Raw genomic sequence first — 71,278 nt, forward strand, 5'->3', positions numbered from 1 at the left:
ATTCTGCAAGCGGACACAAGGTGAAGGCACAGCCCTGCATTCCAGGAAACAATCAGGGTTCCTGGCACCTTCGCCTTCCTTTGCCCATCAAAACAAGGCTAAGGAGGCCTACTCCAGGGAAAGGCAAGGCATCTGGGTTTTGATGTCAGCCAGACCTGGGCTTAAATGCCTTGTTCATTTTAAATTGCATTCCCTTGGGCAAGTGACTTCATCCTGACTGTAGGTTTCCCCATCTGTGAAGTAGGGACAACAATGGTCCTTAACCTCAAAAGGTTGGAAAGGTTACAAGGGCATCTTGCTTGTATGCAGTTAATGGTATCCTCTACTATTGTTGTTCAAGATAAAAATGGGCCTGACATGTGGTTTACTGTCCAAATAGTGAACTCTCCAGCTTGAGCAGAGCCAGCCTTTCCCCTTCCTGGCTCTCTGTAGGACACAGGTTAAGGCAAGTACATCTGACAATGACAACCAGGTACCTGGCATATAGTAGATGCTCAATAAATGTTAATTTATGTTCCCCCAAACTCTCACAGGCAGGTATGAGGAGGTCCTGCAACTTCTTTGGACATCACAGCCATGTTTCCTCCTACGTAGCTCATTATAATGTTCAAAGAACTCAAGGTCTCCTTCAGCCCGCAGGACAGCCCTGTGGGGCCTTGTTCCCAAGCAGGGGAGGAACCTCAGCAGGGAGATTCCGGGTGGCTTCACCAACGTGGCAGAACTGCAACGTGATGGCTTTACCACTTACCAAGTGACCTACCTTTGGCAAATTTTAAAACCTCACTGGGGCCCTAACCGGTTTGGCTCAGTGGATAGAGCATCAGCCTGCGGACTGACGGGTCCCAGGTTCGATTCCGGTCAAGGGCATGCACTTTGGTTGCGGGCACATCCCCAGTAGGGGGTGTGCAGGAGGCAGCTGAGTCAATGTTTCTCTCTCATCGATGTTTCTAGCTCTCTATCCCTCTTCCTTCCTCTCTGTAAAAAATCAATAAAATTTATTTAAAAAAAAAAAGAACTGGAACGTGATGGCAGCTGTGCCCACTCCATCTACTTCCTGTCTATCATAATTCTTTTAATAAATATTTATTGAGTACCTACTGTGTGCTTTGGGCATAAAGTAGTGGAGAGGACAGACTTATGTTGGCCTATGGAGTTTGTAGTCTAGTTGGGAGAGAGGCATGAATAGGTAACTACACAAGAGTTTCTTAACCACAAGGGTGATAAGTGCTACAAATGGGAAATGCAGGGAGTGGCCAGAGTGTATCGGGGTGACCCAGTCAGGGAAGGCCTTCCTGAGGAGGGTCTCAGCCCGAGTCCCCCAAGAGCAGATTCTCAGGCACAGATTTGGGTGGGAGGAGTTTGTTTGGGAGGGGACTCTGGGAGCAGCAAGGTGGGAGAAGGGAGATGAGATGTGGCAGGAGGAAAGCCAATGAAAAGATGTGTTATCTAGGTCATTTCTGTGGGCAGCTTGGCTGGCTTCTGAGACCACCTGAGGAGGGGGCAGAGGGCCTCCTGGCAGTGTCCCTGCCAAAGGGAGGAGGGAGGATTTTCCATGCAGCTTGGAGGGGCAGCTCCAAATTCACCAGCCTGTCAGAAGCGTGGCTCGTCTGTCACAGCCCCAGGTACCCAGCATGTCTGCTGGACCCTCTGAGCTCTGGAGTGGAGAGTGGAGTTATATTCTGAAACAGTACATCTTCCCAAAGACCGGGGCCCTTGGGACACCCACCCAAAGCTGCATTTCCCAGAACATCCAGCCAGAGGCACTTCCTCCATTAAGCGCTTCCACTATTGACTCAGTTGGGCATGGGGTGCGTTGGTGAGAAGATATGTTCCCTTCTCTTCCTCTCTGGACTTCCTGCCTCCCAAACTCTGAAAAGCTTTGGAAAGTAGAACATTCGCAGACAAGCAACAGAAGACAGAGGGTGGCCTGTGCCTGGAGTTTGGGTCGTGAATGGGTAGCCCTTTGGTGGTGGCAGAACCCAAAGAAGGTGGCTCTCAAGCACAGCTGTCTCTAATGGGTTCAGGAAGCCTGAGGCATTTCCTACCCTTGCCCTGCTCTCCCCCAGCCACCTCATTGCTAGACGAAAGGCTTCTGGCCAGGGCCCAGGTTGGGACTGGAGGAAAAATGCCTTCAGGGAGGTTGGCAAAGCTTGCATCTTGGCCTCTCCCAACTGACAGGGGCAGAGCAATGGCTTGGGTGTTAGGACACCTGGGACCAGGTTCACTGACTCCTCGGGACATTATTGCAAAAAGACCTAAGGCAAACTGAAGTGTGCAATCGAGGTTCTTTTCGGTGAATGAAGACAGTGACTAACAATTAGGATCGAGTGGGTATTTGCTGCTTCCCCACAGCCTTGCTACCAGGTTATAATGAAAGCAAGTTGTAGGCAGGACTCTGCCCCCGCGATGCATTTCTTAAGCAACTATTATAAGAAAGCAGGCCCCAAACAGTTCATGCAACATGTTATTAAACTCATTACATTCGAGGCGGACTTAAGAAAATCCCAGGGTCACATTCTGCAACCGTTAGAGTCCATGTCAGGCAACCAGAATCACCCACACAGATGCTGGATGCAGATCCACAGGACCAGCCTGGAGGACTGTGGGGGCGCTCGCTGGATTCTTTCATCTTGTTCACGCCAGGGGAGGAAGCGTCTCTGAAATGTCTTAGCCAAGCTGTATGTTCTGAATCCCAGCAAGTTCATCAAGGGCCTGTCTCTAGCATCATTAAGCTGGCTAACAAGCCACTGATTTCACCTCTGAAAACCCACTTATTCTTAACAGTCATTATGCTAATCAGCAAAGCCTCTAGTGTTGATCAACACTAAGAATAAACGAAGCCCTTGTCTTAGCGGCTTTTGGAGCCAGGGAGCCTTCCTGGAGAGAGTGCCAGCTGGCCACTCCGGGCCTGAATTCCAGATTATGCAACCGATGCCCCAGGCCCTTGACATGGGCTCCTGCTCTGGGGGCAGTGTCTTAGACAAGGCTGTTTCAGGCTCCCTGTGGGCAAGGCTGGTCATTTTCCAATGCCTTTCCCCCCTTCTTTTTCTTTCTTTCTTTTTTTTTTAGATATAATTGACATATAACATTATATTACTTTCAGGTGTACAACATACTGATTCAATATTTCTATACATACTGTATTGTGAAATGATCGCCGCCATAAATCTAGTTAACAACTGTCACCATAATAGTTGCAAATTATTTTTTCTTGTGATAAGAACTTTCAAGATATACTTTCTTAGCAACTTTCAGATATGCAACACAGTATTATGAACTGTAGTCATCATGCTGTAATTTTATCCCCAGGACTTATTTCTTTTATAACTGGAAGTTTATACCTTTTGACCCCTTTCCCCCATTTCCCCTCATTGTCCATCATTCAACCAGCAATCTGTTCTCTGTATCTATTGTTGTTGTTGTTTGTGTATTTTTATAGTCCACATATAAGTGAGATCATATAGTATTTGTCTTTCTCTGTATGACTTATTTCACTTAGCATAATGCTCTCAAGGTCCATCCGTATTGATGCAAATGGCAACATTTTCTTCCTTTTTACAGCTGGATAATATTCCATTAAATATATACAATTATATCTACATATATAACATATGCATGTGTGTATAAGTGTGTGTGTAACTCACCTTTTCTTTATCCATTCATCCATTGGTGGATACTTAAAGTTGCTTCCATATCTTGGCTATTGCAAACAATGCTGCTATGAACATGGGTGTGCAGATATCTTTTTGAGTTAGTGTTTTCATTTCTTTAGGATAAATACCCAGAAATAAAATTGCTGAATTTAGTTCTATTCTTAATTTTTGAGGCACCTCCAGGCTGTTTTCCCTAGTGGCTGCACCAATTTACATTCCCACCCACAGGGCACAAAGGTACCCTTTTCTCCACATCCTCCTCCCCAACACTTTTTATTTCTTATCTTTTTGACTTTCTAAGACGTGTGAGATGATATCTCATTATGGTTTTGATTTGCATTTCCCTGGTGATTATTGATGTTGAGCATCTTTTCATGTACCTATTGGCCATCTGTATGCCTTCTTTGGAGAAACTGTCTATTCAGATCCTCTGCTCTTTTTAAAAGTGAACCACTTGTTAATGCCTTTCATTTTGGCAAAAGCAGTCCTGCCTCCCAGTTGGAGAGGCTGTAATTGCTCAACCCGAGGCCTCTAATCCCGCATGCTCATCTTCAGGAAAATGTGTTTGTTTGTTGCTGCTGGAACCAAGCTTCACCTCCAAACTATTATTCAACTGACCATTTATTTGTTCATTAACATTTTTTTGGCTGTTTTCCATGTGTCAGTGACTGTGCTGGTGTTAATTCCGTCTCCCCTGCTAGAACATAAGCTGTACCCTCTTTGCCTAGTACATGTTGGCACTCAGGAAATACAGGGTGAGTGCATGAACGAAGCACAGGAACGGAGGAAGGCATGGAGGCTGCCGAGGGGTGGAGCCGAGGAGTGCCTACCGGCTTCTGCTTGTGTCACAAAGATGCCAGCCCTGCCCTCCCTGAGTTTTCCTTGCCCCCTCCATCCTAATGATCCTCCCAGCTTCATGTTAAGCCTTGAGAGAGAGGCTGAATCAAGTGTGAAGCTGCCTTGGTAGAGGTAGAGCCGTGCCAATTAGCTGACTGCCAGAGCAGGCAGAGCCACACTGTAAGCAGAGGCAATTGTGCTGTTTGTCAAAGATGAGCCGGTGCTGGGAAGTGTCTCTGAGCGGTCCTGGGGCTTCTGAAGGGTGGGGTCAGATTTGTGGCTTAGGGGTCACTTGCTTCCCAAGGACAGACTGCGATCCCTCCTCCCCTGACCTGGGAGAGCACCTGCTCTGGGTACATGCAGGCGTGTGGATATGCAGACGTGCACACATGTGCACGCATACACAGGGTCCTGCGCACGGGTGTGTACCAGGGATGGATCATATTTTTTGAGGGGACCCTCTTTAGAACAAAAGTTTCAAAATGATCAATACAAATTTAGGCGCGCATGTATTTAGAATTTTAAAAGATCACAATGTTACAATTTAAAAAACAAACACCTGACAAATACTAGAAACATCACAAAAGCTAGAAAAAATCACATATATATTTATTAACTCCATGATAGCATCTGAAATGCATTTCCTATTTTTTATTTGGCTCTATATTCTTTGATATATGCATGATTTATAATATTTTCTACAGAGATAAAAGAAAGCTAAGCCAGTCTTTTGTCTGGCATGGTTGATGGAAATTTGTTTTTATTAAGAGTTAGGCCCTGACCGGTTTGGCTCAGTGGATACAGCGTCCGCCTGAGGACTGAAGGGTCCTGGGTTCGATTCCGGTCAAGGGCATGTACCTTGGTTGCGGGCACATACCCAGTGGGGAGTGTGCAGGAGGCAGCTGATCGATGTTTCTCTCATCGATGTTTCTGACTCTCTGTCCCTCTCCCTTCCTCTCTGTAAAAAATCAATAAAAAAATATATTAAAAAAAAAAGTTAGGATGCATAAAACATGTGGCTTCAAGCACATATTTGCTGCTGAGCATGGCTTTGGGTCTGGGCCCTACAGACACAGGAATGCTGATCAACTCTATTTTGCATGTTTCCTATCACAAAAGAAGACAACTATATGCACTTGTTGTGCTGAAATGGCATATTGCATTATTGAGCATACACCGAATTATCAAGCATGTGCCCAAATGGGAAAAATAAGTTTTGACTAGGTGTCCATGAGAACTGAATCTAATGAGCACTACATATCTGAGGACTAGAAGAATTTATCCAAAACTAATTTCTGGATCTGTACATTTCTAATCTTGTTTCTCTCCTATCGCCTACATATTTCTAGCAGACGAGGCACCAGGACTCACACTGAGATATTTCAGCACAGCCTCAGGCCTCACTTCTTCATGTAATAACGCGGGGAGAGTTGTTAAGCAGCAGTGGCACTATACCTGGGAGCCATTGCTATGACAACATAGCGAGTAATAAACTGTTGATGGAAGAGACAATGAACCACATGCATTTATCTCACTGATCCCAAATTAAATGTATCACAACTCAACTTTCCCCAGATGCTACCTATAATGAGGGTGGATGTGAACAAGGGGAAGTCAGTTAGCAGTCTTAGCCAATTGTAGTTAGAATGTAATACTTGACCCCAAATGTCCACCAGCTGATGCATAGATAAAGAAAATGTGGCACATCCATACCATGGGCTATTATTCCGTCACAAAAAGAATGAAGTACTGATTCATACTACAACATGGATAAACCTTAAAAACATTATGCTCAGTGAAAGGAGCCAGACACACAAAAGGCAACATATTGTAGGATTCCATTTATATGAAATATCCAGACTAGGCAAATCCATAGAGAGAAACAAGTAGATTAGTGGTGGCCAGAGGCTGGAGGGAGTGAATTGGGGAGTGACAGCTAGTGATTATGGGATTTTTTTTGGGGGGGTGATGAAAAAGCTCTGGGATAAGATAGTGGTGATGGTTATACAACTCTGTGACTATGCTAAAAAACACCGAATAGAACACTCTGAGTGAGTTTTATGGTATGTGAATGATCTCTGTAAATGTTATTTTAAAAAGAATATTGTATTTGCAAATTTTACAAAACTATATGATCAGGTGAACAGATTGCCAGGATCTCCTCCCAGGGCCTTTAAAAGACCAATCAATGCACATCACAATCAATTCCCCTTTGGTGTATATGCATATCAATTATCTATTGGTACGGTAACACTGTATAACAGATAACCACAAACACATAACCATAAGTATTTATTTAGCTCATGAATGAGCGGGGTTTAGCTAGTTCTGGTTTTAACTAGTCTCCCATTGTGATGGTTCACCATGGGTTATCTGATCTAGGATGGCTTCAGCTGGGACAAATGGGGTGAGCTGGTTCTCCATTGTGTGTCTCATCCTCTAATATTATAGGCATGTTTTCACAGCAAAGTCAAGGATCAAGAGAGAGAAGCAGAACCACACAAGTGCTTCTTCAAGGCTCTATCTGTGCTATGTCTGCTAACATTGCATTGGCCAGAGCGAGTCCCACAGCCAAGCCCAGATCCAAAGGGTAGGAACATAGACCCCCCTCTTAGAGAGGAACTGCAAAGTCCCATGTCAAAAAGTGGACACATGGAGAGATGATGACTCAGGACCACTAAGGCAATCAATTCTACGTCTGTTTTTGTGTATATACATGTGTGCCTGCTTGTGTGTCTGCTGGTGTCTGTGTATCTGTATGTAACGTAACTGTGTTCAGGCATCGGTGTGTGTGCATGGGAGGCTGCTGTGCGTATACTTTCTTTGAGTGTGCATCCATGTGCTACATTTTTGCATGCAGGGCACATTCTGGAAGCTTCTCTGCTCGTGTGTGTGTGTGTGTGTGTGTGTGTGTGTGTGTGCAAGTGTGAGCTTTCCTAGAAGAGTGCCAAGTGTAGTGAGCTGAGGATAGTGCCAAGTCAATGCATGTACCTGCCCCCCACACGCCAATGCCTGTCCCTAAGACAGGCAACTATTAGAGGGACATGAGCACAGGCTTTGAAACCAGAAAGGCTGGATTCAGACACCAGCTCTGCCACTGACTGGCTTGGCAAATGAGTCCGTTTTCTGGCCTGTGAAACGGGGACACCACTTCCCAGCTCCCTGTGAGGTAGTGCCTGTGAAAGGGCTTTGTCAGTGACAATGCTGGGGGAGTGATTTCCCTTCCCACTCCTTGTTCCAAAGGCTTGACCCTCTCCAGATGCTGAAACTGGAGGTGGCTCTGCATCTCTTAATGTGCTGCCATGGCAACAACCACTGCTTCCTGCTCAAATGTCAGCAGTGGAGGATGGGGCTCTGTCACCCCCTCACTGTTGGGCCCAGCGTGGGGAGTCGCAGGCCCAGCGTGGTGGAGGAGCACTTGCCCGGCTGTGTGGGTCAGGAAGGATTCAGGAAGCCTGTCTGTCTTTGTTGCTTCTGCTCTCCTCCTTTTGCCATGCCCCCTCCAACGGCAGCTCAGAGCAGTTTGGCGCGTGGAGCAGTATCTTCTAACTTAGCCAACCTCAAAGGCAGCTTTCAGAAATGCAGACTTCTGTGCCTCGCCCCAGAAAATCTGATTCAGTAGGTCTCAGGTGGGTATCTGGCACCCGCGTTTTTAATATGTTCCCCAGGAACCACACCTGGAGGAACCCTGTACCCTCAGTGCAGGACCCCAGGGCAGTCCACTGGCTTATGCTGCTGGTCCCACAACATAATCAGTCACTCCATCCATCCATCCATCCATTCACTTATTCACTCATCAGTTTATTTGCCCGCTCCTTAGATTATTCATTCATCTACTCACTTAACCGTTTCCTCATTTATTTGCTTATTTATTTAAACACACATTTATTAATGTCTTAGGCTCTGGGAGAGTGAAGATAATTAAGGACCCAATCCCCACAGCCCGCCAGGAGGTTCCAGGGCAGTGTTTTTCAGACTGTAGCAAAATGAATGTAATGGGTTCCCCAGCATGTTTTAGAAAATGAAACAGAATAGGCTATAATAGAAAATATTAGTGTGCATAGCAGGTAGCATGGGAAATCACTGTTTGGAAACTTTTGCATCTAGTGTGGGTGTGGGCATTGGATTTCGAAGTGAAATGTATTTTCTGTGGGGGCGAAAGGCTGTGGAAACAGATGTTAATACAGCATGCCGGTGCTAGAGCCGCGATGTGTCGGGGGCTCGCCCAGAAGGTGACATTTGAGCCAGGTCTTGAACTATGAGCAGGAGTTTCTCCATTGAAGAATAAGGAAGGGAATCGCAGGGAGAGGGAATAGCATGTGCAAAAGCACGGAGGTGTGCAAAAGCAGAGAGAAGAGCCACATGACCAGTGGGCCTGTGAGGCTGGAAAGGTTGGGAGGGGAGGCTGGAGAGTCAGAGAAGGCTGGATCCCAAATGGCCTTGAAGACCTGGTCAAGTGCTTGGGTTTTACTATGACATTGTCTGGAGCCACTAGAGAGAAAGCAAGAAAGTGACACCATCAGGATGAACATTTAGAGAGACTACACCAGCAAGAAGGGGGTAGGGAGAGACCAGTGAGAGACTGTGGTGAGCAGTAGTGGTAACTGGAGCCAAGCAGTGGTCTGCGGTTGGGGCTGAGAGATAAGGATACACTTGAGAAGTGTTTTAGGAGGTTAAAGAAATAGGAAGTGAAGACTGGACATGGGAGGGGGCATTGGGAAGAGTTCACAATGAGGCTTGGGATCCTGATGTGAAAAGCTGGATGGATGGAGAAGCTATTGACTAAAATAGGGGCCCTTGATTTGCCTCTTTGTGTGGGTCCCCACCTGATTGCAGCACAGCCTCTCGCCTGGGAGTGGAGGTAGCTACCCAGCCTTCCAAATGGGAGGGGCAGTTTTTACAACTTAATAATTGAATAAAAAGTAAGCCAGTAATAGAGGCTCATTGTGGAAATCATAATAGCAGCGTGATTCGATTTCCCTTATTCTGAGTCCCTGGAGGATCACACACACACACACCCCCGCCTTGCGATGGCTAATTCTATGTATCAAACTGACTGGACCATGGGGTGCCTGAATGTCTGACTAAACATTATTTCTGGGTGAGCCTGTGAGGATGTTTCTGGAAGAGATTAGCACTTGCATCTGTGGACGGAATAAGGAGGATTGCCCTCCCCAGTGCAGGTAGGCATCAGCTAATCCGTTAAGGGCTTGAATAGAACAAAAAGGCAGAGAACGGGAGAATACCCTCTGCCTGACTGCTTGAGCCGAGACATTCTTCTCCTGCACTTGGACTGGACTTTCATCGTCTCCCGGTTCTCAGGCCTTTGGAACCAGACTACAGCTATACTACCCAGTTTCCTGGGTCTCCAGTTTGCAGATGCCAGACAGGGGGACTTCTCAGCCTCCGTAATAGCATGAGCCAATTCCTACAATAAATCTCTTTATATAGAGAGTCATGGATGTAGGTATAAATTTAGATAGATACAGATGTCTATATATCTCCTATTGGTTCTGTTTCTCTGGAGAACCCTGACTAGCAAATATGCCCTTGAAGCTGGGCAAGAGCCCATGATTAATTCTGTGAGAGGCAGTGACATATATCATTTCTGGTCAGAAGCATCTAGTTGCTACAGCTGCTGCTCAACTTTTCATCTCTTTCTTCCCCTGGCTCGATGAACCCTGAACTCTTATGTCAAAGCATCAGCATCATAAATAGGTGGCATCAGCATCCTAAATCAGCTGGATCTCTCAGTGGAGGGCTCCCACTCACCTGGACCAACCCTTTGCTGGACATGTAATGCGAGCCAGAAATGGTTCTTGGTTGCTTTAAGCCACTGAGATGTGGAGTTATTTGTTACCCAGCATAACCTAGGCCATGTTGACTGGTATAAAAAACCACTAGTTATTAAGCATCTACTATGTGCCAGGGTTCTTCCTTGTCAAATAGCTAGAAGGACCCTGTTACTATGTGAGATTCATGGCACTCCATTGCTGAGCATCGTCTTAGCTTCCCACCTCATTCAGGGTGAAAGCCCCACTCCTTCCACTGTGACCTGAAAAGCCCCACATCGCCTGGTGCCCTGCTCTGGCCTCCTCTCCTACCACTGCCTTCCCAGCTCATTCCACTGCAGTCCTACCAGCCTTCGTGCTAGTCCTCCGGCACGCCAAGCGCACTCCCCCCTCAGGGCCTGTGCCCTGCTGTTCCTTCTGTCGAGAATGCCCCTCCGTGTTTCCTGACGGTTTGCCATCTCACCTCCTTTGCTCCAACGTCACTTTTTCAGCAAGGTGTTCCTTGGCACCTAACTTGGTCTAAATGTTTAACCCCCTGACAACAGACTTCCCAACTGCCCTCTCTGCTTTATTATCTTCTCCTTATCATCTTTGCCTGATTGGATGCATTCCTTATTTCTCTTGTTCTCTATTCCCCCACTGGAATGGGGTCTTTCCAAGGGCAGAGGTTTTTATAGGTGTTGATTCCTGCTGAATCTCCAAGCCTGGCACATAGGAAGTTCGTGGAAAATTCATTTGAATGAGTGAATACATGAGCTCCTTGAACCTTCCCCACATCCTGTGAGGGAGGAATTGTTAGCCCCATCTTCAGAGGAGAAAGCAGAGACTCAGCCTTTGGCCCAAGGTCACACAGGAGCAAGTGACTCAAAGGGCTGATGCTCCAAAGCTGGCCTGTCTGTCTTCTAGGCAAGGCGATACAATAACGTGGAGGCTTTTCATCTTTTTCCGGAGTGCCCAGTGGCCTACTTGCACTTCAGGCGGGTCCTACTGCCCAGATCCCTTTTGGAAACCTGGTATAGATTTGTCTGTGAGGGGCTAGGGCTCTGGGCTTGCCCTGCTAGGGTGGCTGTGGTGGGCAGCAGCGCCACCTACTGGACAAACAAAGTCTTCGGCATTTCTTGGCTCTGCCTGGTGGCTGAGCGGCTCACACTCTAGGACTTTGCCTTGAGGCCCTCAAAGAATTAAAGCGTGTGCCTAAAGGGTTTGAGCTGAGAGACTCCATCATCCCCCCACTCATTCACAGCCTGTTTAACACATTGCGGGCGGATCACAAGCATTCTCGTGTTTTCATATTACATATCTTGAAGTTAAATACCCACTGCATTTTGAAGTTATTTACTGCATTTTGAAGTTATTTATTACATGTTCTTACAAGCTAATATCTTTTTAAAGTATGATACTTTGTAAAATGTTTTCTGGCCACTGGGTAAAGCTAGCAATAAAACTACTGGTGCGCAATGTGTTTAAGAGCGCCAGGGCTGGGATCCAACGGACCAGGGCTGGGATCCAACGGACCTGATTTAGTGCCTGGCTGGACCACTTCCTAGCTGTGCAACCCTGAGCCTCAGATGCCTCATCTGTAAAACTTACCTCAGGGGTGTGGTGAGGATCAAGCCAGTACCACTCCAATACCACTGCCTCAGAGACCTTTCCTGATTATGCTTGTCTGAAAGAGCTCCCCCATATCCCTTCAAGACACTCTTCATTCTTTTACTTTGCTTTAATTTTTCTTTATATCGTACTAGAGGCGCAGGCCTGAGCCCTTTTGCAGCCCTTGGGGGATGTCCAACTGACCAATTAGGACCACTCCCGGGTCTAAGCTGTCAGTTGGACATTCTTAGCGCTGCTGCTGCTGCAGAGGCGGGAGAGGCTCCCGCCACTGCCACTGCGGTCACCAGCCTTCAGCCTGGCTTCTGGCTGAGCAGCGCTCCCCCTGTGGGAGTGCACTGACCACCAGTGGGCAGCTTCTGTGCTGAGTGTCTGCCCCCTGGTGGTCAGTACGCATCATAGCGACCTGTCGTTCCACCGTTTGGTTGATTTGCATATTAGCCTTTTATTATATAGGATATCACCATCTGACACTTTAACATTCTTCTTTACTATCTTTCCTATAGAATGTCAGCTCCATCACAGTAGGGACTTTCCTCATGCTCTATCCCCAAAGACTTCAGCAGTGCTGGGCACATCATAGGACTTAATAAAAATATTTTAGTTCTGCCTGGCTGCTGTAGCTCAGAGGTTGAGTGTTGACCCATGAACCAGGAGGTCACGGTTCAATTCCAGGTGAGAGAACATACCTGGGTTGGTGGCTTGATCCCCAGTATGAGGAGTGTAGGAGGCAGCTGATCAGTGCTTCTCTCTTATCATTGATGTTTCTATTTCTCTCTTCCTCTCCCTTCAATCAATAAAAACATACTTAAAAAGATGTGAGTTCCAAAACACTTTGCAGAATGACTGACACATGCTAAGTATGCAATAACTATTATTATCATCATGATGCATTTAGTCACTTATGCATTTATTCATTTGCTCATTTCTTAGTTGATTCACTCACATATATTTCTTCTTTTATTATGATAAAATATACATAACATATAATTTACCATTTTTAAGTGTGTAATTCTAATACATTAAGTACATCACATTGTTGTACAGCCATCACCACCATCCATCTCCAGAACCTCCTCATCTTTCCCAACTTAAACTCTGTACCCATTAAACACTAATTTCCCACCAACCCTTTGTCCAGGCCTTGGAAACCACCATCCTACTTTCTGACTCTATGATGTGACTACTCTAGGGACCTATATAAGTGGAATCATACAGTATTGATCTCTTTGTCACATGCATTTCTTGAACCCCTACTATATGCATAGGGAGTAGTTCTTGAGCACTAAAGTGAGAATTGAATGAGATCAATGCAGGTAAAGCACCGAACACAGATCCAGTCACAGAGGAGGAGCTCAAATAAAATGGGCCCAGTACCCTGTACACTCCTCTCAGAGCTGTGAGGTGAGGCGGTGCTCCCACCCTGGGCAGGGGATTCTCAGAATTCTGTCTGTATTTCCCTCCATGGCTACTGGATCCCTCACAGATACCAGGTGGCAGCATCATGCCCTGGAGTGGCCTTTGTCTGAGCCAGCCAAGGGAAGCAGAGACGTGCTGGGGGGAAGAGGGAGCCTGTATGGGGCTCCAGGGGCAACAGGAAGTGTTTAAGAAGGAAGTTCCTGGGGGTGGGATACAGGGGTCTCAGTCCTTCAGGGTTTGAATCCTTTGCAGGCACCAAGTTCCCAATAAGGAGAGGAAAGGGCAGCACGCTGCAGGGGAAAGAGCATGGGGTTGGCTCTGGACCACGTGCGGGCTACAGCCCAGCTCAGCCACTTTCTGCTGCGTGTCATTGGCTGAGTCTCTTCACCTCTCTGACCTCTACATCAGCATCTGAAAAATGGGCCTTCTGATAAACCCTGGCCAGGGTTATGGGGAAGAGTGAGCGGAAAGGAGTGCTGAAGCCTCTGGAACACAGCAAGCACTCTGTGTTTGTTGGCATTTACTGGTGTTTATTATTAACAGAGGTGAGAGAGGTACCGCGCCAGGAGGTGAGGGGGATGTTTATTCCTCCTCCTGCCACTCCCTGATGGTCATTTCAGTTCATAAATTCTCACTGCTGCTTACTAAGTTCTCACTACTGCCAGACTAAGCCAGATGCTCGGCAAACCCCAAGAGGTCAGCTAGTCTCCATGTCCACTTTATAGCCTGTGGGTCGGGGGTCCTTCGCCAGCCTGCTACTCAGCCCGGCTACTTCCACGAGCCCCTCTGTCTTCCAAGCAGGAGCAGGCAGGCAGAGCTGTTATATTCCCACGTTATAGATTCCTCCCTGACCTCAGAAATTCGTTTTTGTTGTAATAAGTCTGATTTAAGAAGCCAGACACAAAGGGTCAAATACTATATGATTCCATGTATAAGAAATGTGCAGAAAAGGTACATTTGGGGGGTATAGAAAGTAGGTTAGTGGCTGCCAGTGGCTGGGGAAGGGAAGATGGAGAAAAACTGCTTAATAGGGTTTTGTTTTGGGGTGATGAAATGTTTTGGAACCAGATAGAGGTGACAGTTGTGAAACATTATGAATGTATTAAACACCACCGAATTACGTACTTTAAAATGGTTACTTTTATGTTATGTGAATTGCATCTCAATTTAAAAAAAAAAAATCCTGATTTAAGAATATGTTACTACTAGTGGCCCAGTGCATGGATTCATGCACATTGAAAGGAATCCATTAGAAGAAATATTTTAATATTGCTATTCTCCCTTTCTCTATAATAGAAGTGTCAACCAAATTCACGATCCACAATGACAGATCGAAACATACATGTTTGGCACCAGCAAGAGCTTTATATGTATCACACATGCATGAGTCAACTTAGTCTTTCATATATATAGAATAAATTTGCTTAATTAGACCTGCTTTCTGATTTAGCTAAATTTTTTCCAGCCCAGTGAAGTACCCCAACTTCTCTTTCAAGTAATTGTCAGCAACACAGCAGTAAATATCAACACGAAGCAGATTATTATTGTAGATCACGCAGGGAGAACAAAGGGTAAAATACTAGTATTTAACTGCAGCAGTGTTTGACTGTATTCTGAGAAAACCTGAAGTCATCTTCAAGGTCCACCATTTCTTACTTCTTTTCAGTCGGATCGAATTTCCAAACTTTCTAAATCTCTGTTTTCTGGCTAATGAAAAGAAAATAGGATTTTACCGAGTCTCCTATCTACCTACTCCAGTATTGATCTTTTTGTCACATGTATTTCTTGAACCCCTACTACATTTGATCTTGAGGATCAAATGAGATGAGGCACAGGAAAACGCTTCACAGACATTTGGTTAAAGTGTAAAATGTTTGCTCCCGGCTATAAAGAAAGTCAGGTTCCTGGGTTGGAGAAACTCCAAGGAGGCTAGTCGCTAGGGAGAGGAAGCTGGGTGTTGCTACATGACATCATTACCCGGCGCCCACAGCCACCATTTCCAGGCTGGGCTGGACTGTGGGCCACATTATGTGCCATGGGGTGTCGGCAGCGTTGGCTGCGATTTGATGAGCTGTTGTTCTGGGGTAGTGGCAGGGCCACTTGGGGGAAGCTGAGTGTTGCTTTGTTGGTGCTAGTCTGCGCTGCTGTTTCTTTGTAAATGGCCAGTGCGTGTCACAGCAGCTTCTGTGTTGAGCGTCTGCCCCCTGGTGGTCAGTGTGCGTCATAGCGACCAGTCAGAGGGACACTTAGCATATTAACCTTTTATATATATAGATTTTATATATATATAGATAGATAGATAGATTGCTGTGACCATTAAAGATAAGGGCTGGGGTAGGCAGAGTAACCTTCCAAGCCTTGAAGTTCAAGATTTGAGTTTTTCTCCCTCTAATGCTAGAGGAAGGACGAGCATGCTTCCATCTGTCTATGTGCCCCCCAGTCATTCATCTATCCCAGTGGTTGGCAAACCACGGCTCGCGAGCCACATGCGGCTCTTTGGCCCCTTGAGTGTGGCTCTTCCACAAAATACCGACTTCTGCGCATGGGTCACGAAGTTTTAATCGCACTGTACGTGCGTGCCCGCATGTGGTATTTTGTGGAAGAGCCACACTCAAGGGGCCAAAGAGCCGCATGTGGCTCGCGAGCTGCGGTTTTCCGCCCACGATCTATCCATTCATTCACCCACTCATCCATTGTTTATCTATTAATCTATTTATTCTCCTATTCCTCTCTCCACTCACTTACTTGTCTATTTATTCATCCATCTGTCCATCTGCCCATCCATCCATTTACTCATTTACCTACTTACCCACCCATCTATCCAAAGGCACACACCTAGAAAGCAGCCACACTGAGGCTTGAACAACAGTCTGCCTGCCCCCTCTGCCCCCTGCCCTTTCAACTCTGACAACCACTTCCTTAATATTCATCATCTTTTTTAAAAAATTGCTACAAAGTACTATCCATGCTTACATTTTCACATCTACACCGAGAAGCAGATAAAACGCTGGCCAAGCATGTGGGCTATGGAGCCATAGGGCCTGGGTCTGAGTCCTGCTCCTCTCCTTACTAGGGGGGCTGTGTGACCTGGGGCAAGTTACTTGGCTTTCCTGTGCCTCTGTCAAGAGGGCTAACGAAAGTGACTGCCACAGGGATGTTGGGATGGATCAATGAGTTAATCTGTGTAAATGTAAAGTGTCTTAATAACAGCTAACATTTATTGAGTGGGGGCTGTGTACCAGGCACTGTTCTTACACTTTACACATATTTACTAATTTAATTCTCACAACAGTCCTGTGAGGTAGGCCTCACTATTATCCCAGGTTTACAGATGAGGAGACTGAGGCCCCTTCTCTCCCAAGGGCACCTCTCTGGCCAGCCTGAGGTTTCATCAGGAGGGTTTGGGAGCTGCCCTGATCCTCACTTTAATTAAAACGAACTGTCCTCCCGGAGTTGTTGGGCTGGTGTTTCTTTTTCTCCTCGGAACATTTGCTCAGCCTCTGAGCTGGAGCCTGGTGCCTGATTAATTGAAAGTTCCAGATGAGCAAGGACACGGCTCTCTTGGGAGGGAACAGGAGACACACAAGCTGGTGTTGGCTCCGTGCCTTTCCTGTGGGAGGGAGCAGCCATGCCCCCGGCTGGTGGGTGGGAGGCCGGCAGGGGGCTGGAGGTGCCACTCCCACCCATCAGAGCAGGCCCCCTCCAGCCCAGCCGCTGCGGACCCAGTGGAAATCCCAGATGCCGGACTTACCCGGTTCCAAATAACTCATGTGCTTGCTTTCCACAGGAAAATGATAAAATAGAGCAAACGAAGGGCCCAGAACGCTCCATCGCGGCTGCCAGCTGGAGATCATCATTGCTAACCCTTGGGTGTGTACAGCCTCCTGGAACTTTCTGGTCACTTTGCATAAACAAGTTATTTTATTGCCTTCCCCTCCTTGATTATGTAAGTGATAGATGTTCATTGTCAAAAGCTTGGACAATAGTTTTAAAAGCATATAAAGACGTAACTGTTTACCCATCATGTTATACCAAGATTCTGTGTATAGAGGAGTAGAGAGTGGAAGGTGTGGGCTGGGTATGGGCTCTGGAGTCGGATAAGCCTGGCTTTGGTGAGACATTTAATTTCCTGTGCCTCAGGGGTCCCATCTGAATGGGATCACACAGTGGTGGCTATGTCAGGGGCTGCTACGAGGAGAAATGAGATCACTGGGTCTCCTGCCTCGCCCTAGTCAGTCAAGTTAGTCAACAGAGCTAATTCTTGGGAATATTTTCTTCCAGGTATATAATACAACAATACAACACAACACAATGATATTATGTATTTATCCTTTTGAATCCTATTTCTTTCTTTTTTTTTTACACATTATTGAATTTTGGACATTATTAGAAAAACATGTACTTTTCTGTTTTAACATCACTTTTAATGGCTGGGTCATGTTTTATGGGCGGAGATTGCCATTGTTTACCCACACACCCACTGAAGTTCTTTCTTTTGCTGCTGTTGTTATGTATAATAGCACAAGGACAATGTTTGCATGCAAATTTTGGCCAGCATTTCTTAGTATTTTCTGAGAAAGAGATTCCTAGAAGTGGAATTGGTGAGTCAAGAAAATCTTCTTACTATATTTTATTACCAAATTATGTCCAGAAAGTTTTTAAAAAAAAATAAATGTAGGCATCTGTCCTACCTCTGTGAATGTGTTCCTTCCGGAGTCCTTGCTGATACCGCCACACATGATTTTTAAAAGTCCTGCAGATTTAATGGATGAGGAAGATCTTTTTAGTAGCTGCAGGGATGGGGAACTTTGTTCCTGCCAATGGACATTTGGATATTTATAACAACACTCCCAGGCCATACAAAATTACCAACTTAAAAATTAGCCTGCTACATTTGGTCAAACATTTAATTAACTCACCCCGAATGAATGCCTTGGCCAGACCAAATGATTTCACAGGCCTCATATGGCCCATGGGCTGGATGTTCCCCACCCCTGCTGTAGATACTAGGTGAAAAGATCAGTATTTGGGTAATTGGTGATGAGTATTTGATAGTTGTGTAAGCAGGCATCTCTTTGCACATCTGGTTCCTTACCTATAAATTGGGGATAATACTACTACTTACTGCTCAGAGCTGTTGTGAAGATTATATGACTGAATCCATAAATAACTCTTAGAGCCCTTCTTTATAAATGCCAAGTAAAACTCAGCAAGTACTACTATCCTCGCCGCCATTGTTGCCAAATCCCACAGGCATATCTGGGGCCTGTTTTCAGATGGAAGTAGCACTGTGATTTCGTGTAGGTCTCATGTCCTCTCGGGTCCTCAGTTTCTTAATCTGTCAAGTGGGGCTGAGAAGGCCTGTCTTGCCTGCCTTCCAAGGTCATTGAGAGAAGGTCAAGTGCCACCCTCTTCTTGCCTGATGGGTCTCAGATTCCAGAGAGCGGCGCTGGCAGTCCGGGAAGTCTTCCTGGAGGGCGGGCACCAAAGCCAAGACTTCAAAGAGAAGTTGGAGTTAGCCAGTTGGACGCAGCCCAGGGCTGCCTGGTATCTGAACAATATCAGGGTTTCCCACTGAGGAAGAAGGGGAAAATGGCTGCTGGTTCACAGCCAACTGTGTCTTTCCAGGGTCTCCAAAGACACCTCGACAGAGAGGAAATGGGCTTTTCAAAATCTGAGCGTCCCCCAAGGAAGGGAGCATGGTGGATGGCTGCCAGCCAGGAGCCTCTGCTTGGCTGCCTTGCCTCATTTGCTCCTGGTTATGTCCCTCTGGGGTCTTGGCAGGCCCTGGGGCGCAGGAAGCAGGGGATAGATCTGCCTCTTCCATCAGGGTACGAGGGAAGCAGGAAGCCCTGCCCAGCCCTTGCCTCCCCCCAGTCCCAGGTGGTCCCTAGGGTTCCAACCTTGGGGAGCTGGTGCCAACGTGGAAGGGAGTAGGGCTGAGTGAAGATGCCTGTCTTCTAGCTCACAGCCGTGCCTGGCACTGCAAGTGCTCAATAAATATTCCATTAAATCAACCTGTAAAAGGATTTGATCCTGGGCTTTGGGCAAATTACGGATCCTCCTCAGGCCTCAGGTTCCTCATATGTATAAATGGGAAAGTAAAGAAAAAGGAGAAAAATTGGTAGAGCAATCTCTGTCCCACCCTCATGGAGCTTCCTTCCCTCAGACCAGCAAGCAGTATCCATCCTTCTTTCTCAGCAAAGGACTAGAGTGGTGGTTCTCAACCTTGGCTGCACATTAGAATCACCTGGGAATCTTTTTAAAATCCTGATTTCTGGGCCTCCATCCTCCGGAAATTCTGTTTCTTTGTTACTAATGTTGTGGCCCCAACCCATAACAAAGAAACAGAATTTCCGGAGGATGAGGCCCAGAAATCAGGATTTTAAAAAGATTCCCAGGTGATTCTAATGTGTAGCCAAGGTTGAGAACCACTGGACTAGAGAGAAAGAATGCTTCTGGGGCCCTGGACCTCCAAGTGCTCCCCCAACCAGCAGCTCCTGCAGCATCTGGGAACTTGTCAGACACGCAGGTGACCGGACCATTCCCCTGCATCAGGTGATCACTGTGCTCGTTTGAGAAACACGGATGTTTCCAGGTGAAGCTGATGACGATACTCCAGGGACCACACTTTGAGAACCATTCAGCCCTGGCTGCATGTTAGAATCTGAAGCCTCAGCCTCCCCACTAAGGATTCTGAGTCCGCTGGTCGGAGATGGGCCTGCGGGGAGAGTTTAGAAGCCCCCCAGGCAGTTCCAACATGTAGCCAGGGCTGAGAACCATCGCTTCCAAGGTTTTGGAGGAAATGTTCTCTCTTACTTACTTACATTTACGTATTCATCCATTCAATCATTCATTTGTGTTTGTATTTATGTTATTTATATTTGTTGGTTTGTTTCTGCCAGGAATACTGTTCAGTCTGTCTTCTGGTATTCTTGCAGTGTCATGCATCTGCCCATTTCAATCAGCACATGGTTATGGAACCTCTACAATGTACACACATGTGTTTGGGACCAGGGAAATGGTGGTGAGCAGGACAGTCTCTGTCCTCACGGGACTGGCAGTCCAGAGGGAATGAAAGTGGGAAGAGATGATGCGACAGTGCATTTGTGCACAGCCAAGCCTCCCAGATGCCTCCGAGCATGCGAGGGGCCTGGCTCAGGAAAGTAGAGCTGAGGGGGGACAGGTGCAAAGTAAAGTAGAGCTGAGGGGGGACAGGTGCAAAGCCAGAGATGAGAACAGGCAGGTGAGTGTGCAGAGAACAAGGGGCAGCTGGATGTGGCTGAAGGTGGGAGACCAGGTCAGACAGGACCCTGCAGGGCACAGTCAGGAGTTTGAACTTGATTCTCAGAGCAGCCGGAGGCTGTGGGAGGGTTTTTAGCAGGCGGGTCTCAGGTCTCACGGCCTGACTTCAGCTTTAGAAAGAGCTCCCGGGTGTGTGTGTGGAGAATGGGTTAGAAGGTCAAAACTGGAAGCCAGCAACCAGCTAGGAGGCCACTGCAGCCAGCTGGTGAACCATGGTGGTGGCTTGGGTGGAGGAGGGGAAGAGGAGAGGCCTGAGTTGAGCTATATTTGGAAGGGTGTACCCCCAGATGAGGGGTCACACATCAAGGGCTAGTAGGAGCCTGGGGTGGGAAAGCTGGGTAGGGTGGAGGCTGGGAGCTGGATTCCGACTGAGGCTGAGAAGATGCGATTTTGAACGTCCCAGTTGGCTCTCAAGACCCAGATGGGGCCAGCTGCAGGCCCCACGTGACCATTAGTAGTCTCATTGGAGTTGCTTCCTTGCTTTAAATAAAGTCTAATGAGGCCATTGTTTCGTTGCAAAGCTTCAGCTTAAAAATAGTGCAAAGGCCAATTTTTAAAATTAATCTTTTAATGGGTCAGTACTTGGCCATTTGAAAAAATGTTATTCTTGGGGTGGGGTGGGGTTAGGCAAGGGCGAGAAAAAGAGATCAAATGCTTATCTTCAGATAGCCAGGGTCCCAAGTCCCTTCTCCCACTGGACCAGCTCAGAAAACATCTGCTGCCAGCAGAATCATAGAATTAGCCCCTCCCAGGTGTGCAGCCACCTCTCATCTTCCTTTCATCTCTGTCTGTCAGGGTGGGGCTCTCTGCTTGCATACCTCCAGAGATGGTGAGCTCACTTCCTACCGAGGCAGCTTGTTCTGTTGTTGGACAGTCCTGACTATGAGAATGTATTTGCTTTGGTTGAACTGGGATTTGTCTCCTGGAGTGCCTCTCCAACCCCGAAAACACACACCTTTAGCCCCTTTGGGAGCATAGAGCATTCTGTACTTTCTGCCTTATTCATTCATTTACTAATGCATTCATCCAGGAAATTTTTTTTAAAGCAAGTCACTTGTTTCTCTCTAAGCATCATTTTTTTTTTCATTCGTAACATGAGAGTAATCAGATCGCCCTTAGGTTTGATGGGCATTAATGACACAGAGGGTAGGCAGGGCTTCGTTAGTGCTGGGTCTCTGGAACAGGACACCAAAAGCGATGTCTTTTGAATATTGGCATGTGGCAAACATCGTGTCAGAACTGGGGACACCAAGACCAATAAGACACAGTCCACACCCCCCTCCAGCCCCAAGGGGCTCATAGCCCAGTGGGGGAGACAGCGCTGTGAGAGGGAGCTCTGGGAGCACCGGGGGCGCCCAGCACAGCCTGGACTGTGGTGGGTGATCCTGAAGGGCTTCAAGGAGGTAGCTTCTCAGCTGAGACCTGAAGGAGGAGCTTTCCAGAAGAAGAGCGGCTGTCGCAGGGACAGGAGTGTGTGAGTGAGGAGCAGTCCTGGTCCAGACCCAAGCCTGTTTCCCTCCCCCCTCCTCCCTCATCCCTGCAGGAACCCCACCCCACCACCCTGTATGGCTCTCACCAAAGGAAGGTGATGCCCAGGCTCTTCCTAGATTGTGTGTCTAATTCATTTCAGACTTAGAAGTTGCAAAATTCGTATAAAGAGTCTGTATACCCTTCACCTGGATTTCTCAGGTGTTATTTCTTCACATTGACCTGCTTCGTCATTCTCTTTCTCTCTCACTCTCCACACACACACACACACACACACACACACAATTAATGTTTTTCCTCAGTTACTTAAAAATAAATTGTAGATAAATTGCAGACATGATGTCCCTTTACCCCTGAATACTTCAGCATGCATTTCCTAAAAGTAAGGGCATTCTCTTACATAATCACAGTGCTAATTAATCAATAATCAGGAAATTATACTGATTATTATCTAATCCACATACCTTATTCAAATTTCACCTATGGTCCCATTAATGCCCTTTACAACAAAAGAAAAGGAATTTTTTTTCTGGCCCAGGATTATCTGTTGCATTCAGTTGTCATGTCACCTGAATCTGAACATTCTTCAATCTTTGCCTTTTATGACCTTGATATTTTTCAAGAGCACAGGCCAGTTGTTTTGTAAAATGTTCCTCAATTTGGGTTTCTGGATTGTTTTAAACAGTGTTTCTTGATGTGACGGGCAGCAAACTTTCCCCATGAGAAAGGGCTGGGCTGCTTTTTAGAAGACAAGTTCTGGACACACACATCCCTCCCCCGCCCAGACTCTCTGTATCAGATTGGTGGTGGGAAGCCTGGGGGTCAGTCTTCCCCTGGCGCTCTCTCTGATGCTCAGGTGCACTGCCATCTTCTGAAGAGGCAGTTCAGGTTCTTTTGTGCTCTGGGCCTCTGTGCTGGGCTACCGGGCATGGCCCTTGTAACCTCTCCTCTTGAGCCCCCAGGACTCACTGGGTCAGTGTAGGCCCTTACATCCAGATTGCCCCCCAAACAGGTGGGGACAACCCCTCAGGCTCCAGCAATGAAGGGGCAGAAGCCCCCAACATCCAAGCCACGGGATTTTCTCTGGCCTGCACTCTGCCTTGTTTTAGACCAGTGGTTCTCAACCTTCTGGCCCTTTAAATGCAGTCCCTCATGTTGTGACCCAACCATAAAATTATTTTTGTTGCTACTTCATAACTGTAATGTTGCTACTGTTATGAATCGTAATGTAAATATCTGATATGCAGGATGGTCTTAGGCGACCCCTGTGAAAGAGTCGTTCGACCGCCAAAGGGGTCGCGACCCACGGATTGAGAACCGCTGTTTTAGACCTTGGTCTGGTGCCCTGTGTATGTTTCTGCCCACGGAGGTGACGGTGGTGTCCAGCCCCGTGACTTATTGCTGTGTGGGCTTGGGGGAGTTGCTTTCCCTCTCTGAGCCTCAGGATATTCATCTATAAATGGAAATAAGAAGCCCTACCTTTGGGTAGATTGGTGGTGGGGGTAAACAGCATTCCATGAGAAAGTGCTGGGCAGGTAGAAGGCATCCGGGTGTCCTTTCCTTGTCCCTGCATGCCTGTGACTCGGAGAACTGCTGTGGGAGTGCAGTCGGCCTGCGCCTCCAGCCGCACTGTCTTCAGGATCCACGGCAGTGTTTGAATAAGTCCGTACTCTCCCTGGAGGCCCCGTCAGGGACTGAGGGTGGTGGAGGTCCTGGGGCCTGGACATTTCTCTGCCGGGGACTCCTCCAATGACAGTCATTGCACTGGGGCTGTCCGAAGGTCTGGCCGACACTGGCCCAGCACAGCCTGCAGCCTGAGGCTCTTCCTACCCCAGCTCCTTCCTTCCCCCTCTCCTTGCACAGGTGCCCGGTATCAGCGTGGCCTGAGTATCCACCTGCCTGCTCCTGCCCTTTCTCTGCTGCGTCATTTAAAGGCATACGCCCGAGCAAATCTATCTCACTTTTAATTCTGCCTTGGTGTCTGCTTCTTTTCAGACCTGAACTGACCCAAACCTTAATAAAAACTCAAAAAAATCCCCTTAAAAACATTAGGTGAAACCTCTAGTGACCAGGTTGCTGGAGCCTTGGTTTCTCCATGGGTGGAGTTATTAGTTTCCCACCTGGTTGGGCTCCCGCCTGTCCTCCTGAGCACATTTCAGTCCAAGGAGACTTTCCTCCCAAAGCACAGTCCTTAATTTCATGTACATCGTAATGAGATGATCTTGTCAGTGAACTGTCCTCCTCCACATCGGCAAGCTCCTGTGGGTTTGTGCTTTAAAAAATATAGTTTATTATGTGGTCTCCATTATAAAAAGCAATACCCGTGTCTGTGGCACAGACACGAGGGAGCCAGTGGGCACAACAATGGAAATGGAAAGGGAGCAGAGGAGGTGAGGGTGGGCACCAGCCACCTCACGGGCTGCTGGGAGGGGTGATGAGAAAGCACTTGGGAGGGGGCTGGCACCTCCGTCTTATCTAGTGGGGCCTCCATAGATGCTCATTATCATGATCCCTGCTGTTACCGCCACCACTGCCAACACCACTGGGCACTTCTCGACAGGGCTGCACACCAGCTCGGTGAGGTCTGACCCAAGGGAGAGCCCAAGAGGATCACAGAAGGAATGGTTGTGAGGACAGAGAGGGGAGAGGCACAATGAATACAAAAGGCCAGAAACCCATGAAAAAAAGACCAGCGTCAATGAAATTCGAAGAAATATAAGCTGGATTATCTTCGGCTGTGAAATTGGAAATTTTGAAAATAACAAGACCTGGTTGGGGAAAGGGTGTGGGGGGCTGATCACCACTGATACTCTCGGGGGAACGAAAAGGGTCATCGTTTACCTGGAAGCCCTCGGAGTGCGTGCCCTTAAGAACGCACAGGCCTCAGAATGGACTCAGCAGCTGCACTGCTGCGAGGTCATCTGAAGAAACGAGACGTGCCCACAATTGGAGCTTCAAGAGCGCAAGCCATTGTTGTGTTCTTTTCCATTAACTTGACCCAGCGTTGCGGTCACCCCGTCTGGCAGTTTGCTTCTCAAAGCATTCTGCGTGGCTTTGATTTTAAAGAGGAGAAATGCAAAGCCTGCAACCAGATGTTTCGTGAGCTGATGGAGATAAAGACCCCACCTGAGGCCCTGGACTGGCCAGGGTCCCTGGAGAGACCAAGAGGGTGTCTGGGGCTCTTTTTCACATGACACGGAGCCAGGAGGAAATCACATAATTACCCACCATCAGGTTGAGCTGGGTTCCCAAAATGCCACATTGCTTTGTTTATGTCTGGAATGATATCAGCTCAGTGCTGTCACCCTGGTTACCTCATGCTAATCAGGAGCTCTAATTAGCAGCCACATCTGATTAATTAAAAAAAGAGGGCTTATTATTAAGTGACAGTTTGGTAGACAAAATCCTTCAAAACACAGGGCTCTGGGTGGGGGATGGACCCTGAATGAAAAGATCCTTCTATAAGGGAAGCTCTCAGGCACCATCGCCATAACACGTGCTATTTTTTGCATGCTCATTTGGGGCCAGGCACTCTGCTTTGTGCTTTCCTTGTTTTATTTAACTAATTTCACTTTCACCACGATTTTGTGAGGAAACTGAGACATAAAGAGATTTAACTGACGTGTTCAGAGATGCATGGAGAGCGAGCAGCAAAGCTGTCACTCATGTCCAGGGCTGTCTGACCCCAAAGCCAGCGACCTTAATGGCTGTTATATTGTCATTCTCTGTCCATATTCATTCATTCATTCATTCATTCATTCATATATTTATTGAGCTCCTATTGTGTGTCAGGCACTATTGTGGGCATTTAGGACAGAGCAGTGAACCAGAAAAAGACTCTATCCTTCCAGAGTTTCCTTTATATTGGAGGGAGGAATTAATAAACATACAAGTCCCGAAAATAAGAAAAATAAAGCAGGCCCTGGCTGGGTAGCTCATTTTGTTAGAGTGTTGTCCCGATATGCCAAGGTTGGGGGTTCAATCTCCAGTCAGGGCACATATTTTTTGTAAAAAAAAAAATCAATAAAAATATTTTTAAAAGAAAAATAAAGCAGAGTTAGGGGACAGAGAGAGACGGGGAAGTGTGTTATTGTGGGTAGGTGGTCAGGAAGGCCTCTGGGAGGAGATGCCATTTGAGCAGAGACCTGAATGAAGGGAAGGAAGCAGGCCTGAGGCCATCTCGAGGAGCCAGAGGCAGAACATGCCCCTGGCCCCCTAATACAGACCAGCAAGTGCTGTTTGTTTTTCACCCCAAATCAAACCCGAGCGAGTTTGGGAGTCTCACGGTGTCATCTCTGCCTGGCAAGAAGAGGCGCTCCTGGATCCAGGACCAGGCAAAAATTGCTATAAAGGGTTTTATCAGGACAATTAGAGAAATTGGATATGGCTGCAGATTAGATAATTTTATTGTAACAGTGTGAAATTTTCTGCATTTGATAAATGTCCTTTTTCTTACAGGAGATGTGCTCATGTTTTAAGAGAAGCAGGGTCCAAATTTCAGCAACTTCCTCTCAAACGGATTAGCAAAATCATCATCATCATCATCATATTATTATTATTATTATTATTATGTTTTTTGGGGGAAGGGGTGTTGTATTGTCCTATTCACTTGGTTAAGCTAAGACTGCATTTCCCGGAATCCCCTTCTCTGTGCAGTTCTGGATTAGAGTTGGCCAAAAGCAACATTTGCCTGATACCGGAAGGCAGAAGTAAAGCGGGAGCCATTACTCCCGGGAGGTCTTCAGGGTCAGATGAGTGAGACACCTGTGTGTTCCCAGAGGTGCCGGAGGGGTCCAGCTTGTCATGCTCTCCCCTGCCCATTGCCCTGCTGACCAGTGGCTCCAGGTCGACCACCAGACATCCAGAGGTGGGAGCCACGCAGAGGCAACAGCATCCCCTACACTTCCCAGGCCAACTCCTTTATTTGCAGATTGTAACAGTAATTATAATGTAATTTTTTAAAAAACAGGCTCTGTATATAGTTTGAATATGTTTATATTACATATATTTTTATATAGAGATATATTTACTTGGTGTTATGAGAACAAATCTTTATTGCAAAAGAATAGCATCCTATATAATAAAGAGCTAATATGCTAATTAGACCGGACTGTGGAACCACCTACCGGAAGGACCAGTGGGTGGGGGCGGGGCTTCGAGGGCTGAGGCAGCCGGGGCTGCAAAGGCCTACCCTTGCATGAATTTTGTGCATCCGGCCTCTAGTATATGATAATACAATATCTTCCCCGCCCCCTCCCCCCCAAGAACAAATACTAAAAAACAGTTCAAAAGACAAATGCAGGGCTCCTTGTTCAAAAAGCAGGAAAAAAGTGCTGCTAAAGGTTCTAAAATCAGGCCTTTCCTTCCTTTCATGGTCGTTCTCTTGACCAGTCATGGTGCTTCTTAATTTGCTATTTAATATTATCCCAAGTAAAGGAAAATTTGAAATCTAAATCTTTAGCATAAATTTTATTGTTCATCTTTATAGTATACAAATGCAAGAGCGTTGAGCTCATATGTGAATTTCACAACATGGATTTCGAAGCTTGGACAGGCACTGGCCTTTTGTTCGTATCAGACCAGTAGAAAAACCTACACAAAGCTGAGTTGCTTTTATATCACTTCTTTGACACGCACACTTTCTGCCAATACTCACTACCTTCAGCTGAACTGAGAAGGAAGAGAAAGTGTGAGTTAGCACATCTTTCCCTTTCCTCTTATGCCATCATTTTTGGTGTAAGTGGTTGGCTAATAAGGGAAGTACCTTGAGTAACAAAGAACATGAGGAGGGCTCCTTGGGTGATGGGTGTTTCTTAGAACACCATTGCCTTCTTTCTGCTTCGGAACCACGTTCCAGTTCAAATAGAGTGGCCTCGCGGGGTTCTGAGAGCCCCTGCTTACTCAGTTGTAGACATAACACACTTAACCTTGTGGGGGCTTTGAGTCTCACTCAACTGCACGCATTGTGGATCCACTGGAATTCTCTGCTCACAGGGCATTAGAGTTCAATCTGCAAAAGGGACAGCAAGGCACTGTGGGGACACACACATTGCTCAGACTTCTTCTGCTCAAGTTGCTTAGTGACTTAGCTCTGATCTCCCAACTCTCTCTTTCAGACCCTTACTTCTTAACTTCCACCTCCATTGTAGAAGGTCTTGTTCCTGTAATAAATCCCTATTCCAGCGGTTCTCAACCTGTGGGTCGAGACCCCTTTGGGGGTCAAACGACCCTTTCACAGGGGTCACCTAAGACCATTGGAAAACACATATATAATTGCATATTGTTTTTGTGATTAATCACTATGCTTTAATTATGTTCAACTTGTAACAATGAAATTGGGGGTCACCACAACATGAGGAACTGTATTAAAGGGTCGCGGCATTAGGAAGGTTGAGAACCACTGCCTTATTCCACAATATTCATGGTGGTTCCGCTCCCCAGACTGAACTTGGACTGACAGAGAATATCATCACTATGTCAACAACTGGTGAACCTGGGTGTCCATTGAACCATTTGTACTTCTCTGTAGAATTCAAATTTTTTAAGTAAGATTTAAAAAGATTTAGCCGGTTTGGCTCAGTGGATAGAGCGTCAGCTTGGTGACTGAAGGGTCCCAGGTTCGATTCTGGTCAAGGGCACATGCCCAGGTTGTGGGCCTGATCCCCAGTAGGGGGTGTGCAGGACGCAGCCGATCAATGATTCTCTCTCATCATTGATGTTTCTCTCTCTCTCTCTCTCTCTCTCTCTCTCTCTCCCTTCCTCTCTGAAATCAATAAAGATATATAATAATAATTCTAAAAACAATAGTATTTTAAGGAATGAATCAATGAGTGAATGCATGAATGTCCTTGTTAACTAAACATGTTCCTATTATCCTGGGTTTAGACCTTTATTTAGTAGACCACATTAAAATTTTCTAGAACAGTAAGAATACCTCCCTTTTGTAGCACAGAGTCATGTTTTAGCTACACATTCCAAGACTTTTTGGAAGTCCATCTCTATCTCACTGAATGTGAGCCCAAAACCTCTCTCCCTCTCTGTTGGGGAAAAATAATATTGTGTGTAAGTTTGGTCTGATTTAAAGAGGCAATTGTGCCCCCACCCCCAAGAATTGAAGGTTTGACATTGTAGATCATAGAACCTTTATTATTTTTCCTCTAAATTCTTAGGAATGTACATAATGTCCGTGCTCCAGTTATGACACCATTTATAGACATTTAAAATGCATCTTCATTTATAAATATTTTACATTTGGTCCATAGAACAGATAATTTTACTAAATAACGCTGTAATTATTTTAAAACAGGCTCTGTATATAGTTTGAATATGTTTATATTACATATATTTTTTTATATAGAGATAGATTTACTTGGTGTTCTGAGAATAAATCCTTATTGCAAAAAAAAGCATATATGATAATACAATATCTTCCCCCCCCAGGGCAAATACTAAAAAATGTTACACATATTCACAGTTCTCACAGTAATTGTACGACACGTAATAATATTGTGCTATATAAGTAGGTTTGGATGGAAATCAGTTAGGGGATTTCTTGCCAAACATCTCACTTAGATTTGCTTACAAACATGAAATACACTGCATTTGTCTTAAAAAGACTTGGTCTTAGTTTCACACTGAAGAACAAAGAGAAAGTTTGAAGTCTTCCTGCCCTTATTCTAAAAGGATGGGGGTGGGACCATGATACACAGTGAAGGGTTCCTTTCAGCCTAAACCCTATAATTGAACGATACATATGCAGGTTGACCATGGAGTCGCCAGCTGGCATCTGGGATGCCCTTAGCAATGAGACTATTTTACAGATGATTCAGGAACAGGTTTTAGATTTCCTACACGATACCCAACAAGACCCTAACTACCACGCGCGAGGATGAGTGTGTGTATACAAATGCTTTGCGTTTTCTCTACAATGATGTGCTTAATATTCTGAGGGTAATACCTTATTGCAAGAACTGATATGCTGGTCACTGGTCACTTTCAGATGAGAATGACAAGAGATTAAAGAACCCACAGTCACAGTTATTTACCATAGTGATTAAGGATTAGTTGTAAAACACAGTTTGTGAGCTAACTAGCTAAGGAGCTACAGGGCACGACAGACAATTTGCTACTTGGGAACCCATCTTCCTGCCAGATGAGGAACTGAGTCACTGGGGCCTGCAAGGAACTGTCTTCACCCGATGTGCCGACTTGCCACCGCCACCACGGAGCCCATTCCGGAGCCCATTCCGGAGCTGATTCCGGAGCCCATTCCGGAGCCGATTCCGGAGCCAATTCCGGAAAGGAACAAAACCGACTTCCCGGGGAAGCAGCTTTCCTCTTGGAAGCACTTTGGAGGTGGGGTTGGGGTGCTGGATGAACACTAGCGCCTCAGTTGGTGGCTGGGTAGATTTTGGTGGCAGTGAGGGGACTCCCACTGAGGAGTTTCAGAGACGGTGAGAGGGCCGCAGCTTTGAAGGGGGTGGTAGTGAGGGAGGAGATCGTTTTAAAAAGGTCAGTGGATCCATTTGGACGCAGGGGTAGGATCACTTGACCTTGATTTCCTCCACAGCTGTTCTGTGCTCTCTAACTCTGGGCATCCTAAGAGACACTGGGGCTTCGATGAGGGAACGTCCCCAGCAGGATCGTAGGTCCCCCGGAATGCTGATTAGAAATTTAATTGTGCTTGTGGCAGTTTCCAACGGGCAGGGCCGGCTGCAGTCAGAAGGGCCTGGCGGGGAGGGGCAGGAAGGCCTAGCCACAGAGATGCTCTCAGCCGGTGGCAGGGAAGCAGGACCCTGTACAGACGGCTTGAGAAGCAGGCCGGGGGATGCTGACTGAGGTCCTCGGGCTTGTTTTAAAGTCAGCTGCCTCGGGAAGGAGAAAACCAAAAAAACGGAGAGAGCTCTGCTGGCTCCCTGCTACTTAAGAGCGAGCTCTCCCTAGAAACCTGTTATACAAAATGCCCTTTTCATGTGTACAGAGCAGCCTTCCGGTGGAAACGCACTCCTGCAAAGTCCAAGGTAACAGTCACGGGTTTCGGCAGTTAAGAGAACAGTCAGGGAAACGACTAAAAGCCAGGAGGGTGCAGCCTCACCGAGTCACACTCGCTGGCGGATAAAAGTGACCTACGCGGCAGTCACAAGTGCCCACTGCTGGACGCTTACGGGGCCCGGATTAAAAAGGTCACCGGCCCGCAGGTGCCGGAGCCGAGGAGTATTTTTGCGCAAGGCAGGACCCAGCAGGGGTGAGACTGTCCCCCACCTCCCCTCTCTGCGTGGTGATGGTGTCTGGACACGCCACTCGAGGTAGGTTGAGATAGATGGTATCTTCAGACATCAAGTGGTGGTCCCGCTCAGCCAGGCGGGGGGTGAGAGTATCGGGTCGGCGAGCCGCCTCGCACCCCTAGATGTAGGCCTCTTTGCTGGCTGAGCCGCTGGCCTGGGGCTGCTCCGGACCGTTCTCCGGGCGGACGATGTCTTCGCTGGGCTGGATCATGACCTGAATGCGCTGTGGGCACCGGGGAGAATTCGGGCTGAGATGGAAGGAGACGGGCCTCTCTGTTCCCCCACCTTCTTTTCAAGTCTATTCTGTCTGCTCTGCCTTCAAACTGTGCCCAGACTCTGCCGTGTCTCACACCCTCCACGCACACCTCCTCTCACTTGGGTTAGAGCAACAGCCCCCCACTGGCCCTCCACGTCCATCCTTGACCATCATCCCGTTTACTTTGAATTTATATTAGATCACACAAACACTCCATCCATGCTTTTGTTCTGGCCCTCCGGTCCAGTTTAAGAACCCATTGTGGCCCTTGAGTCATCTGGCCCCTGTCCTCTCAGACCGCCGTGTCCTTCCTCATCCCCTCACTTACTTCATTCCAGCCGCCCTGGCCTCCTCACCGCTCCTCACACACACCACGCGTGCACCTGCCTCGGGGCCTTTGCACGTGCTGCACCCGGTCTGGCACATTCTTCCTTTCAGATAGTGACACCTCGATGTCTACCTCCTTAGGTCTTGGCTCAGTGTCATCCCCTCAGTGAGGCCTTGCCCAGCACTCCCTAAACTCCTTCCTACTTTGTGTTTCTCCATAGTCCTCCTCCCCATCTAACATGTTTTCATTTTGTTATTTATTGATATTCCTCTCCTAGAATATGAGCTCCAAAAGGGTGGGATTTTCGCCTGCTTTGTTCAGTGCTGTGTCCCCAGTCCTGACCATAGTGTCTGGCATATAGTAGATGCTCGATACATATTCACTGCATGTTTGGCTCTCCCACCACCTTCTCCACCCATAACCCGCAGCCCTGCCTTATCAGCTAACACGCCGTCTTCAGACGCGCCTGGCTGCCCTTTCCCACCACGGTGCCTTCGCACAGGCTGTGCTCTCCTCCACAAATGCAGACCTGGCTTCCTCTCGAGGCTCAGCAGAGAACAATGGGAAATGAAAACACTGAACCTGGAGTTGGATAAAAGGGCTGCAGCTCCAGCTCTGCAAGGAATGGGCCAGTGGTTTCCTCACGTGGCCTCAGTTTCTCCATCTGTGATTCAAGAAGGCTGCCCAGCAACTCCAGGGACTGCACACAACCCTCCACTCCCCTTCCCTGAGCTGCAGACCCGAGCACCTCCTTCTGGCGAGGACATCTTGGTGGGAAACAAGGTTGAGAGCCACTGATTCAGATCTTCCCAGCTGTGGCCTCCATAATCTGATTCTCCAACTTGCCTCAGTGAATATCCTCAGCCTGCACTCACTCCATTCCTGTCTCTAGCACCTGGCTCCCTCCAGCACTGCCGTGTCTCACTCAAGAACTTGATACAACTTACCGAAGAGCTGGCATGGACCAGGCACACGCTCGTGAGCCCCTGCTAGGGAAGCACACCTTACAGGCTCTGCCTTCCCTTGAGGGTAAGGCCATGTTTTCTCTTTATCAAGCTCACAAATGAGGTCTCGAGGAAGCCCTCAACGCGTCTGATTCCACCCTTCATTTGCTCCGAACCCTCGATGGCTCCCCATTACCCTTAGGATAAAGTCCAAAGTTCTTGTCGTGATCTTCAAAGCCCTCCATGATCTGGCCAGACCATAAATTCCCATCCTCATCTCTGATACCCCCTGCACCCCTCCTCACTCTACCCTCCAGCCACAGCGATAAGTGTATACCTGTGGGCCTTGCACATGCTCCCCCCACTCCCCCCTCCCACCTCGACTTCTAGGAACATTCTTCTGCTTCTATTTTTAACTCTGGCTCATACTTAGCTTTCCCCTCTCCCAAGAAGCCCTCCTCCCTAACCCTCCCCAACCCAGCAGGGCTTACCCATCTCCCTGGTTTACCCCAATCATGGCTCCTCTAACACTCCATTGCCACTGGCTATTGATTTGTTTGTTAGACCGTGAGCTCCACAAGAGGAGGGGCTGTGCCCAGCACAGTGGGGGAAGGGGACCAAGGATGCAAAGGGTGAAGAGGAAGCTTACCTGCTTCAGGGAGCCCTTTAAGGTGAGGAACATGTAGACCATGTACCCAGGGATGAGGACCATGGAAGACAGAGCCATGAGCCAGCCCACGCCCTGGCCCCACTTGGGGAAAACATAGTTTCCCATGGTGAGAGGAGTCATCTGCACAGCACTGAAAAGGAACACACCCTGGGAGGGTGGGGGAGAGGGCGGGGGGCAGTAGGTCACACATATTGGTCAGCCAAGGTCCCTCCTCAGATCCTGCAGCTGACAGGTCCACTCCCCCCACCACTACCTTGAGGCTGACCCTCACAGAGGCTCAACATCTTGGGAATCTGCACTCAAGGCCACTTCCAGTACAGGAGGAGCCTTTGTGCAAGACAGAAGGTGTCCTCTCTGGGAGCACCAATGGCCAAAGGAGCCATTTCCATGACAACCAATAGTAAAGGGCACCCGTCCTGGGAGAACCAATAGAAAAAGGCACACCCTCTGGAAGGACCAATAGGAAAAGGTGACTCCTCTGAGAGGACTGACAGAAAAAACATCCCTTTCTCCAAGTTAACCAGCTTGGCAAGCAGAATAGTTGGATGTCAGTCGCCATTCGCCACTGGCTGGGTGCCCTTGTTCAAGACACAACATGTGTAGTGGCCCCAGCCCCCCCGAACAAGGACTTGGGGCCGACCAAGGACTTGGGGCATCCCCCTCCAGGGCCTGCTCATGCCTCACCTTCCCCTTGCAGAAGGGAATGTATGAATAGTTTGGGCTTCAGAATCAGGCCGACGCGGTTTGAGTGCAGCACCGACACGATGGGTGATGCAGCACCGACACGATGGGTGATGCTGGCTGGGGGAGCGCTGGGTCCTCAGTTGTCTGAGGTTGTAAGGATGATGCACTATGTCTGGCACCATGCAGGGAACAAAACAGATGCTCAACAGATGGCAGGGAGTGGTCGTATTAGGGAACAGGGGTCTGGGGCCTCTTCCATCCATCTCTGCCTCCAGAAGTTCCTCTCTGGACCCAGGGTCTAGTTGTGCTCATCCTAGCAGGGCTGGTCAGGTGCTGTCCTTACCGCCACGATGATTGGGGTGAAGAAGGACCAGCAGAGTTTCCACCAGAGGCAGGGCCTGAAGCCAACCATCTCTTGGATGTTGTCATAGAATCGGTTGACACCTGTGACATTTGGAGCAAAAGCAGGATGGATGGGTGAGTTGTGGGCATTACAGGCTAAACTCAAGCTGTCCCTTTCTCACAGTCTGACCATACACAAGTCACCCAACCTTTCTGGGCCTCAGTTTCCTCGTCTATAACATGGGGCTAGTGCTCTGAGGGGTGCTCATTATCTAGTAATTATTTAATAACCAAATCCCCACAGCAAGTAGGTAGCGTGGGAAAGCAAATCACTTTAACATGAAAATATCTACCAAAAACCGGATATGCTTACAAAACGTGTCCCCATCACTCTTAATGTCCCCCCAGGCACCATCTGTCCCAGCCATTCCTGCAAAGCCTTCCTGGGCCAGGATGGTTTTCCCTGTTGATCTGATGCTATCAGCAACTGGTGAGAGATTGCAAAGAAGAACTGCAAATCCTGCAAAGACCCACAGATGTCATGAAGTAATGCAGGGCACTGCTCCAATCATAAGCAAAGTCACTGACAAGGAGGATCTGAGAGCACTAGGCCAGTTAGAGTTGAGGAAAGGAAAATGATGAGGAGGTGAGGTGGCAAGAAAGATACAATGATTATCAAGCACTAAGAGGGACCCCGGAGAACATTTCTCTCAAACACATCATCTTGCTGTGATCATCGAAGAGTAGGGAAGGATATGCTTGGACTGCCATGCAGTTGGTCTGGAAACTTAGGCCACAAACCAACAAATAAAGTCACTATTTCCTTCATTCTTTGTTCTAAGATAGTGCATACTTTTAACTGTAGAATTTTTTTTGTAGTCTTGATTTCCCTTTTCTAGATAAAATCTCAAACAAACCATTTCATCCCAAAATTGATGAAGAAATCGTGGTTCCCGTTTTAAATGAGTTTATTTAACTGTTCTTCTTAGGATATCTTCTAAACATGGGACCTCCTGTGGTAACACCATCGAGTTGTTGTGAGAACGAAATACATGAATGTATGGGAAGGGCCTGGTGTTCAAGTTGTACTGGTTGAAAGATAACTGGAGAAAGGAATGACGAATGAATGAATGAATGAATGACAGGGGGAAGAGGGCTGATGCTCACCGTAAAACCAGGAGATGGAGACACACTCAAAGAACACGAGGAACAGCAGGCTCATGCCACTGGCCGAGTAGTAATCAAAAAGCTTGAAGACATAAATGCCCCCCTGCAGGAGCAAAAACGGCGAGAGTGAGGCCACTTCCGCCAGGGACCCGTGCATTCCGTTCACAGTCAGCCTGGGCTTTACAGTCTGAGGAGGCCGGGGTTAGGCTAAACTGCAGCAAGGAGGGTGCGGGCGTTGATTCTCTGGGATTGGGCAGAAAACATGCAAATGTGGGGAGCATGGAGGGAAGTGCCCCATTTCCAGTAAGGCTGGAGGGCAGAAGAGGAGCCATCTGTCCACAATGTTGAGTCAGTCAAGTCCCTCCCCTGCTCAAAACCTTCCATGGCTTAAATAAGACAATAACATAGTTCATAAATCAGTAGAAAGATAGAAAATAAAATAATAAAATAAAATCCAATGCCTTGGCCTTCAAGGTCCTGCATGATCTCTGGATCTGCATCCCCCACTTAACCCCTCACCCCCTCTGCCCCCACCACACCGTTCCTCACGTTCACCAAGCCCATTCCCACCTCAGGGCCTTTGCACCTGCTGTGACTTCTTCCCCTAGCTAGGTCTCCCCTGGCTGGATCTTCCTCTCATTGGAGTCTCAGTTCAACTACCACTTCCTTAGAGGGACTGCCCCTGACTACTCTGTTGAGGTAGCGTCTTTCCCGTCCCTGCTGGTCATTCTCTGTTCCACTATCCTCTTTTCTTCATGGCATTTAATGATCTAATGTGTATGTCAGTCTTATCCAAGAGAGCAGATATTGTCTGTCATGTTCACTCCTGAATCTCCAATGTCACACCAGGCCCGTAGTAGGTGTTCATCAATTATGAGAGAATGAATAAACACTAATTCTAAGTCTGAACTGTATTTGAACCCAGGGGTGGTTTTGTGGATCATAAATCAGACCCACAGGGCTGAGCTCATGGCTTTAGCGTCATTTATATTTATTGTACAATTCATCAGTTATATATTTGTCTTCTGTGTAGACTGAGAGGGGGCTTGAACGCAGGGAGCCTTGCTCATTAATATCCAAAGGGGGGGAAAAAGTAGGAATGAAAGGGAAGGGCAGTGTCAACTTCAAAGACCCAACTAACTCCACCTTGACTCTCCAGTTAAACTTCTTTAAATCCTCACCCGAGGAAATTTTTATTGAATGCACATCAGTACTGGGGATCAAACCCACAACCTAGGTAGGTGCCCTGACTGGGAATCAAACCTGCAACCTTTTGGTGTACGGGACAACACTCCAACCAACTGAACCACCCAGCCAGGACTCCAGTTAATTTGTACGAGTCTTTTAAAACTCAGCCCCTGCATCCCCTTTTCCAGAAAGAATACCTGGTGCCCTAGGCCGGGTTAGGGGCTATATTCTCTAGCTCCGCCCATCATTTCTGCATCATTGTGTCTCCCATCAACCCAGGGGCCCCTTAAGGGAAGGGACCCCATCTTACTTCTTGCAGTGTGTGCTGGGCTTGGCATGGAGATGGTATTCAATGAACGGGGTTTGGGAAGTAAAGTGGGCTAAGACAAGGGTGGGGTGCAGAGGGCCTGGGAGTGGCCCTGGCACAGAGTGGGTGCCAGGTGCTTACTGCCCTTACCTGAGTGATGTTAGAGAGGCCGATCAGGTAGGAGACGACGCAGACGGCAGCGATGAAGAGCTCCCTGCGGTTGCGGAGGAGTTTGGGGTACTCGTCCACCAGGGCGGTGATGAAGCCCTCCACCGTGCAGAACTTCAGGGGGAACAGGGGTCAGCCACCGCGGAGGGCCCCAACCCCAACCACCCACAGCCTGATTGGCGGGAGACCGGAGAGCCCAGCAGCATGGAGACAGCAGGGCCCACTGAGCCCCGGGATCCAGGCCTGATCTGCCTCGGCCTCTGCCTCGGCCTCCCTTTGTGAACTCGGGGAGTCCCTCACTCTGAGCATCAGCTTCCCCATCTCAAAAGCGGGGAAGGTGGCTGAGCTGTTTCCTGAAGTTTCATGTGGTGGACATTCTAGGGGACTGATACTCCAGGCCATCTTCTCAGGGGGCCTAGGGCAGTGGCCTCCTCTTTCTGCTTCCTCCCAGATGGGCAAGGCTGGGCGAGGGGCTCCCCAAGGTGCCAGGGAGGACATCCTCACCTGGCTGTCAATGCCCAGCATCAGCAGCATGGAGAAGAAGAGAATGGACCAGAGGGGAGAGATGGGCAGCTGGGTCACCGCCTCTGGGTAGGCCAGGAACGCCAGCCCAGGGCCTGTGGGGGAGAGAATAAAAAATATAAATAAAACATAGCAAGCACCTACAACATATTCAGTACACACCCACTTTCCAAGGTTCACTTCATCTCCCAAGAAACCTTTTGAGTGAGGGTTGTCAGCCCCCTTTTCTACTTGAGGAAAAAGTGTGTGCTTGGTCGGGGAGGCCGTAGGCTTGGGTCCAGTCAAGGGGACCAGTGGAATGAGATGAGGAACTGCGCTGGCCTGGCCAGCAATGGGGACAGTGCAGGGGCAGAGAGGTGACCAGATGGAGAAACAGGAAGTAGAACGGGCAGGTCCTGGCACTGGTTGGTTTGCCTGTGGTGGTGACGGAAGGGTACAGAGTGTTGCTGGGGCTCTGTCCTGGGCACTGGCTGGCAGAACCCTTTGCTATAATGGGGAGCACAGGGGAGCAGAAGGCTTGAGGAGGTCAGTGTGGGAAGGTTGTGTTTGAGTGTCTGGGTGGGGTGATATTCAAGCGATCGGGAAAACCTTGGCAGGAAAAGAAAGCAGACTATAACCTCCCTGGGGTCTGGCTCTGGAAAGTGGGGTGGTGGCTGTGGGTTCCAGAGAAATGAGCTGGTGGGCTGCCCAAGTGGGGGAGATCAGGGCCTCAGGGGAGAACGTTCCTTTCAGCATAACCCACGATGCTTCCTTCCTGAGCCCCTGGGCCTCTGCTGTGCACACAGTGGGTCCTCATGTTTGCTGCTTTCCTGAAGGGAGGGGTGCCTAGGTTTTTCCTTGGACCCCGTACCTATCTGTGCAGAGGGCAGCATGGGCACAGCCCACTGGATGAGGATGTTTTTGGAACTGGGACAAATGCACGGACTTGGGTGCTTTGTGTCATGGCGGTGAACATGTCTGAATTGGACCAACGTTTCTATCCTTGGGGCAAGAGCGAGTCTGCTCCCCCTGGATGCCCAGGATTGGGCTAGATGTGCCAGTATGGCCAGGCTCTGCAATCAGCCAGGTCTGGGCTCAACTCCAAAGTCCTACCACCTTCCCAGCTCCCCCGTGTCAGAAAGATCCAGAGATACAGTCCACATCAATGCTCAGGGCGCTGCCTGGCCCACAGTGGCCTCTATGCCAGCGAGCGAAGGTGGTGATCTGATGACCGCAAACGCCAGCCCCTCCCTCTCCAGAGCCCCGGTCCTGTGCGGTGCTGACCTGAGGCCGCCACATCAGCAATGGACCTCTTGGTGACATGGGCCATGAAGCCCACGATGGAGAAGATGACAAATCCTGCGAACATGCTGGTGCACGAATTGATGCAGCAGACAATAATAGAGTCCCTGCGAGAAAAGGCACGGTCAGGGCGGGTGGGTGGGCAGGACGGTGAGCTAATAGGCTGTGGCTAGCAAAGGGCAAGGGGGAGAGGGTGCCTGTCAGGGGGGCTAAAGGGCTGGTGGGTCCACTCCCCCACCCCCACCTCCGGGGAAGAAGTGGAACCAGAAGGAGTGGCCAGAGGGACTGGCTCTGAGAAAGACGGAGTTGACAGAGGAGAAAGGCCTGGGGTGTAGCCGCGGAGGGCTGTGGCCGGAGGAAGGTGCTCCTGTGCATGGGCACCTGTAGACGTTGTTGTGGAAACTGTTGTAGCTCCCAAGAGCGATCAAGGATCCTAGGCCCAGCCCGTAGGAGAAGAAAATCTGAGTGGCAGCATCCAGCCACACCTATAGGCAGAATGAGAAAGAATAGTCAACATTTATAATCATAAAGCCGCCGTGCTGCAGGGCCATTTACATGTGCTAACCAGCTCTACCTGGCAACAATCCCAGTTCACACAGGAGGGTCAGAGAGCAGCAATAACTTATCCTAGCGCTGGTCACCTGTGGCTCAGGACTCAGGTGTGCACTTAACAGAACTGGCGCCTTCTAGTACCTGGGGCCAGGAGGACCGCTCACCTCAGAGTCCGACAGCTTGTGGAAGTTGGGTGTGATATAGAAGAGGATGCCCTCCCCGGCCCCCGGCAGTGTCACTCCGCGGAAGAACAGGATGATCAGCATGATGTAGGGATATGTGGCTGAGAAGTAGACCACCTGGGAGGAAAGTGGGTGATATGGTCACCTTCCTCCCCCCCCCCCACACACACACCCCAGCACACCTATGCCTCCTCTTCCCCACTTCACCTACATCTGTACCTGCTGTGGCTCTGGGCTTGGCTCTAGTTCTCTTCCTCCAGGAAGCCTTCCTGGATTCCTAACATGCTCTGCTTGGCCACTTTTCTGCAGCTCCTCCTTGGAGTCTGAACCAACCAGCTCAGTGCCCGAATTTTCCCTTCCCCTATCCCTCCCCTACTTTTTGATTTCTGTTTAAATTAAAGTATGTGGTGACAGGAAAACTTAAAAAATCACATATGAACACACAGTTCCTTTCAACAGCCTCTAGAAGGTAAGTTACATGGAGGACAAGGCTTGTCTTGTTCACTTCTCTGTTTTCCCAGGGCCTAGAACAGTCCATGGTAGATAGTGGACACTCGATAAATGCCAGACAAATGCACCAATGCATGGGTGTTAATGCTTTACTGTTCCTCTTTGGAGACTTTACTTTGCGTATATGATCACATTTTCTTACAAAATGATGTACTTGCCTTTTCATGTAACATGCTTAAAATAAAAAACAACAACATAGTACATACATCTTTGTTTCTTGTTTTATTTACTAAAAATTGTTTTACTGTCTCAGAACAATGTATTTTTTTAATTATACAAAATAGTCCCTCAGGAGGTTCCACCATCCATTGAGGTCACTTCCAAGTTTATGTCAATCCTAAGTCTACTACATTGGGTACTCCTGAATATGAAACTTTGTCTACAAAATTAGGCAAATTATACTAAAAATTACTGCAACTTGTACTAAAAAATTATATTAGTCTTTGGAAAAAATTTCTAGAAGTAGAATTACTGAGAAAAAAGGAATAAGTTTCTCAAAGGCTTTAACTCATATTGCCTAATTACATTCCAGAAATTGAATTTTTCCCAACATTACAGAGAGCACCTTTCCTGGGTATAATCATCTTAAAAAATTACTTCTTGCCAAATTAATCATCAAAAAACGGAGATTACATTTCTTTGCTCAGTGGTGTGAGAGAGCAATTTTCAAGTTCAGTGACCTTTATATCTTAGCGTCATGCTCAGCATAAATTGTTCTGTGGGTTAGTTTCATCTCCCTGAGTTGACTCTGAGAGTCTTCGGGGTTAGGAAAGGCGGCCACAACCCCATCAAGATCACTGTACTTGATGCCCTGACCTGTTTGGCTCAGTGGATAGAGCTTCGGTCTGTGGACTGAAGAGTCCCAGGTTCGATTCCGATCAAGGGCATGTACCTTGGTTGCGGGCACATCCCCAGTAGGGGGTGTGCAGGAGGCAGCTGATCGATGTTTCTAACTCTCTATCTCTCTTCTTCTCCCTTCCTCTCTGTAAAAAATCAATAAAATATATTTTAAAAAAAAGATCACTGTACTTGGAATTAGGAAAAGGGGAGTCAGAACTGCCTGTGTCACCTACAAGCTATGTGACGGTGGGCAATTTCTTATCCTCCCTAAGCCTATCTGTTTTCTTGTCTGTAAAATGGGTACAATCAACCTTGCTAGTCAGAAAGTTTGGTCGCATGAGGACATACAACATGCTTAATATTTGCTGCTAGGTCTTGCAGTTCAATGTGTCTTCCATGTGCAGCATGGAGCTAGGTACACAGTCAGTGCTCAGTGAATGTTTACTGATGGAGTGGTTGGCTCACTCAAGAGATGCAGTGAGGGAGGCCCTACCTCTGTCCCCAAGAAGTAGCCAGTCTTCTAATGTAGCAGGAACTCTAGATACCACCCAAAAATGATTATAATTGATGTCATGTATTGAGTGCCTACTGTGTGCTAGGCATATGCTACACACTGTGTGTAGATTACCCCCCTCAAGTCTTTGTAACAACCCTGTGAGGTGCCAGTATTGTGACCACTTCACAGATGAGGAGACTGAGGCTCAGAGAAGTGAACTGACTTGCCCAGGAGCACACAGCTAGGCACCAGGGGTCTAGGCCACTATGTTCTTCTGCTTCTAAAAGTTGGGCCTGGAGACAACTGTGGCCTCCTTCTCTCGTGCAGCCTAGGGACAGAGCAGAGCTGCTTTGACACCAGCCTTGAATTTGAGTCCAAAAGTCCGACCAGACTAAATGGGGCAGTTTTTTCATAAGCTGTGCCCATTCCCAAGTGTAGAATTCATTGAGGTTCTGTTTTGCTCATTCAGCTTCTTAGGCAGCCTGAACCTCCCTGTCTCCAGCCTTAGTCAGTTCAAATCCTTTCTCTCCCTCACTTACTTTAATGACCTCAGACAACACACTTGCTGCATCCTTCAGGCCAAGACCAGTGAGACCTGGTCATCTTCTGTCCCCGGACTCATGGGGTGGGACTTAAAGCGGGTAAGAAGTAGGTTTGAGGCCAGTCTTCCTCCCCCCAGTTTGATTGGCAAGCTCCCCACCCATGTCCCCAGGTTGCGCAACCCAACTTGGCCTGGCTCTGCCCTTGCCAATAATAAAAACAAAAACAATAACTCCCCTTGCCAGCTGCAGAGCGCCTCTGCCCTTGCCAATAATAAAAACAAAAACAATAACTCCCCTTGCCAGCTGCAGAGCGCCTTACAAAATCATGAAATTTTGATCTGCATAACAAACCAACAGATAAGCATAGTATTAGCCCCATTTTTAGAGGAAGAAATTTTGATCTGCATAACAAACCAACAGATAAGCATAGTATTAGCCCCATTTTTAGAGGAAGAAACTAAGTTTCAGAGGTGAAGTGACTTGCCCAAGGGCATAGGGCCAAGTCAATGGCCAAGTTGGGATCTGAACTCAGGTCTATTTGAATACAAGGCCTGAGTAGTCAACTATTAATCAATCCATCTCCGTTGCTCTTCAAAGCTGGGATGTGGGGTAGTCACCCCTGGACCATAGTTTAATGGTCAATGAGTAACATTTACCCTCTGTCTTGCAGTGGCTCTGCCAGGCCCAGGCTAATCTCAAAAGACTTAATGTGAGCCTGGCACCGTGTTAAGTGCCTAATTTGCATTATTTCCTTTAATCCTTACACCTCCCCAAAGGTAGGTAATGTTATTCCCATTTTATAGGGAAGAAAACTGAGGCACAGCGTGATGAAGAGACCTGCTTAAATTAAAGATGGAAAGGGTTCCTGGGAGGCACAGACTGCTTGCCCAGGTGGGAGATCCCCGCATCCCTCTCTAGTTCCCACTGTGCACGTCTCTTACCTTTCCAGTCCAGCCAACACCCTTCCAGATACAGAAATACACAAGGATCCAGGCGATGGCCAGGGTGATGGCCAGAGGCCAGCGGATCTGACCCGGCTTATCCAGCCCGTCCGTCATCTGATGCATGTTACGCCTGATGGAACAGGAGGGAGGTGACAGTCACGGGGGCCGGACTGACCCGGGAGCTGGGCCAGTGTGTGGACACAGGTAATATCTTGCACTGTGACTGCTGACATCTGCGGTCACTGAGATCTAAGAGCTGCGTGGGGACCGTGGGGCCCATTATACTAATCGGTAGAAAGGGCTGACCTGCCAGTGCCTTAATTCAGCCTCCACTGTTGCTCACGTAGATGGCTGCAGGTCTCCGCCCAGGATCCCCACCTTCACTTTCTCTCTGTCCCCACTCCAGTCCCCAGAGATCCTTCTAATTGCAAGTCTGGTCATGTCACTCCTCCGCTTAAAGTTCTGCAATGAATCGCTTCTTATTGTTCTCAGAATGAAGCCCAACTCTCCAGGTGGCTCTTGCAAGCCGTGATGAGCTGGCCCTCGTCTTGGCTCTCACCACAGCCCCTCAAGCTCTCCTACGACTGGACTACTTGTCATCCCCTCACTCCAGCTTGCTTGCTCTCACCTGCCTCCAAGCCTTCACGCATACTCTTCCCACACCTGTCTCCCCGACAGTGCTTTTCATCCTTAGATGCCATTCCTCACCGAGGTTGGTCCAGGCGCCTCCGTGGGGCCCCACAGCCTTCCATGTCCCTCCTTTCAGTGCTGGTCACTTGGTGTTGCCACTGCCTGTTTACCTATCCACATCCCTAACCAGACTGCTCAAGAAATGTTTATTGAATAAAAGGTTGAATGAAAAGCCTGGACGTGTGGGAGACAACTGCATGTGGGAGATGCCTGAAAGCAGAACCAGCCAGAGTAGAATCTGGTATTTGTTCGTAAGGAGACAGCCTAGCCAAGGACGTTTCAGCACAAAGAGAGTGACTTCACGTGTTCTGACGCCTCCTGAGAACGGCGCCTCTTGGCAGCGTATCCAAGGTGCAGTGCAAACTTCCAGGTAGACCCTAGCAAGCTGCCCAGCACAGATGCTGCCTTCATGCCAAAGAGATTTGGGTCTCAGGACCTCGTTTTGGAAAATTAATGCTCCTAATCTGCACCTTCTATGATGAAACAATCAACATGGCCTTCACTATGGACAGTGCGTGTGTGTGTGTGTGTGTGTGTGTGTGTGTGTCTTTATTCTAACTGACTCAGGGCTGGTTTTCAGAATGAATCGGGACTTTATTGGCCTCTCTTAGGCCTAGGATGGTTATTCCTCTCCATTCGCCATTGTCTACCCTTCTCCACTCTGCTCTTGTCCTGGAGGCTGAAAGCTATGGCTCTAACGCCAGTTCCTTTGCCTTCTGGGTTTGACCAATAGCAGGAGCTCAGAGGGTGGGAGGAGAGTGATGTTGTGGATGTATTCTCCCTGCTGCCTGTGGCTTTGTCTGCAGCTGGGTTTCTCTACCAAAGGTTTACTCTAGCGCATGTCTAGTGGCTCTTCCAAAGTTCAGCTTTCTGGGGGAGAGAGGGGTTTCACCCTTTCTTGGGGCTCCCTTAGCCCTGCTCACATCTCCACAGTCCTTCACCTAACCCTTCCATCAGCCTTCTGAGGTGCCTCTGTACCTGCTGGCCCTGCCACCCACCAGGAATAACCCTGCACTCACTCCCAGAACTCCATCACAGCGCTGGTCAGGTTGGTGGTGTTTGCAATGCTGTAGTTGGAGAAGCAGCGGTCTGTGTTCCAGTGGTTGTCACAATGTTTCCATGGCAGTGTCTGCAAAGACACAGCGACACAGACAAAACCTGTTGAGCCATAGGCGTTGGCAACAGTGACCCTAGCACACCCTGTCCATCCTTATGGTCCCCTGAGCCCCCTCACGGCCATTTTCCCCCTTCCCCTTCCCAACAGCTCCCAAATGCAAGTCATACCGTGAGCCCCATTTGAGAGATCAGAGAGGGGCAGCAACTTGCTCAAGATCACACAGCACCTACGTGTCATTGCTGATATCTGAACCTCAAGCTTTTCACTCAGAAAATGAGTTTCCAAACGGCACCATAAGGTTTTGTGTGTCCATCCCAGACCACTTCCAAGCTAATGACTCTGAGCCTGTGCACACTGACACTGACTACTTACCGCGCTTGCACTTTTCCAGGCACAGACCTAAGCGCTGCACACACATTTATGCTGCAATTCTCACAACTCTAGGAGGGCACTGAGGCTCAGAGAGGTTAAGTCTCCTCCCCGAAGTTGCACAGCTGGTATAGAGTAGGGTCAGGGTTTGAACCTGGGTTCATATAAAGTGGGCTAACAATACCCATCTTAGCGGGGTGTCATGAGGGTTAGATGTTACCCCACGAAGCGCCTGGCCCAGAATAGGGGCTCGGGTCATGGGGCTATAACTGTGGGGAGACAAGGGCTGCTGAAGACCACCTTGCCCCCTGCCGCTGGAGGAACGGCTCTGTCAGCAGAATTGTGGTCCTAGTGGATGCAGGGTGGACTCTGGGTGTGGCTCTTTCTCGAGCAGCGGGTGGAGGGACACTCACCGTGGTGAAGGAATTGTACAGGTAGTAGATAGCCCAGGAGATGATGACGATGTAGTAGATGTTCAGCCAGAAGGACAGCACAGCAGCGGCAAGGCCCACTCCTGGGAGGGAGCACACCCTCATGATACTCATTGAATAATCACAATTTTCCCCGTGCATGTCACTGTTATCATTTCCCACAACGTCTACAATCTCACTCGACCTTGGGGAGAGGCAGGAACGTGGCTAAGGTCACATGCATCTGGTGAGGGAGGGAGCCAGGCCTGGTGTCTGGGGCCCCCACACAGACTGGCTGAAGGTGGGGCTGGGGCTGGGCCTGCAGGAAAGCATGCTTCTCCACGTGTTCACCCGAGTATCTGTCAGCTTTGAGCAAGGGAGCCAAGAAAGTCGCACCCAGCACATGCCAGGGAAATGAGTTACAGAACAGGGCAGGCAGATGTGAATATGGGCCCCCCAGATTGAGTCCTCCTCTCTACCGCCCTAGGTTTTGGCCAGCGTGGTCACCTGTCACCTGGCCCCTTAATGGCTCCACTCTGCTCAGACGTGGCTGAGCAGCTCCCTCTGTCTAGAGGGGTCAAGCATATTGGGAAGGCCCTGGCTTTGCCACCCTCCTGTGGGTAAGGTCATCGCCCCGACCCACGGCCCCACTCTGCAGACTTACCTTTGAACATGGGGGCCAGCTTCCACACCCCCAGGCCCCCGATGGATGTGTACTGGCCGAGGGAGCATTCCAGCAGGAAGAGTGGGACCCCCGCAAAGATGAGCGTCAGGAAGTAGGGGATCAGGAAGGCCCCTGCGGGGTCGAGAAGAGAGATGCCCGGGGCCTCCGGCGTTGGAGAAGCCCCGGGCACAGAGAGCGTCACACGGGGCGTTCTGGGGTCTCTGCCGTGATTTCCGTACACTCTGCCTCAAAAGCGCACCCACAGCCAACGCCCAAGGACAATCCTGCTCAAAACACACGACCTGCACTTGGCAAATGAAGAGGTGAACTCTCAGATCATTGACGGAGGACAAGCCCTTTCAGAATCCTTTGGTAAAAGGACACGAAACAGGAAGTGGGGCCTGACCCTCCTTCTGGAGTCTTTCGGGGACCCATTCCACTAAGGTTGCCCCAGGAAAGGTCTAAGTGGAACACTTTCTGGGGGGTCCAGGCCAGCACCTACCACCGCCGTTTTTTCCGCAGAGATAGGGGAATCTCCAGACGTTGCCCAGGCCAATGGCATAGCCCACGCAGGACATGAGGAAGTCGAAACGGCCCTTCCATGTGTCCCGGTCCGGAAGGTCCGCCGCCTTCTTCTGCACTTTGACCACCAGGGTTTTGGGCTTGTCACTGCCCGTGGGAATCTCGCTGACCTCCGTGGAGATCTGTCCGTCAGCCACCTTGCTGCCATCTGTCGCCATGTCTCGGAGTTTGGACGCAGGGGTCCTGGCAGATGGACGTGCGATGTCGGCCCCGGTCCACGTGGACAGCAGTTTTGCGGTTCAAGGTCACCCTAGAACAGAAGGCTGGTGGTGACAAGCAATGAAGGAGGGCAAGGTTATGGAGTTGCCCCCAAAATAACAAAAAGCAAGTAACTCACGAAGGAACCAGGGCTCTAAGAAAGCTCTCCTACAAACCCTGTTCCTCCCACCAGGCTCTGCTCCCCGAGGAAGGCGGGTGCCATTTGTTTCCAAAGACAACATGTGCGGGTGTGGTCTGTTGTCTCCTGGACTAGCTTCAACTCTGGTCATCTGTGTCATGTGGCCTCTGTTGTGTGTCATGCTCAGAGAAGAAAACCAGGGCGACCAAGCTGCCAAAGAGAAACACTAAATGCTCCTCATCTTTGCCTCCCTGGAAGCAATCAGATTTCCATTTCCTGATGCTGTGATAGCCACAGCAGGGTAAGCAATGGCAGATCTGAATGTGGAGCCGAACAGGGAGGTATCCCGGCCGCAGGTGGTAGGTGAAGGTGGTATATGAGCACAAACACGGACCATGATCAAAGCCCTCTTTACCACTTTCAAGCTGTGTGACTTTGGGTAAACTTCTAAACCTCTCTGGGCCCCATTCTCCCTCTCTTTTAAACCGAGGATGATAATAGTACGTCCCTCATCGGGCTGTTGTTCTTCACTTATTTATGGAGACACACTGTGCCTGGAAAACAATGGGAACTTGTTGCTATTTCATCAGCAGTTCCCAAGCCTGGCTGTGTTCCCAAGTCATTTGGAAAGCTCTATAAAGACACATTCCCAGCTCCCACCAAAGATGAGCTCCAAGTCTATACTTCTAACAAATTCCTTAAAGGAGATTCTTTTTAAAAAAATATATATTTTTATTGATTTCATAGAGGAAGGGAGAGGGAGAGACAGAAACACCAATGATAAGAGAATCATTGATTGGCTGCCTTCTGCATGCCCCCCACTAGGGATCAAGCTGGAAACCCAGGCATGTGCCGTGACTGGTCATGTGACCTCCTAGTTCGTAGGTTGATGCTCAACCAGTGAGCCATGCTGGCTGAGCAGGAGATTCTTATGCCGGGAGCCTAGCCCCAGCCCTCAGGTGAGGAAGGACCACTGGCTAGATCGGTTCTGAACCCCTCTTACCTCTAGTTCCAGAGAAAGCGAGTAGAGGACAGTGTGTGACACTGGACTCAGTCCAGTCTTGGGTTTAGATCTCTCTTACCAGCTGAGTGGCCCTAAGTTGCTCTAGGCTCAGCTTCCCCATCTATAAAATGGGGGTAATGCTATCTGCCTTGTAGAATTGTGGTAAACATGAGCTTTCATGGCCTGTAAGAGTGCTTGTCACCTGACTGGTTTGAAAAGGGTTATGATTTGGGTTGTTGATTTTACCTGATTTTCTGTGGCAGGTCAGCTCCAGAGCGGCTCCCTCTGCAATTCCTGGGAGAGAGCCTGCAAAACAGAAGAGAGGAGGGGCCGTAACTGACAGCCGGCACTGATGAGCAGCCCTGGGCAGAGAACAGCAGGGGTGCAAGAAGCCTGCTAGCGGCTGTACTCTGTATGAGCCCCTTGGAGCCACCCAGCTGGGGTGACCTCAGCGAGTCCATGCAGCATGGCTGGCCCATGAGGCCCTGGGAACATGCAGGAGTAGGGCCTGCTGCCCGTGGGCCAGCTGTGAGAGTGGGCCTGAGGGCACTGTGAGGAAGGTGTTCCATAATTTTATCAGAAAGAAGAGATAAACCACGGAGGGGCTACAGCTACTCAGGGTTCTACTGGGAGCCAATGAATGCAGCTGGTATATTTCTCCACGCTCCATCCACCCTTGCAGTTGGATGTTGTGGCGAGCCCCATGTTGTTGAAAACCATGTGTAACATGAGAGAGAGCCCGTTGTTTTGTGGAACAGAAAACCAGGTTTCAAAACAATTTATTGAGTATGTATGTATTGTATGTTCCTATTTTTACCTCCCCTCAAAATCTGTTCGTTAAAAAAAACAACCACAAAAAAACAACACTAAAAGATTTACCCTAATATGTTCTCAGTGGTTAGTTTATAAGTGGTTTTTGCTTTCTTTTTTTTGCAGGCTTCTGGATTTCTAGAATTATTTTTTAAATTCTACAAAAATTTACAAATAGCCCTGGCCAGCATGGCTCAGTGGTTGGAGCGTCAACCTGTGTACCAAAGGGTCATGGGTTTGATTGCTGGTCAAGGGCACATACCTGGGTTTCAGGTTCAATCCCCAGCCCCCGTTGGGAGGTGTGCAAGAGCAACCAGTACGTGTTTCTCTCTCTGCTCCCCCACTCTCCTTCCATTCCACTCTCTCTGAAAAAGCAATGGGAAAAATACCCCTGGGTGAGGACTAACTAAATAAATATTTACAAATAAAATAAATTTCTATGAAATTTTTTAAATTAATAAAAGCACACAGAATAAACTTATGGAACCCTAAGCGCAAAGAGGAACTCATGAAGCACTGGTCTGGGGACTCTCAGATGTAGGAGCCAAAGCAATGTGTGGCACGTGCCCCCATGGCTTCCCCCCTCGCTCTGCCCTGCTGGGCTCCCAGGTTTGCTGTGCACTCGCCTTCCGGCCCCTGGCATGCAGTCCCCATTACCAAACACCACTGTTTCTTCCTAGAGTTCGCGGAGAACCAGACCACCTTCGGACAATCCAAGCTTGACCGCCAACCCTGCTTCTTGTTCTCCAGGATGACCCACAGTTTGTCTCGATGCCCATCTAGGTCCTGGCCTGGGCATGGCACCGTCAGAAGGAACCCTAGACTCAGGTAGGGTGACCGCCTGGCGTCAGGAATGGCAGGAGGCGGGCGAGTCTGTGGTCTACCAGTCTTGAGACATTCAGGGGAGAGAGCAGCCTCAGGAAAGTGGGGTCAGCCATCAACTCTGAAAACAGGGATATCCTTAACTGCCCCCAGGATCTACCCTTGTGCGCTCCAGCCGCCATGTTTAAAATGATCCCTTCACCTTGGACCAGGGCTGATCACCTGATCCTGGCTAGCCAATCAAAGCTCCTTCCCTGGGACTTTGGCATGGGACGGAGAAAGGCCAGTCTCTCCAGCGGCTTGTTAGCACTGAGGCAGCCAGCCCTCTTCTGACCACCTTGTACTCAGAGTAGCAGAGACAGTTGGTCTGAGGAGGAAAGAAAGCAGAGATGAAAAGCTGGAGAGGGAATCTTGAAGGCATTCTACTTTGTGGTTCCAGGCTTTCTTAAGACTGGCTACGGTCCTGCTCTTGGTGTTTACAAAGCGATCCCACAGTCATAAAATAGACTCCCCATTTTTTTTTATTACATTGGGCTCAGGGGATTTCTGCTACAATCCCAAATCTCTGTCCCCTACCTCTCACCACTTGACCAAGTTCTCAGGAATGCCTATGGCCTGTGGGAACCACTTCTGGACTGAACTTTGGATTTACTTGTTGTTATCATGGAGACTCAAACCAAACCCCAATATTTACTGGATCACCTGACACCATTCAGGGAGAGAGAGAGAGAGAGAGAGAGAGAGAGAGGCCAGGTGAGCTCTGACTCACCCCCTGCAAGCAGGCAAAACAGCAGGACATGTTATGGGGTCGGGGGGAGGGTGAAGGGAGGAGAGTTCAGTTCATCAGGAAGTTTATGCCATCGTCTTCTCCACGGGTAGAGCACCTCCTTGTGCCAAGCCTGGAGGGATCAGAGGTGGTGGCTGCTCTGAAGAACTCACCAGGAGGAAGTCATACGTGCAATCTCCAGAATATGGAAAAGTGTATTCAAATTTAGCCAAATGCCTATGATGCCCTATGAGGAGCCACATACGCATACGTGGAGTTTTCCTTTTAGAACACGTGCAATATATGAAGAAGATCAAAGACATGAAGCCACAAATGAATATAACTGATGCCTCTTTGAGGATTCAGATTGACTTGCACGACAGCGAGACTACCCCATTGCTATCAGACCTCAGCTCTAACACTATACTTACCAGCGATGGGTGAATTACTTCCCCCCGTTCAATCCTCATCTGTAAAGTGGGGGGATACTAGCAACACTTCTCTCATAGGTTCATGATGAAAACTAAATGAGAGCATGCATATAAAGCGTGTGAAAGAATGCCAGGCTCAGAGTGAGGTATTATGAATCTCCACCATTATCATCATCGTCATTGTTACCACCTATGAATGGATTGTGATCTTAATCTGGTATTCACAACTTCCTGGAAGCTACGATAGTGATGATGATGATGATGATGATGATGATGATTATGATAGCTAACATATACAGAGGCTTCATTATTTAGGCCCTTAAGCATTTTCAAAAGGCAGCCAGAAACCATCCTTTAAGTTGCCATGGGGAATACTGGCTAATAAAAATGTCAAGTCCTTTGCTTTGGCTCTTTTGATACCAATTCAAAGTGGTCTAGCTCAGCCGTGGGCAAACTATGGCCCGTTTGAAATGAATAAAACTAAAAAAAAAAAAAAAAAGACCGTACCCTTTTATGTAATGACGTTTACTTTGAATTTATATTAGTTCACACAAACACTCCATCCATGCTTTTGTTCCGGCCCTCCGGTCCAGTTTAAGAACCCATTGTGGCCCTCGAGTCAAAAAGTTTGCCCACCCCTGGTATAGCTGATCACTTTGGGCCAGTCAGAAGCTGTGAGTGGTACATTTGTGTGTTTGGTTAAAATAATGAAAAATAATTATTTTTTAATAAATAAAGTCTGGTAAGGGGGGAAAAACACGCAAACATCTAGTTAGATGGGAGGACAAGGCTAAAGGGACCCCTGTCGGTGAAAAAGCCTGGGACCCAGTGCTCACATAAAGCCGTTCCAGGAGCTGCTTTGCCCACGCACTCCAGGGGAATGGCGGGGATTTTTAATGGCTGACAGCAGCTGGTTAGCCTGTCGCTGCCCTCGTGAAAAACAGCACGCGGAAAACACAAGCATGTGCAAATTCACAGCAAGGGAACCTGGCTGGCTGTCTTTCTAGAAAATTAATGACCTCTGAAGCAGAACTAACCTTTTACAAAACACTGTTACCTCCCCTTTCCTGAAACAGACTCCTGTGCTTCGTGGGTGTCTGAGGATGGCTCTGTGGGTCTGCTGCGTTGAGACCAGAGGCCTCCCTGCTCCTGGGTGCCAGCCTGCGGCCCGTCTTTACCTGCTGGCCGAGTGGGTGGACGGAATGCCTCTCACCAGCTCATGATGTAGGGCAGTGATGGCAAACCTTTTGAGCTCGGGATATCAGCATTTTGAAAAACCCTAACTTAACTCTGGTGCCGTGTCACATATAGAAATTTTTTGATATTTGCAACCATAGTAAAACAAAGATTTATATTTTTGATATTTATTTTATATATTTAAATGCCATTTAACAAAGAAAAATCAACCAAAAAAATGAGTTCGCATGTCACCTCTGACACACGTGTCATAGGTTCGCCGTCACTGATGTACGGGGCGTTCTTTCAAGGCCACCTTCCAGAGTCTTCCCGTTCTCCCTCATCAGGTAAACAAGAACCTAGTTCCAGGATTCTCCAGCTCCTTAATTTGCCCTCATTAACTGAATTCCACCAAAACAATGTTCAAAAGGGCACTGTTCATGTGAGACCACAAGCAACAAGTCCTCTGTATTCTACTCGTTCACTCCTTGATTTATCCAAATATTTACTGAGTACATGCTATGTGCTGGGACGGCAATGGAACAATTGTTTCAAGCATTTTGTACACTGACCTACACCCTGGTCACCAGAGTTTGAATCAGTGAACAGGGGCCAGCAGAAAGACTCAGTTTTGTAAATACTTACTGAGGGCCTAATGTGTACATGGAGCTGAGCTGGACACTCAAGTTGCAAGGATTAACAAGATCAGGTCCTTGACCTTGACAAGGTCATAGCCTAGAAAGAGAAATATCTCTGCCTATAGCTAATCCTAATCACAAATACTACAGGAATGTACGAATAAGACACTGTAGGCCTAGAAGGAATGAGTTAGTTCAACCAGAGAAGGTATCCCAGATGAGGGAACATTTGAGCTGGGTTTTAAAGGTTGAATAGGTGTTCATCAGGCTCAAACAGAGGGAAGGGCATCCCAAATAGAGGGAAATGCATGAACAAAAGTAAGGAGGTTTGAAGCTTGGAAGGTCAATTTGTGAAGGGCCTTGAAAGCCAGACTAAGGGACTGAGGATGGGACAGGGGTGAGAATGTGATCAGATTTGTAGAGAAGACAACTCATTCAGGGGAACTTTGGGAAGGAGTTGAAGAAAGAGACTCGAGGCTGGGAGGTGGTAAAAATGTTCCCATGATGCCCTATCCTTCCTCAATGTGCTCTCTGTGATCAAGTCCTAAAGCCATTGATAAAAATGGGCCAAACCAAACAAGAAGAATGCTCCCGCCAATCCCTGGGTAAGGAGATGCCTTGTAAGAAAAAGAAAACACACGGAGTTTGGAAGCTCTAGATCAGAAGTGGCAATATGGGTCAAAATTCGCCCTTGGGCTTGTTTTATTTGGCCTGAACAAAATTTTCTTTCAGTTTGAATTAGGAGCCAGAAATCTGACTCTCTGAGATACAGCATTTCAAACAGAGAGGCAGCCAGTGCAAAGGCCCCAAGGCAGGAATAAGCTTGGCATGTCTGAGCGACAGCACGGAGGCCAGGGTGGCTCCAGTCCAATGCAGCAAGGAACAGAGCTACTCAGAGGCGGGCAGGGGCCAGATCACACAAGGTCTCAGAGACCCTGGCAAGGGGTTCAGATTTTATTCTAAATGGGATGGGAGAAAGTGGAGGGTTTAAGCAGTGGGGGTGATCTGACTTTGGCTTGTGAGTCTCACTCTGCTGCCCAGAAGAGGCTGCGGAGGGGCAAGGGTAGGAGCAGGGAGGCTCATGAACAGGCCCAGAGTCCAGGCAAGAGATGCTGGTGACTGAAAGGTGGCAGCTAGGGCCGAGGTGGTAAGGAGTGGCACTGGGGATCTATTCTGGAGGTGGGGCCTGCAGGCCTTGCTGGTGGATTGGCAGTCAACAGCCCAGCCCTGGGCCAGATGGCAGGCTGGGGGGAGGGGAGCATGTGGCAGCCAGTTGGACAATCCGCCTCTGTCCCATTGCATCAGAGGGACAGGAGGCTGTGTGGGGTGGGGACTTAGGCAGAGGCCAAAAGGCCAAGGCCAGAGTCTCAGGGCGGCTATTGTCCAGGGCCAGGACTGGGCCCAGAACCCACGGAGCTAGTGGGGTGCCATGCAGAGCCAGGGAGGCAGGAGAGCAGTGGCCTGGGAGTAGGGCCCCCACTCCCTCCACGACGCTGTGCACATTCCTGCTTCGTTTTGCTCCTGCTCTGTTCTGTAATTACAGAAATTAACAGCGATTCGCTTCAGACTGCAATCATTCTACTCGCTTTTCTTTCTTTCTGAAACTGCGGTTCAGGAAAAAAATTAATATTGGGTTTGGCTTCACTCCAAGAGGAAACAGAATGCAGTTTATTCTCTGCTTTAGGGGGAAATGCTAGGCTTAATCAATTGGAGAAGACGTTGTCGAGCATCTGCTGTGCACCCAGGCCCATGCCAGCTCCTATCAAGGGAGAGGAGCCAGGCTTTATTGAGTACCTACTGTGGCCAGGCATTCCACAGGTTCTATAACATCCACTCCTCATTCCATCTCTGTAAGCTGAAAGCAAAGTCACCCTTTTGACAGATAAGGAAGTTGAGGTTTTCCAGCCTGGGGCTGTTAGTCTCAAATTGCTTAGTAATTCAGGGCCTTGTTACTCAACGTGTGGTTCTCTCAGGGGCAGTACTGGCATCACCAAGGAGCCAGTTAGAAATGCAGAATCTTGGGCCCCGCTCCAGACCATGGCATCAGAAGCTGCATTTTAACCGGATCCCAGGGATTCGGGTGCACATGGCAGCTGCAGAAGCTGTAGGGTAGGGATGACCCTAACTATTTGACAAAGCTTGACTCAGGGGCTAGATATTTACCTTGCTTGAGTCTCAGTTTCCTCGTCTGTAAATATGAACCCGGATACTTTCATAGGAATGTTGTGAAACTCTGAAGCGAGGTAATGCATGGAAAGAAGGGGGAAAGCAGAGGGCCTGAGGCACAGGAAGTGCTCAATAAATAGCAGCTTAGAGTGCCATTCAAAGAGACGAATGGCCACGGAAGTGCTTTGTAATTCAGAAAACGCTGTAAGAATGTGAGGACCAATTAATGGCTGATGATGAGGAGCAGAAGGTTAGAGGGAGGTGGGAATTGTGCCGGTGGATGCCAGGTGCTGCGGGCAGCCTTTGTCACTCAATGCTCCCAAGGTCAGGAAAAGCTCCCTGGAGAAGGTGCTCTGATGGAGAAGGGGCAGCTGGACAGGGCCTCCAAGGCCTCAGGCCTCAGAGGCTTGAGCCCAGTCTGGTGGTAAGGAGTCAGACTGCAAGCTGCAAGCAAAACGGACAGGTGCAGGCCTAGATGGTAGGCTCTCATCCTTGGACCCTCAACCAGTAGGAATTATGAGGCCTCCTTTCTGGTCCATGCCACACCTGTACACCTGGTCTGCACTTGCAGTGTACAAATGAAGAAAAAGGCCCAGACAGGGCCGGTGGCTGGCTCAAGGTCACACAGCACATAGTGGTATGATCCTTACAATCCTTCACCATCCCAACTCTTGGCCCATCTCGCTTACTCAAGAGATGAAGGAAAGCAGTTTCACATCTTGGTGCAAACCCTTGAGCCACCTCAACGTACCTGAGGTAATTTGCAGACCCGGATACATTTCTCAAAAGCATTTATTGAATGCCTACTCTTCACAACGTCCCAGTGTGACGTTCAAGTAAGTTACTTATTTTCTCTACTGTTTGTTTCCTCATCGGGAAATGGGGCCAATAGTGACCACTTCACACAGTGGGAGGACTGGATTTGAATTTCCTAGCACTGTGCCCAGCCAGTAAGTGCTAAATGCAACAAAGCTAAAAAGATTAGTCCTATTTTGCAAATGATGGTACCGAGGCTCAGAGAGGTCAGAGGAGCTGCCCAAGGTCATACAGGATTTAACCCTGGCCCTCTGAATCACAGTCCAGTGGTATCTGCTCACCCAGCAGGTGCCTCCCAGGCACCGGCCTGTGTGAAATTCTCTGAAGCCTTTAGATGTGGCCTGATGACCTACCTGAGCCTGCCAGCTGGGCCCTGGGTGGGGAGAAATGTGACTACATGGAGATGAGTTCACCTGGCATCACAGCCCTATGACAGTCGAGAAAACGGAGGCTCCCATCCTTCCCCTCTGCTTGCAGCCTCTGAGAGCCTGGAAGTCTGGTTTCCTGGGCGCCTCCAAAACCAGAATGTAGGAGGCTACAGGACACCCTACACCAACAACCAGAGTGACAAAAATTAGCTTTGTAACTGCTGAAAGCTTAATAGAGCCACACAGAGGTTAAATGAACCCCGGGAGCCATCGTTCTCTTTCTTTGTGGTTGTATACAAAACAAAAACAAACACTAAAACTCAACAAAATCCCCAACTTTTCATTGACAAAGAGGGGAAGAAAGGGAGAGTCAGAGTGTAGGAAGGAAGTGAGCTGCACACTTACTAGCAGGGCCTCTAAATGTGTATTAACTTGCTATTACCCACCCCCTATTTTACTTATGGATAAACTACGGCACGGAAAGGTAAACTGACTTGCCAAAGGCCTCCCAGCTCGGAACTAGGAGGATTAGACTTGAACCCAGGCAGCTGGGCTCCTGTGCCCATGCTCTTATCCACTCTATTCTGCTGTCTCTAGTGCGGGTGCCTGTGGAAGCCCCAAGCCCCATCTCTGGCATGTGTAAGGTGGCTAGTTTCCAGCAGGCAACTCCCTCCAAGACAAACCCCTACAGGATAGGTCTGCTGCTCTTTTTAAAAAGCCCAAGAGAGCTGCTGGCACTAGACCCTCTGAGCTCTGGCTCCAGGAAAGGCCCATGGTCCTACTGGGCAAATCCTGCAGGTATCCTGATAGCCAATGAGAGGTCACATGGGATCCAGGCTGAGCAGCTCTCACCAGGCCCCTGAGGCTGGCGGCTCTAATTAGAGCCTCCCAGGAGGCAGCCAGCCCCAAGGGGTGGCAATCCCCTCTGGGAGGCCCCGCTCTGCTCCAATGGCAAACATTGCCTACACTTGAAGCAGCCCAGAGGTGTGGCCTTAGGACCCCTCTGCAGGGAGAGGGCCTTTCCAGGGACTGATGGGAGGGGAGAAAGCGCAGACACAGTTTGAATTCCTCCATCCATACTTAACTAGCTGTGTGATCTTGAGCCAGTCCCTTTCCCTCTCTGTGCCTTGGTTTCCTCCCATGTGCAAGGAGAAGAGTTGGACTCTGACTTCTAGTGCGTCTTCTGACTTCCTTCCAATTCTCATCTCATCCTGCTTGTCTCGCTCACACAATCAGTGGTTTGCAAACATCTGTTCTGGCTCTTAATTGTCTGCAATGTCTGACTGAGCACCTTGCTTTGTCATGGCAATTTTCAATCCAATCCAATCCGCATCAACTGTGCACCTCCAGGGAGCCAGGGCCCACGCTGGGTGCAGGGAGATATGAGCCCTCAGGACAGCTGGGAGATGGGCCATGAAACCAACGTCCACATGGAGAGTTCTGCAGCCCTAAGAAGGAGGGAATGGCACCCAGTCAATGGGGCCTAGGTTTAGGCAAACACCTGGGAGAGGCTAGCATTTGGGCTGGTGGAAAGGGGACAGAAGAGAGACATATTTTTATAATCACAGCTACCGAAGCAGGACTGGAATCCTTGACTAACCGCTTCTGGTCCATTCCAGGCAGAGAGAACAGGACAAAATGCATCCTGTAATTTGAGATGGTGAGGTGCCTGGCTTGGTTGGCTAGAATCTGGGGTGATTTAGGGATCATGGCTGGGGAGATGGCCAGTAGCAGTAAAAGGCTTTGAATGCAGGAAAGGGGGCGGGCGTTGTATCCTGTGATAGAACAATGATCGTACGGGCCATTTATTAAGTGATTATTATGTGTAGTGCATCCATGGTTGATCGCATTTAACTCTCACAGAACTCCACTGCACAGATGTGGAAAATGGGGCTCAAGAAATAAAGCGATTTGCCCAGGTTCCAGGTCCAGGAGGCAGCAGCTTGATTCCAAGCCCATGCTTCTACTGCCCCTTCCCCGATGTGAGTATTGGGGGAGCCTTGTAGGTGGGGAGATTTCCTTGGATGGTGATTTGGCAAGGGCCTGGCAACTGTGTGGTTAAGTGGGAGGGAGTGAGAGAACAGTGCTTGAGCTGGGACCATGGTGGGGGCAATGGGGAAGGCCTGGTCACTCTATACAACTTGGCTTCTCTCCTTACTCACAGCTAATCCTTCTGTCCTATCTCCCCACCTACACTGTCTCCTCTGTATGAATAGCACCTGGGTCTTCAACTGCTTCTGCTCCCCCCAGCAGCTCAGTGCGAGACGCTGAGGCAGCGACGTTATTACAAGTCCTCAAGAAATGCCTGTCTTGGAGAAGGAGGCACCATCTCTGAAGCAGTGCTGGGCTGGCAAGTGTTTAACGACCAGCTCTCATGAAAGCAAACAAAAGGCCGGATTTGGGGTGGCTGCTGACTTCTCTGGTGTGAATGCTCCCTCCACAGACGGGTGCCAGGTACCCCTTCAAGGTCACAGGATTGTGAAGAGATGCCCACACTCTGCAAGTGGGCTCTTGATTGCTTCCCGTGAGGAGAGCTCCAGAAACCAGCTCCTGGGCTGGCACCAGCACAGACGTCGCAGCTCTTATGGGTGCAGCTGGAGGGAGGGGATCAGAGCCCGTATGTGGATGCTGAGGAGTGGGGGGGGAGGGGTGGGAGAGAGTAAGGGGTGAAGGAGGAGGGGAAAAGAGTGTGAAGACAGAGAAGGCGAGAGGAAGACAGTAGCAGTGACAGGGGAAAGAGCACAGGAGGAACACAGGTACTCTGTGATCTCAGTGAACCTTTGGGAGACCCCAGGAGGGAGGGAGTCTACATTTAGCAATAAGAAACCTGTGGCTGGAAGAGCCCAAGGTCACAAGTAGTTGAGGAGCTGAAATTGAATCCCAGGCTGAAGGGCCTCCCCACTGACTTCCTTCAGTTGGTTCCAGCGGGACTTCAGTGGGGCCGCCATCAGTCTCGGCCTTCCAAGGAGGGCCCGAGGCACTGAAAACATTCCCTGAGCCAGGCACAATGGACCCGTGGGTTCTCAGCCTTTGGGCCCTCACAGTCCTGTTCCAGGCTGCTTCTTTCTTCCCGCCTTCCTTTGGCCTGTGTGGGGAATGGTTGAGCATTTCCATTCTAGGGGACGCCTCTGAAAAGGCCCTTGGCTCAACGGGCCAGAAAGGATTCATTCAGATCAGAAAACAACAATGACATGATGACCACCAGGCAATTTTTGCCTTTTACGAAACACTTGTAAGAAAACCAGGGGGTTAAATAACAGTTCTCTCTCGTTCAAGATATTGAAAGGCTCTGAAGGGCATTGGGATCAAGGCCCATTAAGATCTCAGACTTGGGAAAAAGAAAAAACGTAATGCTGCAGGGTCTGGCTGAACTCAATGGCGATCTCTAATAAATCACACACAGACACACAGCCCCCGGGGAAAGCTGACTCGGTGACACAGATAGCACTTCGATGATGGTGGCCCTTCACACCTCCACAGCTCCTCACCAAGCGGCCACACCTGGACTCCATTTCCTCCTCTCAACAACTCTGCCGGCTTTATCAGCCCCATTCCAGAGGCGAACACACTGAAGCCCCAAAAGATAAACTGTCTGAACCAAGATCACACAAAGTCACAATAAGAACTACCAGGGATCTCAAACTAATGGCCTTCGGGCCACACGGGTCCCACATTTTTTTGGTTGAGTGGCATCAGCCTAGAAATTTAAAATTTGAATTTTCATGCTTTGTGGGTACGTGTTTACCCATTTCCCACAAGTCCCACCATGACTGTCACCCTGTCCCTGACCTCTTTACTCATTTCTCTGACCTGCCTGGCCCTCAGTGGCCTTTGAGTTTGCAGTCCTAATACACATGGTGCAATCTAGTCACTCCAGAGCGCTAAGTAGTAGAAGGGGGACCAGGTTAATGTGGACCCTTCCCTAGGGGATACACAAAAATCTTGGTGGGGGGTGAAGTTTATAAAATCACACTCAGTGTTATAATTTTGTATTTGGGAAACAACAAACCCTACTGTTATCTTAACGTAAACTCGGTTGGATTAAAAAAAATGTGGAGAGAACTGCTTTAGGATCATTTGCAAGAATAAAGAGGGTGTGTATTTTCAGTCGATTAAGGGTCAGATTCCAGGGTCTCAAATATCTCCCATAAGAGAAAGCTGATTTTCTTTTTAAAAGACTTGAATGGATGCTCACTTCAGCCAATGCATCTGTTCTTGCTTCATTCACTTGGCTTTCAAACAGAATCTTTAGAGTATGAATCCCCCCTTCTTTGTAAAGTGAAACATCCCATGTAGCATGAATAAACTACCCATTTGGGAAAATGGGATTTTTTTTTTACTGAGCAAATATTCTTAAGTTCCATGCACAATAAACAATTTCAAGGGGTATTCAGAGATTTATTTGTCATGAGTCATGTCAGAGGCAGGCAGAACAAGGCAGTGGTTAAAGGCACTGGCCTGAGGGAAAGAAAACATGGTTTTGAGTCTTAGCCCAGGTGTTGTGTGACTGGAGGCTGGTCACCAACCTCTCTGAGACAAAGGTGATTATATCTACTTTAGGGCTGCCGTGAGGATTAAATGGGAGAATACGTAGTGGTTAGTAGAGGGTCTGGTACATGCTTGGGACCTGGCAGATATTATAATAAGTCACCTGATTAGGTCTAGTATTATTTGTTTTTGTTTGTTTGTTTTTTATGGCTGTGGGAAAAAGTCCTGGGTAGAATGTCATCATTATCTTAACCTATAAGGCAATCAATGCAAGGGAATGGTGGGAGCTACTGGGAGATGCTGACCAAATCAAGTTCTCAGAGCAAATTGTTCATTAAACATAATCCCCAAAGTGGACATGTGTACCTATTCGGTAATTAGCACATCCATTCAAATCCTGGTTAAATGTCAACCGTCTTCATTTGTCCCCGACCCCTCGCCTGCCTGCACCGGATGGACCCATCGGAATCTGAGGTCTCAGGCTCATTGCTTCGCACCCTGTCATCCAGCCCCAGGGTGGGCAGTGGACCAATGGCCCTCCCGCTCCGGGAATACAGAAACAGGCTGCTATCTCTGGGGGTGGACTGGCCCCGACAGGTTTGTGGAAACAAACAAAATGGTTGCTTTCCTCCAAGTAACCAGGACTCCAGCTCTCACTGTTGCTCTCACTGAAATAGCCAAATGCTTGAGTCCAGCACCCTCTTTCTGCATCCAAAATGGAATGGGGTTGTCTGCCAGCTGTAGGACATCCGTGCCAGCATGCAAATGATGAACTTGGGGTTTCTCAGGGTGTTAACCCCGTGCTCTCCAATCCCTGACTAGGAAAGTCAATATACTGTGCCAGTTGCGCAGGAGAGAAATGAAGAGTGTGGATGAGAGTGTTTCTTTTCCAAAGGGCTTTCAGCGTGGAGTCATTTAGATAACCAGCCTAGAGAAAACGCAACCTCCCCTAGTGCGGTTTACACCCAGGCTTTTAAGGACAGTGCATTGGTCGGGAGGTGCATCAATCATATTTTCCAAATGCAAAATATTTGTGCGTATTTTTGGTGACGGGGAGCTGTTCATTCTGATATTCACCAGCCTGGAATGAAGAGCCTGTTACTTATCATTCTTATACTTACTTTAGCCATCTTTCAACCCCACAAATCAGAAGCAATGCATGGCTGAGAGCGGCCAGACTGGACCCTTCTCCTAGCCTCTCCTCTCTGGTTAATAATAATAGCGACTACTGATTGAGCTACGCCCAAAAGTGGGGCTGGATGCTCTGCCTAGCTGACCTTAGTTGGTCTCACAACAACCACTTAGTTGGTCTGTTATAATCTCCATTTTTCAGATGAGGACACCGAGGCTCAGAGAGGTGAAGTGACTTGCCCAGGGTCACACAGCTAGGGAGTGGGAGGAAGGGCTTTGACTTTGGCACCAAAGCTGAGGTTTGGCACTACCTTGCTATACTGTTTCCCCATTCCTCTTGTGCTGGAATTGTTGCTCCTGGCCCATCATATCTCCACGAGCACTCTCCTTAACAGTCTTTAGAGGGGCCTGGGTGCTCTTACTGCAAGGCTCAGAGCTGGCCCCCTTCTGGGTCTTAAGCCACCAACCGCTCTCCCTGTCAGTGTCCCTTTCCAGCCTTTCCCTCCCCAACCCCAGGGAAGTAGTTTGGGGTTTAAGTCCCAGCTTCACCTCTGGCCTGCTTGTGTGACCTGGGGGACGAGCCACTTCACCTCTCTTCACCTCACTTTGTGCCTCCATGAAGAAGCGAAGGTGATTATCCCTTTCTGCCAAGGTCATAGGAAGGATGGAACTAGACAAAGCCCCACTAGCCCCGAGCATCCTTTATGGGGAATCTCAAACCCTAGACACAGTCTCCTCTGCTTTCTTGCTTGCTCCAACAGCTCCCGAATCAGCATTCAACACACATCACTCTGCCTTGTACAACGCCATTATCTCCCGAGGACACAGGCTCCGTTGCCACAGCAACCAGAGTCCTTCCACCAACTCTATTTAATAATTTCTCAACAGTGGAGCTGGGCTGGCTTGGAGCAGGGGGAAGAGCACTGGGTTAGGGGTTAGAAGCTATGGGTCATGGTACCTGTGGGCCTCGGTCTTCTCTCTGGGTCTCGGTTTACCCATCCATAATGCAGAGGTGTCTGAAATGGGTGGGTTTTGTGGCTTTCTCTAGTCGAGAAAAACCTGAGAAATAGCTTTTGAGGTCCAGGAAGTGGGGGGGGGCGGGGGGGAGCTAGAGCTACTGAAGAGGGGTTGGAGGTTTAGGGGCATTTAAAGTCTGCAAGAACCAGAAGCTGCCTTTGGTGACTGCATTCTCTCCTTCTGCTGACTTGCCTCCATAATGTCACTGTTCAGACACTATGCAATCTCTGGTGACCCACCATGTTCAGGGCTGCAGTTGGTTAGGAGACATGGTTTTTCTTGCAGTCATCGCAGCTCTCACTCTACCCAATTTGCAGATGTGCAAACTGAGGCTCAGAAAGGGTAAAGGGGTTGTCCATGGTTGCCTGGCCACCCAGAAAGGCCGGATTGGTGGTGCCTAGAGAAGAGAGTCGGTCCCCTACCCTGTCCCTCTGCCCCACTCAGTCCACGGCTGATCTTGCTCTGGCTCCCACCTGGGTGGCCTCTGGCTCTCACTTAAGGAGCCACACAATCAAAAGCAAAAGGTAAGTACCTACTATGTGTCCTCCACTATGCTGGCCACTGGAGACACAGAAACCTAGCATTCCCACTCTGAGGAAATTTATGGCTTTGACGGTGAGTAGCTCTTCAAAGCAGAAACAACACCTGGTTTACCTGATTTATAGTAGGGCCTGGTACACAGTAAGAGCTCAAAGTTTTATTTAGTCCAGTTGTTTGCCCACATCAGTTCCTGAAGGTACCTTGGTTAGATCCCCCCAGAGGTTTCTAAGAAAACCTCCCGGAGTAGCCATCTGTGGCTCCAGCTCCAAGGAGCCGCTGCAGACTCTGTGCTGGGAACGAGGCTGATGTGAATGAGGCTTTGTGACTCTTGTCTGGCTCCAAGGTCGGGCAGGAGGTGGTTCTGCCTTGGCCCAGGATGACGGCGCAGTGTATAGGCACAGCCATGGTAGCCCAGCGGTGCTATTTAACTCTTCTGGGTTGGCATTCTCATTTAATAGCCATGACATAATTGACAGGGCCACATCTGCTCTGTCATTACTGGCATTCACTGCCATTTGAGAAAGGGCTCTTACTTCCCCAGTCATTAGTCTCAGGAGGCTATTATGGGGGGAATGGAAAGGGAAGTGGGGTGTGCTGCCTTACTTCCTCGCCTGGGCACCAGGAACAGCCCATCGTCCTATCCAGTCCAAACCTCTTGGCTTTATGGACAGAGAATGCGAAGCCCAGAGAGGGGAAGGACCCTGCCCACGGTCCCCAGCAGGCTCGAGGCCATCAGACTTGGGGCTGCTCTCCGCTTCTTTCTTGGGTCTGCAAGCCCAGGCCTTGGGGTCCCACAGACCTGGATGTGTGTCCCAGCTCCGCCGCATGAAACAACCGCACGAGCTCAGTGGGCCTGTTTCCTTCCTGAGGATCCCGGGACACGGCTTGTGAAGTGCTCCACTCAGGTCCTGGCTGGTGTGGCTCAGCTGGTTGGAGCATCACCCTGTGCACTGAAAGGTGGCAGGTTCGATTCCCGGTCAGGGCACATACCCAGGTTTCAGATTCGGTCCTTAGTTGGGGTGCATGTGGGAGGCAACTGGTCAATGTTTCTCCCTCACACTGAGGTCTCTCTCTCTCTTTCTCTCTCCCCTTTTCGTTCCCCCTTCCCTCCCTCTCCTTTCCTCTCTCTCTAAAATCAATGGCAGCAAGCTCTTGGTGAAGATTAAAAAAATAAATAAAGTGCTCTGCTCAGTGCCTGACTCACAATCAGAACTCAAAACTGGGGCTTGTATGTATCTGATTATTTGGGGTCACCATGCTGAACCAGCCTGTTAAAGGTGTACATGTAAGACATGCACTTAAATGCCATCTTCACAGAATCCTCTCCAGTAAGCCTACTTCTTCCCCATCCCTAAGCCCACTTCTGTTTTTTAATCACAGGTGGGTCCTTGACCTCAAGCTCTGGAAAGATCCCACATGGGAGCAAAGGGGTTCTGGCTGCAGCAAGGCTGAAGCACAGGATGGAGCACAGACAGAGCATGGGGAGCCGGTGGCCTTGGTTCCGTCCGCTGGGCACCTCGGAGTTCGGGGTTCCACCTCCTTGGCCTCAGGGTGGTCCTCCTGCTGATGGGGACAGTAGCAGGGACAGTAGCACCTGTCCCCTAGCATCGTTCTCACCAGCCTCAGGCAGCCCAGGACTGGTGCCCAGGAGGCCCTCCATAGTTGGTGGCCGGGGCCAGGCTGGCCACACAGACACAGCAAACCCTCGGGTGTCCCTGCCTCCCCCATCACCCCAGAGGTAAGCTCCTAGAATCTGTGATACTTCACAATCTTCAGCATGGATAGCATTTCAAGGCCAAGGGGAAGGTGCAATCACTGCCAGGCTGCGTGGTTTCCGTTCCATACTTCCTCCCTTCCCTACCCTCTTGTCTGGGCATGGCTCAGCACCACACAGCCCATTACTCTAAGGCCCTGGTCGGCAAACTGCGGCTCGAGAGCCACATGCGGCTCTTTGGCCCCTTGAGTGTGGCTCTTCCACAAAATACCGACTTCTGCGCATGGGCCATGAAGTTTCAATCACACTGTACGTGCGCGCCCGCACGTGGTATTTTGTGGAAGAGCCACACTCAAGGGGCCAAAGAGCCATATGTGGCTTCTTGCGAGCCGCAGTTTGCCAGCCACTGCTCTAGGGCAGTGGGTTCTCAACCTTGACTGCACATTAGAATCTTTTTAAAATCCTGATTTCTGGGCCTCATCCTCCGGAAATTCTGTTTCTTTGTTATAGGGTGGGGCCACAACATTAGTAACAAAGAAACAGAATTTCCGGAGTGAGGCCCAGAAATCAGGATTTTAAAAAGATTCCCAGGTGATTCTAATGTGCAGCCAAGGTTGAGAACCACTGCTCTAGGGGGTCCCAAATGTTCTGAGGCTCATGTCTGAACACCTCCCCACACGTTCCTGGTTATCAAGGCCCTTAGATCCTTCTAGACCAGTGGTTCTCAACCTTCCTAATGCCGCGACCCTTTAATACAGTTCCTCATGTTGTGGTGACCCCCAATTTCATTGTTACAAATTGAACATAATTAAAGCATAGTGATTAATCATAAAAACAATATGTAATTATATATGTGTTTTCCGATGGTCTTAGGCGACCCCTGTGAAAGGGTCGTTCGACCCCCAAAGGGGTCGAGACTCACAGGTTGAGAACCGCTGTTCTAGACAATCTTGCGGAGTCCCTAGCGTTCATTTTCACCCAAACACATCTAGGTAAGCACAGCTGTGCACTCACATGTGTGCCTGAGAAAATCATCCCTTCCTTGCCCCCCAAGTCCTGCCACCACTGGGGGCTCCCTGACCAAATGAGTACACTTCAGACCCCAAACTCTGGGTGTGACCGAGGACATGTTAGCCTCCAGCCAGAGCTCAGGTAAGATGCCAGAGCTTTTCTCCTAAACCTCATGGCTGTGTCTCCCCACACTATTCTGCGTCTCCATCACTTTGTGCTCTGCCTCCTATAGATCCAAGCTTGTCTGGGCACCTTCTCAAGGGGGCATCTTATCAAGGGGCTACCTGGTGAATCTGGACTTGGGTTTTGTAAAGGTGCTTCCTATCAGCTGGAAACCAGAGGTCTGTGGTAACAGTGTTCTGGGCAGGTATCTTGAGTCTCAGTTTCCCCATCCAAAAGATGGAGATAATGGTAATAAATTATTTTCACTTGGAGCTCCCAGGATCGTTGCATGCTTCAATGGAGAAGTACTCAATGGAATCCTACATACATGTTAAGTGTGAATGTACTCAGGCGGTATGCAAAGAGTCAAAGTCATTCTGATTTGAGCTTTATGAGAAAACTAGCTTTTAAAAAATTGTATATTTTTATTTGAGAGAAGATTCTGCTCCAGGATATCAAGGACCATATTTTCTTCCCCTAGAATACTGCACACAGGCTCAAAAGAAAGAACGACTACATGAGCTTTTTTTTTTCTTTTGGGGCACACTGTAAAGTGCTGTTCTGATGTCCAGGAATCTATCTATCTATATAAAACCCTAGTATGCAAATAGACCGAACAGTGGAACAACTGAACAACTGATGTGCGCTGACCACCAGGGGGCGTGCACAGAACAGCACGGGTGTCAGCAGCAGGTGGCAGAGCGTGGATGGTGGTTACTGAAAATTCTTTGTTCCCATGCGCCGTGGTCCTGCCCAGCACTCACACCTGCTGCCGGTGCCCAACGCTGGCCCCAGCCATCAGCACATGGGAGCAGCAGCAGCTGGAGCAGAGCTGCCAGCACAGAGGACCAGGAGGCCAGCGGAAGGAGCCAGGCGGGGGCGTGAAGGATGGGCCAAGACCCAACCCTGTGCCCACTGCAGTCTCGCGGCCCACAGTTCCTTTCAAGGTGCACGAATTCGTGCACTGGCCCTGTGTGTGTGTGTGTGTGTGTGTGTGTGTGTGTGTGTGTGTGTATAAAAGGCTAAGCAACCATCTGACCATCTGACCAGTTGGTAGGTATGACATGCACTGACCCCCAGGGGGCAGACACTCAACAGGAGCTGTGGTGACTTGGCAGCAGTGGTTCTTGGGTGACGCACCCGGAACCAGAGAGGAGGGAGCACAATTCCACCTTCAGCCAGGCGTGGGTTACGCTGTTGCTGGGGCATGGTCGGCCCCGAATCTGGTTTACTGCAGAGCTGTGGTGACACAGATGCCCTCTGAGCCACAGTGCTGCCGCAGGTGCAGCCAGCCAAGGAGAGATCATGGGAGGCTGGCTCCAGAGAGTGTCTGGCCCCTCTCCCAGAGTCCCGCCCCGCTGGCCACCTTCTCATTAATTTCCTTTCAATGTGCATGAATCCGTGCACTGGGCCACTAGTATTGTTATAAGCACTAAGTGCTAGCAAATGGCAATACTGATACCTAATATTATTGCTCACTTCCTTGTGGATGCTGCCCTCTCCCTGCACAGAACCTCCTTACCAAACAATTAAGGCCAGGAAAGCAACCTGCTGTCAATGTCTTTCTGGGCATCTTTGACCTTGAATGTCCCTCTGGCCAGAGCTCAGTTATCTCAAGAGCTGGCATGTGACACTGATCTTGCAGACGCTATGCATTTGACAGGTGGGCAGAGCCGCAGGTCACTGTCCGAGGCAGCATCCTCCAGCCTGGCCTGTGTGCCAGGATCCCGTCCGGCCCTGGGAGCTGGGTGCCCCTTTTGCCAAGGGTCAAGCCCAAGAGGGCCCCTGGACCCCGAATGTGGCTCGTTCCACCTGGCCGCACACCCCCTGCTTTCAGAGCACCACAGCCAATCGTTCTGCAAGACCTGGCCTCCTTGTAATTTCCAATTTGTGAGAAATGTAAAAATAGAAGGCCATTCGCTGCAGGCAGCTTGCATCAAATCGGATGCCACTTTCGTGTCATGTCCGATCACGGTAAAAAGAGCTGATGGCTTTGTCGGCCGTTCTCAGCGGCTTCCAGAGCAGCAAGAGGCTGATGACAAATTGGGGGACACCTAAGAATGAAGGAAAGATGGCTGGGTGCATAATGTCAACACCAGCTTTAAATGAATTTAAAGTCTAGGTTACAAATGTGTTGTAATAGGCTGGGCACCTGAGTGCGAATTCCAGTTCCGCAACTTAGCAGCTGACGGACGCTGGGCACAAATCCATCATCTCTGGGCCTCAGCTTCCCCAGTTATTAAACAGTGGCTGTCAAGCCATCAGCCTCTCAGAGCTGTGGGAAAACTCCACTGACAGAAAAGGAACGGGGAAATGCTTTCTAACTGTGCAGCTTCTTGAATGGGGAGTTGTGGTCCGTGCTAAGTGACAAAACCAGGGGCTTTTATGTGGTGGTTGAGTTGGGGCTCCAGGGCCATTTAGAAGCCCAGTGAGGCTACAGCAAGCACCCTAACCTCTCTCTTCTCTGTTTCTTCATCTGTACAGGGGCAATTCTACTATGTGCCTCAGAGGGTTTTGTGAAAATTAAATGCAATAATATAAGTACACAGTACACAGCACATCCCTTGGCAGACCATCAACAGTTAGTTATTACTGTCATCTATGATATTGTCATTGGAAAAATATTGAGTGGGATTTTTTCTTCTGTTTATGATTGCATCCCAAGCCTGTGCTGAAATATCACAGCTTGCATTCACACCTACCGTCCGTGCCAGGCAACCCTTGTCTCTGCTGTGAGCTGGCTTCCCACTCCCTCCCACGTCCCCATCCCCTCCTCCTGAAGGCTCCGGGTGAGCTCGGAGGGAACATGCTGGAGCACATTTCCTGGAAAGCCTTCTCTTTGGGCCCATTATCTGGCCTCCTACCCTTTTCCCCTCTCAAGTACCACTCTTTCCCCTCCAGCTACCAGTGACCTTCAGAGAATGGGGGAAAGGTGACAAAAAAGGCTGCGGACACGGGGCTCATGTGAGGAGCTAGAGCCGAGGGATGCTGCGGGGCAATGGACAGACGTCTGATGATCGATCTCCTCCTTCCTGAGAAGGCTGCTCTTTGCAGCTGGAGTCAATTCAAGGTTGTTTTCATTGTGCCAGTGGCTGTGTTCTGCCTACCATTCTCTGGGCACAGAGAAGCTAGGGTGAACTGAAGGGGCAGTTCTAATGCAGGCAAAGACAGGCCTGAAGCTGGGCACACCTCAGGCGAGGTGACAGGGACAGGCTTGGGCATCCCACCTGCTCCCAAGGACAAAGGGGATGTATGTATGTTGGGATATGGGGCGCTAAAGGCGGCAAGCAAGGCTTAATAGATAGGGGTTGGCACTCAGCCTGTGATACACACACAAGCAACGGAAGGGAGAAAAGATGTGTCCAAATTCCAAGTGGTTTGGGTCATCGCTATCTCCACGGTTAGGAAGTGTCTCTATGAGATGGTGAGAAGCCGCTTGCCACTTATGCTTTATTTAATGTTGCTCTTAGGATAAGCCGGGAAGGTAGAGGAGCAGCTTGATGGCAGGCCTAAGGGGCCTCACTGTCAATCATCGAATCCCGACCATCACCTAACCACATCACTTTAGGGAAGTGAAAACCTAGGCCTAGAGACTCAGCAGTGAGGCAAGTTTTCGCTGGGAAATTAGAAGAGCAGGGTTCAAATCCCTGCCCCCAACCCCTTCTAGCTGTGTGACTAGCAAGTTACTTCCCCTCTCTGAACTAGTTTCCTCACCTCTGCAGGGGAGGATGAGAACTGGACCTGCTGCACACGGTTATTGTAGGAATTACAAGTTGGGCACACCGGGAGCTCCATTTCTTCCTTTCAGCAGGGACGAGAACTTACTCAAGGTCACCTGGCCAGAAAATGGCAGCACCCCAGCTCAAAGCCAACCCATCCAGGGCTCATTCCTGGTTGCGGTCTCCGAAGCTACCTTTTCATAGCCTTCCTGGCTCCGTGACACTGGACTATACTGTAGGTAGGTCCATGCTAGTGCTGTCATCACCTTCCATCCACGCTGGCTTTATTCTAAGACACGTGCTGAGTGCCAGCTGTGTGCTGGGCCACGCATAAACACACCCATAGCCTTGGAGCTCCCGGTTGCCAGGCATGTGCCATCCGGGGAGCAACAGAGCTGCTGCGCTCCTTTCAGCTTGGACGGACTTCGTTTTGTCTTTGTCATCACCCTGTGAGTGGCCTACTCCTTGGCCTCTAGAAGCCCCTCCCCGCCCCACCAGGAGTTCCCGAGGGACCTACTTCTCACCCAGCTTCCAACCCTGGCAGGGAGAGTCACACATCAGAAGAGAGGCTCCTGCTTTCTCCCCCAAGCAGCTGCCCCTCTCCTGTGTGGTTCTTAGGGATCGCCTCACGCTCCGGATGCTCCCCCAGACAAGCCAAGCTGTGTGTCCCGCTGAACTCACTGTTTGTCCTTCAAGGGCTGGCTACGGAGCCAGTGCTTGGCTGGAGAGAGAGCGCTTCCTTTGTTTGCTGCCGGCCTTACAATTTATTTCTGAGGCTAAGAGGAGGCTCAGCCATTTTGCCCTGGTTGCTCTGGGAAAAGGCCCCTCCCACTCCTTGCTCCAAAGAGAGAGACAGAGGGTGCGCAAGAAGCCTTAGTCCCACTGACCTCCTTTGTTCTGGAATTTGGGAGTTGGGGTAGTCTTTTCGGACTCCATTATGAATACATTTTCCCCAAAGTTCCCTAAGACAGAAGCTAGGCAAAACCTAGCACCCAACAACTGCGCTCTCACCAAGCACCCAC

At 49.0% G+C, this 71,278-nt stretch overlaps 1 protein-coding gene across 1 annotated transcript; it reads right to left on the reverse strand.

Moving 5' to 3' along the window:
• Window positions 1-29,220: 29,220 nt before the first annotated feature.
• Window positions 29,221-48,791, reverse strand: SLC6A1 (solute carrier family 6 member 1). Its single transcript, XM_014451323.2, has 15 exons — window positions 48,728-48,791; window positions 47,062-47,404; window positions 46,560-46,691; window positions 45,899-45,999; window positions 45,019-45,128; window positions 43,307-43,439; window positions 39,960-40,094; window positions 39,625-39,728; window positions 39,226-39,350; window positions 37,945-38,057; window positions 37,423-37,554; window positions 35,778-35,880; window positions 34,612-34,712; window positions 33,564-33,731; window positions 29,221-31,609 (listed from the first exon to the last, which is right to left on the reverse strand). The coding sequence occupies exons 2-15, from the start codon at window positions 47,297-47,299 to the stop codon at window positions 31,505-31,507; spliced, it is 1,800 nt and encodes a 599-aa protein (XP_014306809.1). The 5' UTR covers window positions 47,300-47,404; window positions 48,728-48,791; the 3' UTR covers window positions 29,221-31,504.
• Window positions 48,792-71,278: the final 22,487 nt, after the last annotated feature.

Source organism: Myotis lucifugus, unplaced genomic scaffold (assembly GCF_000147115.1).
Source record: "Myotis lucifugus unplaced genomic scaffold, Myoluc2.0 scaffold_8, whole genome shotgun sequence".
Taxonomy (NCBI): domain Eukaryota; kingdom Metazoa; phylum Chordata; class Mammalia; order Chiroptera; family Vespertilionidae; genus Myotis; species Myotis lucifugus.

Coding starts and splice junctions, on each gene's coding strand:
- SLC6A1 (XM_014451323.2), bottom strand. CDS start 47,299: ATGGCGACAGATGGCAGCAAGGTGGCTGACGGACAGATCTCCACGGAG. Junction 46,692..47,061: donor CTGCGGAAAAAACGGCGGTG/GTAGGTGCTGGC, acceptor TCGACCCCGCAG/GGGCCTTCCTGATCCCCTAC. Junction 38,058..39,225: donor TGCTGATGTGGCGGCCTCAG/GTCAGCACCGCA, acceptor TCTCCCCCACAG/GCCCTGGGCTGGCGTTCCTG.